We start from the raw sequence: 69936 nt of genomic DNA, 5'->3' as shown, positions 1-69936 counted from the left end.
GATGTGTGTTGTGTCGGGCTCAGGAAGTGGAGGCATATGGGGATGTGATGTGCTCAAGGCTGTGATGTTTTGTGTTCTTTCAAACACAGATTTCAAATATTAGAATTATGAGAAAATAGTTACACATGAAGTCTAATATATGTAAAAAAAAATCACTCATAAAATTGAGGAAGCAGTAAGACCACCAGGAATGATGAGGAAGACCTGAAAGGAAAATGGAAGAAATAGAACTTACAGAAATAAATATATAGTTGGGTAGGGTGGCTCACACCTGTAATCCCAGCACTTTTTGGGAGGCTGAGGTGGGAGCACGGCATGAGCCCAGGAGTTGGAGACAAGCCTGGGCAACATGGTGAGAACTTGTTTCTACAAAAAAATACCTCACCACCACCAAAAAAAAAAAAAAAAAAATTAGCTGGTGTGGGGCACCTGCCTATAGTCCCAGCTACTCAGGAGGCTGAGGTGGGAGGATCACTTGAGTTCAGGAGTCTGTGGCTGCAGGTTCGTACCACTGCAGTCCAGCCTGGGTGACAGAGTGAGACTCTGTCCCAGAATAAAATGAAATAAGGAAATAAAAAATGTAATTGTTGAAATAAGAAATTCAGTGGATGGATTAGACACCAGAAGAAAGAATTAATTGGTTAGATAATTCTCTCCAAAAAGTAAGTCAGTATGTTACACAGAGAGACATGAGGATAGATGATAGAGCAGAAGTTGGTGGGGTTGAGGGGGAGAGGGAGATCAGAATAAGGTCTAAAATAAATCTTAGTGGAATCCCAGGAGGCGATATTAAAATTATATTAGAAAGTGAGAGAAATAGAAGTTCTTCTTTTGTTTTGTTTTTTTGAGACAGAGTCTCTCTCTGTAGCCCAGGCTGCTGTGCAGTGGTGCGATCTTGGCTCACTGCAAGCTCCGCCTCCCGGGTTCACGCCATTCTCCTGCCTCTGCCTCCCAAGTAGCTGGGACTACAGGTGCCCACCACCACGACTGGCCAATTTTTTGTATTTTTAATAGAGACAGGATTTCACCATGTTAGCCAGAATGGTCTCGATTTCCTGACCTCGTGATCCACCCACATCGGGCTCCCAAAGTGCTGGGATTACAGGTGTGAAGCACCGCACCCAGCACAAAAGCTTTGTGTTTTTACAGATATTAGACTTGTTTCTTGTTTAAGCAAAAAAAATCATAACAATAACATAAGAGAATAAATGTTTTTCCAAAAAAGAGAAATCATTGTGATTATCTTATCTTATTGGAATGTTGGATAATATAGTCTGCTTCATTAACCATCAGCATGCTATAGATTTTCCATTTTTATAGGCTCTGTATCTCAGTTAAGGCATACTGGTAATTTTTGTACTGTATTTGAAGATGAAAAATACAGATCAAAATCAAAGACCTTGCATAGAAGCTGGATAATGAAGACAGCTCTGGAGGAACACATATACACACACAGACACACACATATATAAAGTATACACACTTTTTAAAAAAGTTTTAAAGCTTTTAAAACAAAAGCCGGCCCCTTCCCTCTATGAGATTGGGCAGCCCCTCCCTCTCTCAGAGTGGTTGGGGACAGTGGTTGCATGGACAGCTTTCCTTGTGAGCCACAGGTCCCTCTGGACACACTGCTGCCTGGCCACGCCCCAATTCCCTTTCATCTTTCTCATTGACCAATGGGCTTGGAGCATTAAGGCCACGCCCCTTTTCTGCATTCTACTGGAGCCCTGGTTACGCCTCCACTGGTTCAGTTGGTCAGCTGCCTGGTAGGTGACTGGAAGCGTTGATCAGTGCTCGCTGGGATTTTGCTGACGTGGCCCCAACCCTGCCTCCCTCCCCACCCCGCGATGTTAGAAGAAACTCGAGAGAGAAAATTGGCAGCAGCCAAGAAAAAGGTAAAAAGCACCAGGTCGTGGCCCCCCAATCCAGCCAGAGATCCCCTCCAATGACAAGACCACTGCCAGAGTCCATACCACTCCTGAGGCACACCGGGCTGGGACCCCCAACCCTGGCACCTCTGGGCTCCCCCCACCAAAGTCCTGGCAGTCAGTCCCACTCCTTCAGCAAGCAGCCCAGCCCCTGCCCTCACCAATCACCCCAGGGTGACTTTGGGTGGGCGACTCCTGGGGCTCCCCATTCCATACTCAGCCCTCACATCCTGCCACCCCAAGCCTAACCTCCCTGGGTTCTTTGGGCTCACCTCTCCAAGGACCTGGGTCCCCCAGCCCCAGGCCCCCCATTGCCATTCATCCCTGGGTGACTTTGAACTGGTGATTCCTGGGGTTCCCTGCTGCAGACTCTACTCTCCCCTCCTGCTGCCTCAAAGTCAAACTCCCTGTGCTCTTTTGGCTGGCGTCTCCAAGGACCTGGGTCCCAATCCTGTGTTTCCCTCCCCCATAGTGGAGTGGGACTCGGACATTTTGCTGATGTGCCCCCCCCCCCCCCCCCCGGCCCAACCAGGAGGAGTGGAATGTAGTGATGTCACAATCTGCCTAGGAACTGTCATTACTGGAAGACCGGCCTTTGATCTTATGACCCAGTGCCCTAAGTGTTGTCACCCCATTTCTTGTTCTTCTGGTCATAGCGCAAATTTGCAGCTGGAAGGGGAATGGAGACCATGGGACCTAGGAGCAAGGGGTTCCAGGCTGCCTCACTCCTTTAACATAGACATTGATGGGGGAAAAGCCTACACTTCCCCTGTGAGCTCAAAACATTGACAGTATCTCTGGGTGACAATGAGAGAATGGGTTTGGTTTGGTTTTCTCCAAGGCTTCTACTTTCCAGAGAGATTTTAACATTTTTTTTCTGAGTTCTCCACCTCATATTCTATTTCTCCATGGTTCTGGGACCAGACTACCCTTCAGTCAGTGGTCTCTGAAGTGAGATTTGCTCATCTTCTGTGGAACAGATCTTGGGAAACTGAACTTGACAGCTTGAATCTTCCTCATATTATCTCGACCTGCAGAACTTTGAGTGCCACGGGATAAATGTGGGACATCTTTCTGAAGCATCAGTTTCCCTTGATTCTCTTGAGATAAGGAGAAAAAACATTAATGTACTTAAGGATGACAGTCACATAGGCTTCTGAGAGTGTCACATATACTACCGGACTTCTCTCTGAAATGAGGCTTGGGTTGTCCTCTTTCTGATGAATTCCCAGATTTAACAGAAAGGCTGCCTTCTGACAGGAGGACACATTGATATAGAAGTTTGAGAGGTACTGGTGCACTTCTTGATACTAACAGATGTGTGAGGATGTATGACTCTAAACCATGCAGTTCCTGCCTACCTAATGTTTACTTTTCTACCTCTGCCTCTGGTTTTGGTCCCTGGCATCTGCTGACTTTTGGCAAAACCCCAGAGCTTGGAGTCAGAAGACTGAGTTTCAAAGTTCCAGTATCACCTTTTTCTTTTTCTTTTTTTTTTTTCTTCTAGCCATTATATCAATCCCTCTCAGTCACTAAATGATTGTGACAACACCTTGTACAGATATTGGTGTCATTAAATCAGATGATATACAAGAGTATTTTGTAGAAACTGTAAAGGAGCATGTGGCTGTAGGGGCTGATAGTTCTCATGAGGATTACTGCTCTTCTTTCCCACAGTTAAAAGAACATTGGCAGAGAAACAGCCCTGGTGCTCCAGCAGGAGTGAATAAGAACAGGAAAACAAATGGCAGTAGCCCTGAGACAGCCACTTCTGGTGGTTGCCACTCAACTGGTGATGTGAGTCTTGGCTGACCAGGCTCCTGGGGACAGGGGGCCCAAGGGGCAGTAGAGGGTAATTGTTAAGATTGTGAATGGACTGTTGGGTACTGGTTAAGAATTCTGGGTTTGAATCCTGCCTCTCCATCTGCCAGGGATATAATTTAGGTCAAGTTGCTTGAGCTCTTGGGGCCTCTCTTTGCACATCTGTATATATAGGTGGTATTATTGTTTGACTTCCATTTGTGAGGTTTAAATGAGATTTGTTATTGTTTTATGTTAATCCCTAGTACATGGCCTGCTGTAAACACCCAGGACACCAGGATATGGTCATTGCTGTTTGATTTTCCTCATCCCCAGTCTCAAGGGGAAGCCAGGACAATGAGAACAGCCATTTGCCATCAGGAGTCACTGAAAGGGCGCCAGGGTGGGATGGTGGGGAGATAAGAACCATGAGAGAAGTTGGCACAAAGGAGTTATGGGACAAAGGGTCCAAGATAGGCAGAAAAGAAAATTGTGCCAGCTGATGGGGAAGAAAGGAAGTCAGAGGGCTTAGACACAGAGGGACAGAACATCTCCATGTGCACTCTCATCTCTTGTAGTCAGCAACAGGTATCCACAGAGAGGGCCCTACGTCATCTGCACCCCTCAAGGATCTGGAGGTAAGAGGCTCTGGGCGGAGGTGCAGTGACCCCGCAGGCCAGCCCTCCAACCTCCTCCGACAGCGGGGACTGGGTGCCCCTCTGTAAGCTGAGACAGCCCACCACACCCCAGCCCTAATGATTGTTCTCTCTACCTCTCCCCCACTCCTCCTCCACCTCCTCTTCTCTATATGCGCCTCAGAGCCGGTCCCAAGAACTAGCAGCAGTCCTGGACTCAAGGCCGGTCAAAATCAGTCTACTGAAGAACACCATCAAATCTTTGGTAAGAGTCCAGTGAGGTCCCCTGATTCCACTGACAATCCTGGGCTCCAGTTTCCCCTTGGGGCCCTGAAGAAAGGGACTGGGGGCCCCTGGTGCCAAGGGCAAACAGGGAGCTGGGGCACCCAGACCTCACCTGGAAGGACCCCAGAGCATGCAGCATGGCTGTTCTTTTGCTGCCCTCTTTGCCGACTCTCTCCTCTCCACACACCCTGCTCTAGTCCTGCTACACACGCCCTGGGGTTGTTGCCTCTCGGGGGAATGCGAGCCTGACTGGTTGTCAGGGGCCCCGTATTTCTGCCGTGACTCAGTCCCTAATTTGCTCTTTGATTCTGGACAAGCCGCCTCTGCTTTTTGGGCTCGCATTTCCAGAGGAGGTAGTGAGTATCAAAGGTGTCTGTTAGCTCTTAGAGTCCGAGATTTAAAGGGCCCCTAGAATGGAAACCTCAGGGCCAAGGGCTCCTGTCTGTCATTTTCTGTCCTATATCTGCTGTGAAGAACCGTACCTGGCCCATTCGTGCTCAGTAAATGTTTACTGAATGAACGCACTTTTCTAAATCACAAGCGGGCAGAAGGGGGGGCCTTTCTCAAACTCCATCTCTAGAGGTTTATGTTACTGTCCTCTCAAGAGATTCCACATTCAGACTTTGAGTTCTGTGGCTGTGAGTGAAAACCAACAAAGACCCAAATCCTCTGTCCTTGGGAGCTTGAGGAGAGTTTACCAATTCGTGTTCCCATTATGTCTGAGAACTTTGCCTTTAAAATCCATTCCTGGCCCCTGCCTACTGCTTCCTGGCCTGGGGAATAGAGTTGAGGGGGCCGCCCTCCCTCACCTTCATTTGACTCTCCCCACAGAAACAAGAGAAGAAACAAGTGGAACATCAGCTGGAAGAAGTAACGTGATTTCTTTGTTTCCTCGCGACATGACCGCTGGGTTTGGGGGCACTCAGATGTAGAGGCCCCAGTCTCGTCTCACCCACTCCCAGCCTGTGGAAAAAGGCTCACCCCTCACATTCCACCCCACCTCCACAGGGTCCCTGATAACCTGATGCCATGGGTGGGCCTGTCCTGGGGCATTGATGACATTCTGGGGCATGTCTCTTGCTGTGCCATCTCTGCCTCCCCCTGGTAAGAGCTCTGTCTTCCTCTTCCTATAGGAAAAGAAGGCAAACAGTGAGAAACAGAAAGCTGAAAGGAAGCTAGAGGTGAGTGGAGGGTGTGAAGTTTTCTCCTGTCCTCCAGAGAATGTTTCTTTCCTTCTCTTTCAGCACTTGCTTGGCTTTTCTCCCAAAGGTTCAAGTCCAGAGATTGAATATACAGAAGGGGAAACTAAGTACGCACCTGTACCACCAGAAACGCTCTCTCAGATACTTAGAAGGTGGGAATCTGGGCACCCTGTCATTCTTCAACCTGGCACTTTGATAGGTCTTTAGGGGGAGTCCTTTGGGCCCCATCTCAACTCTCTCATTACAGAGGAGTCCAAGGATCTGGCCGGCCGCCTGCAACATTCATTGCAGCATAAAGGAGAGTTAAAGCGGGCTCTCTCTGCTATCACCACCACACAGAAGAAGGACGACAGAGTGAGTCTGACCACCTGCCCCATCCCCTGGGAGCCCAGCTTCGCAGATGGAGGAGTGAGCCTAAAGGTCCCTTCTACAGGATGGAGTGTCCTGCCCAGAAGGCAGCATGACCATTTCTCGCTGCTTTTGTGTCTGGTTGTTAGAGGCAGCCTGGGGCTGAGTCAGCTGCTCTGGGTGGGTTGGGGGGTGCGGTGGGGAGCGAGCACTGGACACAGAACTTGGAGGCCAAGTGCCTCCCCTGCCCTTACCTGACTGGGGTCTTGGCCAAGTCCTAGGTGGTATATTGGGTACTTTACTTGTGAAGGTACAGGAGAGTACCTTTAGTATGTTACCATTTCTGTAGAGAAAGGAAACCTCTGTGTGTGTGTGTGTGTGTGTGTGTGTACATACTATGATAATATACAGAAAACATGTCTGTAAGGTTCATAGAAAACTCAGGAGAGAGCAACAGGGTGGCTGGGAGATACTTCCCTGCTGTACCTTCTGAGTTTTGAACTATGCGAATGTATCATCCTTTCAGAAAGTAAACAAAAGATTAATTTTCCCCTTCCTATCTGTGCCCCCATCCCCAGCAAGAAAAAATGGGCTTAGAGAATTGGATAGACCTGGGTGTTCAAATCCCAGCTCTGCCTAAGTGATGTTAGGCAAGCGCTTAACCTCAAATACTCCATGATTTTTCATCTACACAACAGAAGGAATCATAGTAACTGTCTCCTATGGTGGTTGCGAGAATTAAAGGGGATTGCTAGCATGATACCTGGTGAAGCACTCCATAAAGGTTCAAACAGTGGTAGTAATAACAGTAGTAACAATAGCAATATTATCTGATCTCTCTGGGCCTCTGTTAGCCAGCTGTAAATTCAATCTCTTTCCCTGTCCCTTCCAACTTTACTGAGTTCTTTTAAAAACCAGACCACAGACTTGGAAATGCCTCAATCTTTACTGACCGAGTTGTATATTCAGCCTAGCCCTAGCTTGTTTAAGGGGCACTGTATGGAATGGCCCAGGTTCCCTATATAGAAACTTCTCACTCTTCACCATCCAGTCCTCGAGCCACAGGAAAGCACATATGGAGTGGAAGTTAGAGTGGTCCATACGGGAGCAGGCACTGCTGAAAGCACAGCTGACACAGGTGAGGTTTTGCAGAGGGAGGGAGGGAAGGAAGATGACCCCAGGTGGCCAGGAGCAGGTGAGGACCAGTGACAGCCCTTCCTAACTTCTGTGCCCATTCTTGCAGATGAAGTATTCACTTAAACAAGTCCAGCTAGAGAGAGATGAATATGCTCAACATCTAAAAGGAGAGAGGGCCCGGTGGCAGGAGAGGATGAGAAAAATGTTGCAGGAGGTGAGGTCTGACCGTTCAGCTCTCCCATCTTAGATAGGTCACTGGATCTTTCTAAGTGTCTGTAACATGGGAATAGTACAGCCAGAGGTGGTCATGGGTCTGGGCTTTGTGGAGGTGGGGGCAGAGAGGGAGATGGCAGCCTGTCCAGCCACCAGCCCTCTCTCCAGGGCCCTTTTCCCCTGTGCTTGGGCAGGTTTGCACCTTGAAGAAAGAGAAGAAGGATGTTACGCATTGGGTAGAGAAGCTGGAGAGGAGTTTGTCCAAACTCAAAAACCAGACAGGTAAGATGGGGCTGGCATGACCTGGGAGCAGGCCTGGCATCAGAGGGCTATGGGGGGGGGCTTAGAATGCCCCAGGGAGGTGGGTGGATGGAAGGGCTTTGAGGCAGAGGGAAAGAGGTCTGTGCCGGGAGACAGCAAGTCTTGTCATCTCCGTGAGCCTCAGTGTCCCCATCAGCAAATGGGGCCCATTGTCAGTCACCCACAGTGCTCTCCATCTGAAAGTGGTTTGGAAGATTGGCTACCATCCGGGTGCGAGGAATCATTCGCAGTGAGGCCAAGTTTGGGGAGGCTGAGAGGAGCTGTGCACCAAGAGGAGGGGTTTTTTTTGTTGTTGTTTTTTGTTTTGTTTTGTTTTTGTTTTTGAGAATCCAGAGGCCCTTATTGTCTGCTTCCTTTCTCAGCTGAACCCCTGCCCCGGGAGCCCCCAGCAGTGCCCCCTGAGGAGGAGCTGCAGCACCTGAGGAAGGAACTAGAGAGAGTGTCAGCAGAGCTCCAGGCCCAGGTGGAAAACCATCAGCACGTAAGTCTCCTGAACCAGGCACAAAAGGAGAGGCTTCAGGAGCAGGAGGAGAGGCTTCAGGAGCAGGAGGAGAAGCTTCGGAAGCAGGAGGAGAGACTTCGTGAGCAGGAGGAGAGACTTCAGCAGCTGGCCAAGCCACAGAGTGGCGTCGAGGAGCTGGTGCGTTGCCCCACCTGGGCAGCCTGCCCTCCTCCCTAGTCCTCCAGGCCTTTGTTTCCCAACTTGTAAAATGGGGCAGTGTAGCCCTCACGTGAAATGTTACTTCTAAAGGCACCTGTGAGCCAGAGCCCTACTCTGGTGGCTGTGGGAGAGAGGGGATGATTTTTCTAACCTGCCTCCACCCTTCCCGGTGCCATGGGAGGCAAACACCAAGTTCTGGGGTCTCCAGCCGCAGTGGGTGGCTGCTGATTGCTTCTGTCTGTCTAGAACAATGAGAACAAGAGTGCACTGCAGTTGGAGCAGCAAGTGGAGGAGCTACAGGAGAAGCTGGGCAAGGTGAAGTAGATTGTAACCCCCACCCCATCCAAGAAGGGCTGGGAGGCGGGCACCAGCCTCTGGGGAGGGGAGGTGCCAGGCCAGAGGCAGCTGCAGCCTGGGGGCAGGTGACCCCAGCACCCTCCAGGGCAGTCTTGTGACTGTTTCTTCCTTCCTGCCTTCTGACTTTTAGAGGTGGGTAGCCCTGGGCTCCTCCGAGGTCTGGAAATCATCATCCCAGCTAGAGGCATGGAGCCCCCAATCATAGGGGAAGACACAGTGGTATAAGAGTCTCCTTACGCCAGGCACGGTGGCTCAGGCCTATAATCCCACCACTTTTGGAGGTTGAGGCAGGAGAATCTCTTGAGGTCAGGAGTTTGAGATCAGCCTGGCCAACCTCAGGCTGGTAAAACTTCATCTCTACTAAAATTACAAAAAAATAAAATAAAATTTGCTGGACATGGTGGAGCATGCCTGTAATCCCACCTACTCAGGAGGCTGAGGCATGGGAATCGCCTGAGCCCAGGAGGTGGAGGTTGCAATGAGCTGAGATTGCACCATTGCACTCCAGCTTGGGCCACAGAGTGACACTCTGTGTCAAAACAAAACAAAAAGGCTCCTTAGATTAAAACTGGATTCCAAACCTCAGTTCCACTGGTCACCATTCCAGTACTTTGCATCTCTAAGTCTCTGTTTCTTTTTGAGATGGAGTCTCAGTCTGTTGTCCAGGCTGGAGTGCAGTGGTGCAATCTCAGCTCACTGCAAGCTCCACCTCCCGGGTTCACATCATTCTCCTGCCTCAGCCTCCTGAGTAACTGGGACTACAGGCGCCTGCCACCATGCCCGGCTAAGTTTTTGTATTTTTTAGTAGAGACTGGGTTTCACTGTGTTAGCCAGGATGGTCTTGATCTCCTGACCTCATGATCTGCCCGCCTCAGCCTCCCAAAGTCCCGGGATTACAGATGTGAGCCACCGTGCCTGGCCGTCTCTGTTTCTTTAACTTCAAAAGGAAGTTAGCATCTTCCTTATGGAGGTGCTGAGGATTAAATGAGATGATACATGGAAAGCATTAGGCATGTAGTACATTTAGCACATAGTGGTTGGCTCCCACTGCTTTTCCACCAGTCTGTGGCCTACAGTTTAAATGGGTATGAAGGTATGAGGCTCACCAAATGGTGAGGCTGGGGAAGGAGGCATGGGGTTCTAGGAAAGGAAGCCAGTCACTTAGGCCTGGAGTAAGGGGCCAGGGGCCTGGGCAGGCGACAAAGCCCCACAGTGCCCTCACTACCCTATTAATGGGCCCAGAATCTGGAAGCCAGCCACCATGTGCCCTCACACCCAGGGTCTTCCTGCAGGTGGAGCTGAAGAGCCAAGAGGCTCAGAGTCTGCAGCAGCAGCCAGACCGGTTACCTGGGTCACCGGCAGCAGTACGTGGCCACCTATCTGCAGCTGACCTCTGAGAAGGAGGTGCTGCACAGGCAGTTACTGCAGCAGACACAGCTAATGAACCAGCTGCAGCAGCAGGAAACGTGGGGCAAAGCGGTGGCCAAGATGGCCCACCAAAAGTTGCAGGAGACCCAGGGGAGGGAGCTGCTGAGGACAGGGCCATGAGGGGGATGACCTGGCAAACTCCATGCCTTCTCACTCTTTCCTGGCCCCTTAGGAACACCTGGAGGCTGCCAGCCAGCAAAATCAGCAGCTAACGGCCCAACTGCGCCTCATGGCTCTCCCTGGGGAAGGTACAGGAGACCACTCAGAGGAAGAGGAGAGAGCCCCAGGAGGAAGGGGGGACTGTGAGCAGCCCAGGATTGAGGAGTTGGAAGAGACTTTTAGAACAGCTGGTCATTATGCTGACTGGGTGCCTGCATTAAGTTCAGCATCAATATGGTGGCCTCCTGGGAGCGGGGGCCCACTAAGCTGCCTAAGGATGGCTGAACTGGCCCAGATCAGAAAGGGAGCAGGTCAGAAGTCCCGCACTGACCAGTAGTGGGACTGTGCCTGGGCAGTATAGCAAGATGTTGGTTCTTAAAAGGAAAAATAAAGAACAGTAGCTTACTCCTGTCTGGGGAGGGGCTGGCTCAGGGTTACATAGTGAGGGTGGAGGCAGAGGTGGGCCCACAGTACCTCCCTTGTTGGGTTGTCTGAGGACCCCTCTGGCCACCCCCCACAGAAGATGGAGGAGGACATCTGGACAGTGAGAAGGAGGAGGCACCTCAGCCCATGCCGAGCGTTCCAGAGGACCTGGAGATCTGGGAGGCCATGGTGAGCCTGACTCCCCCCGCACCGATTTTGCCACCTTCCTCTGTGGTCCCTCCAAGACGCTTTATGCTCTTATTTTCCCTGCCTTCTGATTTCTCTGGACCCTCATCCCTTCCAGGAGCCAGTGGTCAGACACCATTTCCCCTGTGACCAACAGGTGCACTCTCTGAGGCCCCAAGGGAAGGGGCTGTGCTCCACCTCTCTGCCACATTTGTTCTGTGTATGCCCCTATAAGAATGCTCACCTCTTGCCCTCAGGTGGCATTTTTCAACCCCGCTGGAGCCAGTGCCCAGGAGGAGCAGGCATGGTTATGACAGCGGGTGAAAGAGCAGAGGGTGTGCTGCCAGCGCCTGGCTCACCCGGTGGCCTCGGCCCAAAAGGAGCCAGAGGCAACAGTCCCAGCCCCAGGGACTGGGGGCGAATCTGTGAGTGGGAAGACCAACCGGGCCATGCAGGAAGTCATGGAGAAGCTGGCCCATGCCAGGACCCACCTCCAGCTTCGCCATGACTTACTTGAAAATGCCACCTGAGGGCAGGTCGCTGCCGAGATGTGACCCCATTATTTTGGCTCCAGAGCGGCTTTATGGGCCACCGGGAGGAGATGGCGGACCTGAGTGAGCTGGTGAAGAAACAGGAACTGCGATTCATCCATTACCGGAGGGAGAGATGCCATCAGTGAGTGGGAGGCCGGGGCACGGCAGGGGGAGCTGCAGGGCCTTCGGAGGGGTCCCAGCGTCTGAGCCCTGTGCTCCTGCAGGAATGTTCATCACCTTACAATAGAGGCAGGGGGCAGTGCCAAAGATGCAGCAATGGGAGGAGGACATCATCAGGCTGGTCCAGCACAGGGAGGAGATGAAGGTAGGGTGTGCAACATCTCTGCGGGGGTGGGGGTGGGCCTGGGGGTGGGCGCCAGCAGCGGCGTGACAGCTGAGCAACCCTCCCTCCAGGTGAATCTGCTGGAGCTGCAGGAGATGCTGTTACGGCTTGTGCTGACCACAACAGCGAGCACAGCAAACTCCTGACCTCTGCCCAGAACCCTGCTGATGAGCCCGGTCCAGGAGCCCCAGCCCCCCAGGAGCTTGGGGCTGCCAAACAGCATGGCGGTGAGTAGAGCCCTCAGGCGGGGCGGGCAGGCAGGAGCGGGGGGTGCTGGCACTGCACTCAGATCCCTGCCTCCTTCTGTCCAAAGATCTTTGTGAGGTGAGCCTCACCGACAGCTCTGAGCCTGTGCAAGGAGAGGCCAGGGAGGGGTCTCCCTATGACAACCCTACTGCACAGCCCATCATGCAGGACCATCAGGAGCACCCAGGCTTGGGCAGCAACTGCTTTGTGCCATTCTTAAGCTGTGCTTGGCTGCGGAGAAGAAGGAGATAAACATCACCATCATCAAAGAGCTGGTCAAGAAATGTTTTAAAAAGAAACAAAGTTATGGGGTTAATCTCCTACACAATTCATTTACTTCATTTGAATGTTAGAGCCACTCTTAATTATTTGTGTTTCTAATTTGTAGTTTAAGTTTATTTGTAAAAAGTTAAAAGAGATTGGGTCTCTGTGGCTTTCACTGAGGTTCACTCTGGCATCCTTTAGCATTTTCTTTTTTAATTTTGTAATTGTAGCTCATTAGCATGTATATTGACTTTGCCATTACATGGTGGGAGTTCAAACACGCAAAGACCCACTGTTTGCACAAAATTATTCTCGTTGGTTTGGAATAGGCTGCCTTGCTTTTCTAATGTTATTGCAGCATGTATGTTCATTACAGAATTCAGATAAAATTTGCTTATGTTCTGCTATTATGTTTGATCCAGTCTTAATCACAGTGAGCTCTTCATTAGCTCAATAGGTGGTTTGTGCCCAAGTGTGCACTGTTGATTACTTTGTAATATATGCCACCACGAGTACTGATATTTAGAGTTGTTTAAAGGCTGAGAACTGGAAACAGCCTTTCCCCCATTTTCTGTGTACTGGTGATGGGAGTAATAAGATTTTGGGGGAGCTTTTTAAATCTCACAGAAGAGGACAGTGGCCTGCGCTGGCAGCTATGTGCGGGACGGAGTGCGTTTCATTGGTTCCGGTGCCAGGAATGAGCGCTGGACTATGGTTGTTCCCCTAGGATTTGTGTGTGCTCTGGGCTCATGAAGCTATTGCATCACGAGCTGCAGCAGTTGTACTCTTTTTCCATGACCTAAACAGGGATTATTTCTGAGGAATGAAAGGCTCCCATCATTGACTGTGGATGTGGAAAACCTTTCCTAGCTTAGAGCATTGGTATCTGGAATATATTTTAAAGTCAGTGTTCATGTTACCTGTTTTAATCACATGACTATAGCGCCCAGTACACAAAAGGGTGCTGGCTGGCATTCTTCTTAATGTATTTAGTACGGATCATAAGAAATCCTTAAGAGTTTAATGTCTCTGGAACAGGCATACAGGCTCTAGTCAAGAATGATTTAGAGTGAACGGAAGCAGTGTGACACCTGGCTTTCCTCTCTGTTCATGGAGCTTCTTTGAGGCTTAAAGACTGATTTTACCATCTAGACCTCTCTGGCTAATACCTATTCTTCAACCACCTTGGTTACTCTCACATAGGAATTTACTTCTTTTCGTTGAATGGAAAACACTTTCAAAAATAATAACAAACATTATCATAAACTAATATATACAGGAGTACTTAGTTGAAACAAAAAGGAGTTTTACTAGACAGTATTATACTATCTCTGAAAAATCAAGAACTTTATGCAACTTAAAATGTTTACAAACTACAGTGCAATCTACTGTTTGTGAATGTCAATGTATTATCAGGAAACGTGTCTGTACAATCACAGTGGTATTTCCTCACAAACTTCTTTACCAAGAATGAAATATGTTTTTGTACCTCTTGGTTTCAGTTAGGGATGTATTTTGTGCAATATTTATGTGATTATGCCTATACACGATGAATGAATGAATTTCAGTCACACATTGCCTAAATCATAACTTGATGCTTGGGAAAGAATCAACAGTTAAAACTTCATGAGGTTGTAATGTCTGTGTTCCAAAACACATCACAGTATTAGGATGTAGGGAGATATGTACGTGTGCTCCCTGGAGGGGGGATTTCTAGTAGTAGACCATCTCCATTTTCAGCATTTGGCATCGTCATGACACTTTTATAAATATGATATTAACAGGAGACCAAAAAACAATTTTACCGATGGAATAACAGATTTGCCTGCATTCACTGAAAGAGCGCAAATATTGGGTCCTTGTGACTTCAACGGACTCTTCCGAATTGTATGAATGTAGCAATGTATTAGATAAGCCCAGTTTCAGAATAATAAAGAAAAAATGTTAGACCAAATAATGCGAGTAATTAACAGTGGTACAATTTCTAGCCCATGGGTTTAAAATGCACTTAAAGTCCTGTTCTTGCCTTTTTTTTTCTGAGCTTCCCGCTTTTGTATTGTTTGAGTTCAGTTTAAAGACAATTACTTTAAGTCCATTTTAAACCCTTAGGCTAGAAATTGGACCACTGTGAATTAGCCACATTATTTTGTGTAATTTTTTTTCTTTATCACTCTGAAACTGGGTTTACCTAATACATGGATAAATTATTTCGAAGGTACTTTTGTCATTGAAATCACTTCACTTTTACCCTGATAAACATCAGTGACTGGGAATGACCTTCAGACAGTGTTTAGCATCTGTGACCAACCTGACAATACTGTGTTCATCAGGTGCCGATGGGTTAAATCACACGCTGGCGTATTTCAGCTGAATGTCCGTCTGGAAAATAAATTTACTGTATTAACTGAAATTCCACTCTTTGTGCAGGTATTTGTCATATATTTAAGAAAAAGCTAAAAAGAATGGCAATCGTATGACAATAACTTAAGTCTTTCTTCAAAGTGCATGCAGTCTTTTGCGATACCTCATTCAGCCAAGTATTTGTGCTCTTCCTCATTCAGTGTAAGGCAGCTTTCAATTTGCTTAGAAGGCAACATTGGAAGGTTAGAGTTCATCAGAAACATAGAATGTTAAAATGTGAGTTCAACTGACTAAATTTGAATTTCCTTAGGAAGAATCAAAACACCTATTTAAATATTGCAATATATAGTAATAATTTTTAAAGTATTTGATTAAACCTGATAGGTTTTCCAGAAATGAAAAAAATATCAGCTCTAAAACCAAAGCTGATTTTTAGAAAATTTGAAAATGTAAATCAGCCCTATCCATAATATAGTTTCTCTAAAACTTTATCTTAGTCATTTTAAAATAATGTAACTATTAAAAAATGTAACTGCTATCAATGTTCTGAAATAAGTTAAAACATTTTAAAATATGAACACTGTAGTTTAAAAGAAAGAAACGGTGGGAAGGAAAAGTAGAGAAAGAAATGCCAATTCCAGTCCAAAGCTTTATTTGCCAAGTTTTCTTAGAATGAATTTTACCAATTTATGAATTCTTGTAAACAGAATGTATAAGAAAATACTGAAAGACTTTTGCCTAAAGTGGCATTATTGTCTGCTGGTGTCATGCTACTGTAATGTAATAAATTATTAAATTGTTGTAAAGGTCTGTTTTTGCCTTAAAATTTTATTTTGCGTGTCTTGAAAACTATGGTATTAAAGGTATTGATACTGTGCAAATGCGGGGCATGCCTGGCATGAGATAATCTGTTTCATTTTTACAAACTTGTAATAAAACTATGCAAGTGTTTATTAAAAGAACACAAAATAAAAAAAGGTATGGGATTAAGAAAAGTTATGGGGTGAAAAAGTTATGGGATAAAAAATGTAAAAAAGTTGTGGCAAAAAAACCTGTGGCAAAAAAGTAGAAAAAGGTTTAATGAAAAGTTGCAAAAAAATTATGAAAAAGAAGTTATGGGATTTAAAAAACAAGTCATGGGATAAAAATAAAAATTAAAAGCAGGCCCCTGTCAGCAAAGCCTGGAGAAGTGGGGCTGGAGTCTTCACCGCCACCATGTCCCTACCACCCCTTCCCAGTCACCCCATTACAATTAGGGTAGCAAGACAAGACCTCTAATGGGGAAAGACAAACAGACCCTTTGCCACCTTGACCAGGGCTGAGTCCTTAAATTTCTGGATGCTGATGATTGTTATTTAAGAGCCAGAGGCTGGTGGAGTTGGTTTGTTTGGAGGAGGCCTGATGGCCTCCTTACTCTCACCATAGCAACTCTTCCCTCAGGGGGACTCCCACCTTCTTATTCAGAGAGGTAGCTGAGGCAGGACAGTGGGGCTAACTGTGGACCAGGGAGGACATGGGCTGCTGGGGTGGCCCTTGTTCCCCAGTATACATATTGTGTCTGTGTAACGTTTTGTATATTCCAGAGGGTAGAGCCGCCTCTGTATCCTATGTAGCTGTGGTTGGAGCTGGCACATGGGGAGGAGGTTCTAATAATTATTTGTGGCTGGGAAACTTATTTATTGCTAGCATAGGACAGAGGAAGGAGGCGCGGATGGGGTCATGCATCCCTGGTGATGCGACTCCTGTTTATTTTGCTTTTTATTTTGGAATAAATGGATTTAGCCATACTCCTCGGCCTGGTGTGTTCCTGTTTCTCTCACTGGGTCGTGGAGTTTGTGCCACCAAACGAGGAGCCCCAGAGTGTCTTGAGCATGTCCAGCGAGACTGTTGGGGAACTTCCAGGCCTGTTACCTGTATGCTGCCTGGTGGCACCTGGGGGATTCCATGGGGACTGCCATGGCGCCTATGGTGCGCAGTCCAGCCGCGACAGCCAACAGGCTCAGAAGCCTGATCTAGCGGTGGCCGGGAAGACAGGTACCAGCACCTAAGGGCACTGACTTCCACCCACCCCAGGCGTCTTCCGTTCCGTCCCCTTGCCTCCCTCTCCTGTCTGCACCTGGTGGCCTCTTCTGTCTGTCTCTCCAGAGTGCCAGCTGCCCAGCAGGCTCCCTCCAGGCTGAGTTCATGGCCCTGCCCCCTGGTGGCCAGAGCCGGCTTCACAGGATAAGAGCCAGCGAAGCTCCAGGGGCTTTCCAGGAAAAGTGAACCTTGGAAAGGGTATGGCCTTTTCACCACTCCCAACAGCACCCTAGAAATGGCTTGGCCTTTCCCCTCCCCTGAGCTCCACAGAGAACACAGCCAGCAGAGGACACATTTCCCCGCCATCCAGAAATGGGTTTGATTCTCAGCCGAGGGACAGCAGGACTGGTAGAGACTGTCAGGCCACACAGCTGCCTGCACAGCACTCCCATGCTTGGTGGGGGGTGGGAGGGATGGCAGGGTCTGGCTCTCCATAGGCCGGGCATGACAGGGAGGCTCACTGGAGGGGCTGCACTTTGGAGGGGCCATGTCAGGGGACAGCTTTCTCTTGTTGGGCCACAAGACTCCAAAAGGACAGCACGGTGACTGATTCCCAGTGCTAGAGGTGAGGCAGTTGACCACGTGTAGGAGAGTGTGTGTGTGTGTGTGTGTGTATGTGTATTTATAGATATTTATAGAACAGGGCAGGAGCGTACCACAGAGAGGGGCATATGTTTTCAGCAACGGTCACTCACACCTGGAGGTGTCAGCTCACCAGTACAACAGACCAAGTCACAGATGAAGGGGGCTAGCTTTAGAGCTGGGGGAGCCACTGTCAAGTCACAGAACAGCCTCCCAGGTAGGCTTGGAAAGGGAGGTCTCCAAGAAGACGAGGGATCTGTTTAGAGGTCGAAGGAGGGCCTGGGGCTCTCAGGACGGGATGGGCTTGCCGGACCCGATCAGCTGGCAGTTGGAGAGAAAGCAGAGAGAAAACCGGAGAGAGAAAAGTGAGCAGAGAGCTGGTGAGGCAAGTGCAGAGCACAGGTGTGCCACAGCAGCTGTGGGAGGGCCGGGGAGGGGAGGGCACAGGTGTGGGTGTGGCAAGGTTCCTGGAAAAGAGGGTCTGGAAGGGAAAGAGGATGAAGATGGAGGCAGGAGCCAGAGCTTCACAGGTAGTGCCTGGGGGCTGTGGCAGCCCTCCCCACCCCATGTATGCTGGCCTCTTCCACGGCACCCAGGCAGTGCACCCTCTGTTAAGACCAATGCTCGCCCCCCTCAGGCTTCCCTCTTCTCTGGTCACCCTATTTTCAAACCAACTGGTCCGGGGCCACCTCTCACCTTGGGAAGCCCGATGCAACAGCCACTAGGTCTGACAGAGAAGGAACACTGCTTGAACCAGGATGATGAAGCTAAAAGGGATGGGTGGCTGGAGTGATCGCCAGAGAACCCTCTGGGTGGTCAGAAAGCCCAGGACCCTCTGATGGGACTCTGGGGGAGGCAGGGAGGGCAGGCAGCCAGATTCCACTGGCTATAGACTTGTAAGTCTAAGAGGGGAGCCTCAGCTTGTTGGGGGTTGCAGGTTGTATAGGTGAGGCTGGGCTCTTCCTGCTGGGAAAAGCAGAAGAGGGAGAGTCCATGGCAGGGGAGGTGGGTGGGCTTGCTGGGCAGAGCTCAGCCGGGACACCAGGCACTGTGGTCCCCTTGGCTGAATAGCAGAGGCGAACTCTAGGAGCAACAGGACAAGGTGCGCGAGCCTGCTAGCCTGCGGTAGTGCTCAGCAGGGGCCAGGGACCCTGCCTTCCATCACACGCTGACAGCTATGATGATACCTGGGAGGGAGGGAAGGGGCCGTGTGTCCCTGCCTGGCCTGTGAGGTATGTTGTGGGTTGACCGTCTGTATGGGACTCTCGAGGTTTTATCCTGGATCACCACTGGATTGGCGACAGATAGAGGAGGTGGGACCCTGACTCTTACCCCTGCTCTGCAGTGGATTTGGCTCTCAGCACTCCCAGGCTGTGATTATTATTGTGTTGGCTACACGTGCATTAATGAGGCAGGAGAATGCTCAGCGATAACAACCAAGAATCCTAATGATCTCATCAGACCGAGAGGGAGACATTTGTGTGCATGCTCGTGTTTCAGCTCAGAGCCCTTTGTCTAGAAGGCTCTTGAACTCAGAGGCCCAGGCACTATCAGGTTGACTTTGCCTTGGAGCCAGCACTTTTGTTGATCAATGAAATTGACATAATGCTTTTTTTTTTTTGCACCAACCATGTGCCTCAAGCTGTGTCAAGAGGAGCATGCTTCAGATGGCTGGAGTGAACAATTCAACTTGTGGAGGAATGAGAAATGTTAGTGCTGAGGCAAGAAACATAAACCCCAGGGTAAGGTAGGAATCACTGAAAGTCAGGCAACGGAACCAGCATCCAGTAATGAGTTAGGCTTTGCTGGCCTCTGGAGAGGAAAAAATTAAGCCAGGCCCGAGGGCACAGATCCTAAGGGAATGTGGCAGCTCTAGGCTGTCTATGGAAGAGAAGCAGAGGGTGGCACCTGGTTGAAAGAGGGGGCTGGGGGACATAGCTTGAGCCTGTGTTTACAGATGGAGTCTCCTGATTCCTGCGACTGGGGAAGGAGATCCTGCCTGGATCAGGGGACCTCATATCAGAACTCTTCCCACCCACACCCCTTCTTTTCAGGGCATCTTTCACTGCAAATAACAGGTAAACTAGTTGGAAAGCTCAGCAGATTCTCACGGTGGTGCCTAGCAGGCCAGGCCTAGCTGCCCTTTAACCTGTGACTGAGGATGATGCCACTGGCCTGTAAGCACACATTGGAAAATCTTTACATCCAGGGACACACCATGCCCCACAGAGACAGCTGTGCATGGTTCTTTAGGTTTGGGGTGCTGTGCTGGCAATTGCCTTATAAATATGTCAGATTAAAATGGGATGCCCTGGAGCTTAGCTAATCTTTATCCTATCCCTCCCCCTCCGCCCCAAAATGAAGGGGTTGATAGTTTTGTTTGCATTATGATAGATGGATCTGTCATTGTTTTTAGAAACTTTGGAGAAAGATTTCTTGGGAGGAAGCTATCCTGAACCTCCAGAGATTTTCTCATTTACTGGCGCACCAGCTTTAGAGTCCTAGGTCTTCATCCTGGCTCAGCCACCCTCCAGCTGTGTGATCTTTGAGAAGTTGCTTGTCTACACTGAGTCTCGTTGTCACCTTTGAGTGGAGGCTGCTACATTGCTACTGTTTGGAGCACCTAACCCCAGGCACTCTTACAGCGTGATGGTGAAGATAAAATGCAACAATAAGGCTGAAGGGGGAGGATCGCTTGAAGCCAGGAGTTCGAGACTAGCCTGGGCAATAAAGCCAGACCTCATTTCTGTGAAAATGTTTTTTAAAAAATTAGCTGGACTTGGTGGCTTACTTCTCTAGTCCCAGTTACTCGGGAGGCTGAGGTGAGACCACTTGAGGCCAGGAGTTTGAGGCTGCAGTGAGCTGTGATCACGCCACTGCACTCCAGCCCAGGCAAAAGAGAGAGACCCTATCTCAAATAAATGAATAAGTCAATAAATAAAATGATAAAATAATGCATGCAATTACAACACTAGTACATGATCAGGCACATGATAAATTCTCGATAAATGGTAGCCCCAATAAACTTTGTAATGTTTTGGGAGAGGGTGTCCTTTGGACTCAGCCCAGTGACAGAAGCATTTGAAAAGACTGATGTGTATGATGGCTGTTTCCTACAGGTACAGGCCTGTACCCCCAGGGAACCGAGGCATTGGCTCCATGGGGCACCTTGTTCTATTTACACTTGTTTTGGGCAGCACCGATTGCCCTAGGGCTAAGCAGGACTGCCACCACTGACTCGATGGCCAAGAGTATCTCCCTCCCCAAGCTAGCCATGGGAAAGCCACTTGCATCACAGGACTACAGGAAATCAAAGGGAATAAAAAGCACAATTTAGTCAGCTACTCTCCAGTTGATGGACAATAGATTTTTGCTATTTTGAACAGAGTTGTTAGGAACATTCCTTGTCCACATCCCCTGTTTTATATAGACAAGAATTTCTCCTGGATGTAGAGTAGAATTGCTGGGCTGGGAGGAGTGTGAATATTCAACCTTATGAGATGGAGTCAAACTGTTTTCCAAGGTGGTCATACCAGTGTATACTCCCAGCAGCAGTTCTTAAGAGATCTCGGGATCTCTATCTTCTGGTGATGTCACAAGCAGTCAAAAAGAATAAATCCCAGCTATAAACAACAATAAGAATCTTAGCAATATACTATTAAGTGAAAAAAATAAATTCTAGAAGGATATATACAGCATACTTTATTTAACTTGGAAAAGAAAATGTATATACAGGCTGGGCATGGTGGCTCATGCCTGTAATCCTGACGCTTTGGGAGGCCAAGGCCGGAGGGTTGCTTGAGGCCAGGAGTTCAAGACCAGACTGGACAACATAGCAAAACCCTGTCTCACCAGACACTAGAAAAATTAGCCAGGTGTGGTGGTGCACACTTGTACTCCCAGTTACCCATGAGGCTGAGGTGGGAGGATGTCTTAAGTTTAGGTGTTCAAGGTTACAGTGAACCATGATTGCACCACTGCACTCCAGCCTGGGCAAGAGAATGAGACCCTGTCTCTAAAGAAAAGAAAAAGTAAATAAGTAAATAAGTAAAATTTAACAACAAACTGTGGGCCGGGTCCGGTGTTTCATGCCTGTAATTCCAGCACTTTGAGGGACTGAGATGGGCAGCTCACGAGGTCAGGAGTTCAAGACCAGCCTGATCAACATGGTGAAATGATGTCTCTACTAAAAATACAAAAATAAGCCAGGCATGGTAGTGCATGCCTGTAATCCCAGCTACTCGGGAGGCTGAGGTAGGAGAATCATTTGCTGAGATTGCGCCACTGCCCACGAGCCTGGGTGACAGAGCAAGACTCTGTCTCAAAAACTAAACTAAAATAAAATTTAAAATTTTTTTCAAACGTTGGGTTTTTGACAAGATAACATTGACAAACAAGAGGAAACATGACAACTGATACTGCAAAAACTCAGGCCGGGTGCGGTGGCTCAAGCCTGTAATCCCAGTGCTTTGGAAAGCTGAGGTGGGTGGATCACGAGGTCAGGAGATCGAGACCATCCTGGCTAACATGGTGAAACCCCGTCTCTACTAAAAATAACAAAAATTACTCTGGTGTGGTGTCAGACACCTGTAGTCCCAGCTACTCAGGAGACTGAGGCAGGAGAATGGCGTGAACCCAGGAGGTGGAGCTTGCAGTGTGAGCTGAGATTGCACCACTGCATTCCAACCTGAGTGACAGAGCGAAACTCCATCTAAAAAAAAAAAAAGTCAAAAAAACTACAACACAAAACCAAACCCTCAAAGGATTACTAGTGGCTATTAGCAAATATATGCAAAGAAATAGGAAAACCTACTAAAAATGGATAAATTTCCAGACTCATCTAGACTACCAAGATTAAACCATGATGAAATCCAAAACCTGAACAGACCAGTAACAAATAATGGGATCGAAGTGGTAATAAAAAGTTTCCCAGCAGGGCCGGGCGCGGTGGCTCAAGCCTGTAATCCCAGCACTTTGGGAGGCCGAGACGGGCGGATCACGAGGTCAGGAGATCAAGACCATCCTGGCTAACATGGTGAAACCCCGTCTCTACTAAAAATACAAAATAGCCGGGCGAAGCGGCGGGCGCCTGTAGTCCCAGCTACTCGGAGGCTGAGGCAGGAGAATGGCATAACCCGGGAGGCGGAGCTTGCAGTGAGCTGAGATCCGGCCACTGCACTCCAGCCTGGGCGACAGAGCGAGACTCTGTCTCAAAAAAAAAAAAAACAAAAAAACAAAAACAAAAAAAAAAAAAAAAAAAAAGTTTCCCAGCAAAGAAAAGCCTGGGACCTGATGATTCACTGCTGAATTCTAGCAAATATTTAAAGAAGAACTAATACTAACCTTCCCCTAAACGATTCCAAAACTAGAGAAGGAGGGAATACTTCCAAACTCTTTCTACAAGGCTAGTATCGCCCTGATACCAAAACCAAAGATACATCCAAAAAAGAAAACTACAGGCCAATATCATGGATGAATATTGATGCAAAAATCCTCAACAAAATATTAGCTAATTGAATTCCACAAGCATTGAAGTTGGGGTGCAGTGTCCCAGGTTCACTCAACCCTTCCCATTTTCCTTTCTGTGTGTGTCTACTTTGCCGTGTTCCCTGGTGGCAGCGGCGGTGGCAATGTTGGTGTGTGGGCCTCCCAGGACAGGGGGAAAGTGAGTGTGCCCTTTTCTTGCCTCCTGCCAGGCGTCTGCAGCCTGGCACAACTTTGTCCAGGTCTCCAAGCCAGGGACCTGGAGATGTTCTTTTCCAATTTCTGGGTTGGTAACTTGAGGCAAATTCTGGGCACTAGAGTCAGAACTAAGACGAGACTGAATCAGGGGAATCTGGGGTCCTGAGAGGCAGAGGCCTGAAACCGTCTAGAGCTGTGTGGGGAGCTGGGTGCATGTTCAGGCCAGTTGCTTCTCTCTGTGCCTCAGTGTTGCAGGTACCCTTGGAGGGGCTGAGATCCTGGGGATTCCTGGAGCCTGGCTGCATGGCCTGGCCACCCTGATGCCTTGTGTTCTCCATGATAGGGCAGCAAAGCCGAGGAGAATGGCTCCGACAGCTTCATGCACTCCATGGACTCACAGCTGGAGCAGCAAATGGAAACCACCCAGAACCTGCAGGACTCCTACATGGCCATTGTCAACAACACCATGTGGGACCTCATGGTTGGTGTCACGCCCAAGACCATCATGCACGTCATGATCAACAACGTGCGTGCACCTCCTCATGGGGGCAGGGGCTCCTGTGGCACTGGGGATGCAGGTGGCCATGTTAGTCTGGGGGAGATGCTAACCAGCCCTATGGGACCCGGTCCAAGCAGAGAGAGGCACGGTCTAGACCAGAGCTGTCTCATAGAAATATAATGTGGTACTGAGGACAGTAGCCCATGCCTGTAATCCCAGCACTTTGGAAGGCCAAGGCACAGGATAGCTTGAGCCCAGGAGTTCAAGACTAACATGGGCAATGTAGTGAGACCTGATTTCTACACGAATGTTTTAAAAATAGCTGGGTTTGGTGGTGGCACGTGCCTATAGTCCTAGCTACTCGACAGGCTGACATTGGAGGGTCACTTTAAGCCCAGAGGCTGAGGCTGCAGTGAGCGGCGATCTCGCCCCCTGTACTCCAGCCTAGTGACAGAGTGAGGTCCTATCTCCAAAATTTTTTTAAAAAAAAACTGAGTAGACAGGTGTGCTGGTGGCATGATAAGTCCTGGGTGCCCTCCCAGACCTGTGACCTTGGCCGGGTGACTTTTCCTCTGGACCTCAGTGTCCCCGTCTGAGTGAGAAAAGGGCGGTGGGGAGGCAGATCGTTGAGTCTAAGTGGTGTAGAAGCCGCTTCTGAAAAACCATACTCAGGGCTCCAAGCCCAGTGCACAGTCCCAGCAGGGCCCGGCAGGAGGCCAGGGCAGCACAGGCCTCAGCTCCCAACCGCCTTCCCTCTTTGCCCACTCTCAGACCAAGGAGTTCATCTTCTCAGAGCTGCTGTCCAACCTGGCATCCTGAAATTGAACCTGCAGGACAATCAGGTGTCCTATCCCTGTACTTGCGTGGGGACCAGAACCCGCTGATGGAGGAGTCAGCAGAGCAGGCACAGCGGTGCACGGAGATGCTGCACATGCACCCCTTGCTGAAGGAGGCGCTCAGCGTCATGGGCAACATCAACACGGCCACCATCAGCACACGCACGGGGTCTGTGGACAACTCCTGGCTGCAGGTGCCGAGAGTCCTTGCCGGACGCAGGTACCAGGGCTGGCTCCCAAGGCCCCAAAGTCCCCCAGACCCCATGGGTGAGCCCGGGGCTCTTGGAACAGGCTCCCTGCCCAAGCTGGCAGACGTGGGTGCTCTCTGGAACCATCAGAGAGCTCATGCTTTATGGTGTAAGGGCTTAGAACTTGGAGTGGGTTGTGTGTGGGGCTGTACTCTGAGGTGGCCAGAGGCCTAAGAATGTCATCCTGGGCACACTGTACCTGTTCTGCCATCTGAGTCATGCTGCCAGGGCAGAGTATCCAGCTCCCAGCCTGGGAGTGCTGACAGCCAAATCCACTGCAGAGGAGGGGTGAGAGTCAGGGTCCCACCTCCTCTATCTGTTGGCAATCCAGTGGTGATCTACGATAAAACCTCGAGAGTCCCATACTCACAGTCAACCCACAACACACCTCACAGGCCAGGTGGGGACACACAGCCTCCTTCTATCCCTCCCAGGTACCATCATAGCTGCCAGCGTGTGATGGAAGGCAGGGTCCCTGGTCCCCGCTGAAGCACTATCGCCGGTCAGCAGGCTCATGCACCTTGGCCTGTTGCTCCTAGAGTTCGCCTCTACTATTCAGACAAGGAGACCACAGTGCCTGGTGTCCCAGCTGAGCTCTGCCCAGCAAGCCCACCCACCTCCCCTGCCATGGACTCTCCCTCTTCTGCTTTTCCCAACAGGAAGGGCCCAGCCTCACTTATGTGACCTGCAACCCCCAACAAGCTGAGGCTCCCCTCTTAGACTTATAAGTCTATAGCCAGTGGAATCCAGCTGCCTGACCTCCCTGTCTTCCCCAGGGTCCCTTCAGAGGATCCTGGGCATTCTGATCACCCAGACGGTTTTCCGGTGATCACTCCAGCCATCCATCCCTTTTAGCTTCATCATCCTGGTTCAAGCAGTGTTCCTTCTCTATCAGGCCTGGTGGCTGTTGCGTCGGGCTCCCCAAGGTGAGAGGTGGCCCCGGACCAGTGAGTTGGAAGACAGGGTGACCAGAGAAGAGGGAAGCCCGAGGAGGCTGAGCACTGGTCTGACCGGTGGGTGCACTGCCTGGGTGCCGTGGAAGAGGCCAGCATGCGTGGGGTGGGGAGGGCTGCCACAGCCCCCAGGCACTACCTGTGAAGCTCTGGCTCCTCCCTCCATCTTCCTCCCCTTTCCCTTCCAGCCCCTCTTTTCCAGGAACCTTGCCACACCCGCACCTGTGCCCTCCCCTCCCCGGCCCTCCCACAGCTGCTGTGGCACACTTGTGCTCTGCACTTGCCTCACCAGCTCTCTGCTCACTTTTCTCTCTCCGGTTTTCTCTCTGCTTTCTCTCCAACTGCCAGCTGATCGGGTCCGGCAAGCCCATCCCGTCCTGAGAGCCCCAGGCCCTCCTTCAACCTCTAAATAGATCCCTCGTCTTCTCGGAGACCTCCCTTTCCAGGCCTGCCTGGGTGGCTGTTCTATGATTTGACAGTGGCTCCCTCAGCCCCAAAGCCAGCCCCCTTCATCTGTGACTTGGTCTGTTGTACTGATGAGCTGACACCTCCAGATGTGACCGTTGCTGAAAACTTGTGCCCCTCTCTGTGGTACGCCCCTGCCCTGTTCTATAAATATCTATAAATACGCATACACACACACACACACACACACACACCCCTAGACTTCGCTGGCCGCCTTGCCTCTAGCACTGGGAATCAGTCACCGTGCTGTCCTTTTGGAGTCTTGTGTGCCAATAAGAGAAAGCTGTCCCCTGACATGGCCCCTCCAAAGTGCAGCCCCTCCAGTGAGCCTCCCTGTCATGCCCGGCCTACGGAGAGCCAGCCCCCGCCATCCCTCCCGCCCACCACCAAGCATGGGAGTGCTGTGCAGGCAGCTGTGTGGCCTGACAGTCTCTACCAGTCCTGCTGTCCCTCGGCTGAGAATCAAACCCATTTCTGGATGGCGGGGAAATGTGTCCTCTGCTGGCTGTGTTCTCTGTGGAGCTCAGGGGAGGGGAAAGGCCAAGCCATTTCTAGGGTGCTGTTGGGAGTGGTGAAAAGGCCATACCCTTTCCAAGGTTCACTTTTCCTGGAAAGCCCCTGGAGCTTCGCTGGCTCTTATCCTGTGAAGCCGGCTCTGGCCACCAGGGGGCAGGGCCATGAACTCAGCCTGAAGGGAGCCTGCTGGGCAGCTGGCACTCTGGAGAGACAGACAGAAGAGGCCACCAGGTGCAGACAGGAGAGGGAGGCAAGGGGACGGAACGGAAGACGCCTGGGGTGGGTGGAAGTCAGTGCCCTTAGGTGCTGGTACCTGTCTTCCTGGCCACTGCTAGATCAGGCTTCTGAGCCTGTTGGCTGTCGCGGCTGGACTGCGCCCCATAGGCGCCATGGCAGTCCCCATGGAATCCCCCAGGTGCCACCAGGCATCATACAGGTAACAAGCCTGGAAGGTCCCCAACAGCCTCGCTGGACATGCTCAAGACACTCTGGGGCTCCTTGTTTGGTGGCACAAACTCCAGTACCCACTGAGGGAAACAGGCACACACCAGGCCGAGGAGTATGGTTAAATCTGTTTATTCCAAAATAAAAAGCAAAATAAACAGGAGTCGCATCACCAGGGAGCCACGACCTCATCCGCGCCTCCTTCCTCTGTCCTATGCTAGCAATAAATAAGTTTCCCAGTCACAAATAATTATTAGAACCTCCTCCCCACATGCCAGCTCCAACCACAGCTAGGTACGATACAGGGGTGGCCGTACCCTCTGGAATATACAAAACGTTACACAGACAAAATATGTACACTGGGGAAGGGGACCCACGCCAGCGGCCCATGTCCTCGCCTGGTCCACAGTTAGCCCCACTGTCCTGCCTCAGCTACCTCTCTGAATAAGAAGGTGGGAGTCCCCCTGAGGGAAAAGTTGCTAAGCTGAGAGTAAGGAGGCCGTCAGAGTCATGCTTAAAAATTTTTAATTTTTAAGGTCTTGTCTTGCTACCCTAATTGTAAAGGGGTGACTGGGAAGGGGTGGTAGGGTCATGGTGGCAGTGCAGACTCCAGCCCCACTTCTCCAGGCTTTGCTGACACAGAACTGCTTTTAATTTTTATTTTAATCCCATGACTTGTTTTTTAAATCCCGTAACTTCTTTTTCGTAACATTTGGTAACTTCGCATAAAATTTTTTTCTACATTTTGCCACAAATTTTCACATTTTATCCCATAACTTTTTCACTCCATAACTTTTTAAATCCCATAACTTTGTAAATTTGTGTTCTTTTAATAAACACTTGCAAAGTTATATTACCATTTTGTAAAAATGAAACAGATTATCTCATGCCAAGGATGCCCGGCATTTGCACAGTATCAATACCTTTAATACTATAGTTTTCTTTTTTTTTTTTTTTTTTTTTTTTGAGACGGAGTCTCGCTCTGTCGCCCAGGCTGGAGTGCAGTGGCCGGATCTCAGCTCACTACAAGCTCCGCCTCCCGGGTTCACGCCATTCTCCTGCCTCAGCCTCCCGAGTAGCTGGGACTACAGGCGCCCGCCACCTCGCCCGGCTAGTTTTTTTGTATTTTTTAGTAGAGACGGGGTTTCACCGTGTTAGCCAGGATGGTCTCGATCTCCTGACCTCGTGATCCGTCCGTCTCGGCCTCCCAAAGTGCTGGGATTACAGGCTTGAGCCACCGCGCCCGGCCAATACTATAGTTTTCAATACTCGCAAAATAAAATTTTAAGGCAGAAACAGCACTTTGCAACCATTTAATCATTTATTACATTAGAGTAGCATCACATGAACAGTCAATAATGTCACTTTAGGGGAAAGTCTTTCAGTATTCCCATTATAAATTCTGTTTACAAGAATTCATAAATTGGTAAAATTCATTCTAAGAAAACTTGGCAAATAAAGCTTTGGGCTGCAATTGGCATTCTTTCTCTACTTTTCCTTCCCACCATTTCGTTCTTTTAAACTACAGTGTTCATATTTTAAAATGTTTTAACTTATTTCAGAACATTAAGATAGCAGTTACTTTTTTTATAGTTATATTATTTTAAAACGACTCTTTAAGATAAAGTTTTAGAGAAACTATACTATGGATAGGGCTGATTTACATTTTCAAATTTTCTAAAAGTCAGCTTAGAAAAGTTTTAGAGCTGAGTTTTTTCCATTTCTGGAAAACCTATCAGGTTTAATCAAATACTTTCAAATTTATTCAGTTGAAATCACATTTTAAAATTCGATGTTTCTGATGAACTCTAACCTTCCAACGTTGCCTTCTAAGCAAGTTGAAAGCTGCCTTACACTGAATGAGGAAGAACACAAATACTTGGCTGAATGAGGTATCGTAAAAGACTACGTGCACTTTGAAGGCTTACGTTATTGATATACCATTTCCATTCTTTTTAGCTTTCTCTTAAATATATGACAAATACCTACACAAAGAGTGGTATTTCAGTTAATATAGTAAATTTGTTTTCCAGACACATTCCGCTTAAATATGCCAGTGTGTGATTTAATCCATAGGCACCTGATGAACACATTATTGTCAGATTCGGTACAGATGCTAAACACTATCTGAAGGTCATTCCTAGTCACTGATATATCAGGGTAAAAGTGAAGTGATTTCAACGATAAAAGTACCTTTGAAATAATTTATCCATGTATTAGGTAAACCCAGTTTCAGAGTGACAAAAAACGTTAGACTAAATAATGTGGCTAATTAACAGTGGTCTGATTTCTAGCCTGAGGGTTTAAAATGGACTTAAAGTAACTGTCTTTAAACTGAACTCAAACAATACACAAGCAGCAAGTTCAGAAAATAAAAGGCAAGAACAGGACTTTAAGTCCATTTTAAACTCACCGGCTAGAAATTGTACCACTGTTAATTAGTCGCATTATTTGGTCTAACATTTTTTCTGTATCATTCTGAAACTGGGCTTCTCTAATACATTGCTACATTCATACAATTTGGAAGAGTCAGTTGAAGTCACAAGGACCTGATATTTGCACTCTTTCAGTGAATGCAGGCAAATCTGTTATTCCATCGGTAAAATCATATTGTTGCTCTCCTGTTACTGTCATATTTATAAAAGTATCATGAGGATGCCAAATGCTAAAAATGGAGGACTCGTAACCAGGAAATCCCCCCTCCAGGAAGCACATGTACATAGCTCCGTACATCCTAATACTGTGATGTGTTTTGGAACAAAACATTAGAACTTCATGAAGTTTTAACTGTTGATTCTTTCCCAAGCATCAAGTTATGATTTAGGCAATGTGTGACTGAAATTCATTCATTCATCGTGTATAGGCACAATCACATAAATATTGCACAAAATATGTCCCTAACTGAAACTGAGAGGTACAAAAACATATTTCACTCTTGGTAAAGAAGTTTGTGAGGAAATACCACTCTGTGATTGTACAGACACGTTTCCTGATAATACATTGACATTCACAAACAGTAGATTGCACTGTAGTTTGTAAACATTTTAAGTTGCATAAAATTCTCCTTGATTTTTAAAGATAGTATAATACTGTCTACTAAAACTCCTTTCTGTTTCAACTAAGTACTCTCACATATATTAGTTTATGATAATGCTTGTTATTATTTTTGAAAGTGTTTTCCATTCAAGGAAAAGAAGTTAATTCCTATGTCAGGGTAACCAAGGTGGTTGAAGAATAGGTATTAGCTAGAGAGGTCTAGATGGTAAAATCAATCTTCAAGCCTCAAAGAAGCTCCATGAACAGAGAGGAAAGCCAGGTGTCACACTGCTTCCGTTCACTCTAAATCATTCTTGACTAGAGCCTGTATGCCTGTTCCAGAGACATTAAACTCTTAAGGATTTCTTATGATCCGTACTAAATACATTAAGAAGAATGCCAGCCAGCACCCTTTTGTGTACTGGGCGCTATAGTCACATACCTGCCAGAGCAGGCCACTGTCCTCTTCTGCGAGATTTAAAAAGCTCCCCCAAAATCTTATTACTCCCATCACCAGTACACAGAAAATGGGGGAAAGGCTGTTTCCAGCTCTTGGCCTTTAAACAACTCTAAATATCAGCACTCATGGTGGCATATACTACAAAGTAATCAACAGTGCACACTTGAGGGCAAACTGCATATTAAGCGAATGAAGAGCTCACTGTGATTAAGATTGGATCAAACATAATAGCAGAATATAAGCAAATTTTATCTGAATTCTGTAATGAACATACACGCTGCAATAACATTAAAAAAGCATGGCAGCCTATTCCAAACCAGCGAGAACAGTTTTGTGCAAACAGTGGGTCTTTGGGTGTTTGAACTCCCACCACGTAAGGGCTAACTCAATATGCATGCTAATGACCTACAATTATGAAATTAAAAACGAAAAATGCTAAAGGATGCCAGAGTGAACCTCAGTGAAGGCCACAGAGACCCACTCTCTTTTAACTTTTTACAAATAAACTTAAAGTATAAATTAGAAACACAAATAAACATGAATAGCTCTAACATTCAAATGAAGGAAATGAATTGTGTAGCAGATTCACCCTAGAATTTTGTTTCTTTTTAAAAAGTTTGTTGACCAGCTCTTTGATGATGGTGATGTTTATCTCCTTCTTCTTGGCAGCCAAGCCCAGCAAAAGAATGGCCCAGAGTGGTTGCTGCCCAAGCCTGGGTGCTCCTGATGGTCCTGCATGATGGGCTGTGCAGTAGGGTTGTCATGGGGAGACCCCTTCCTGGCCTCTCCTTGCCCAGTCTCGGCGCTGTTGGTGAGGCTCACCTCGCAAAGATCTTTGAGGAGAGGGAGGCGGGGATCTGAGCACAGTGCAAAACCCCCTGCTCCTGCCTGCCCACCCTGCATGAGGACTCTACTCACCACCATGCTGGTCGGCAGCCCCAAGCTCCTGGGGGGTGGGGCTCCTGGACCGGGCTCATCAGCTGGGTTCTGGGCAGCGGCCAGGAATTTGCTGTGCCCTTTGTTGCCGTCAACCCAAGCCGCAACAGCATCTCCTGCAGCTCCAGGAACTCCACCTGGAGGGAGGGGTGCTCAGGTGTCACGCCGCTGCCAGCACCCACCTTCACGCCACCCCCACCCCCGACCCATCCCCGCAGGGATGTTGCACACCCTACCTTCATCTCGTCGTCTTGGGCCAGCCTGATGATGTCCTCCTCCTGGTGTCGCCTCTTTGGCACTGCCCTCTGGTTTCGTTATAAGGTGCTTAATTTTCCTGCGGGAGGACAGGGCTCAGATGCTGGGGCCCCTGCGACGGCCCTGCAGCTCCCCCTGCCTTGCCCTGGCCTCCCACTCACTGATGGCATCTCTCCCTCCAGTACTGGATGAACTGATGTTCTAGTTTCTCCACACGCTCCCTCAGGTCCGCCTTCTCCTCCAGGAGATCCATAAGGCCGCTCTGGAGCCAAAATAATGGGGTCACCTCTCAGCAGCGACCTGCCTACCCCTGCCCTTCTTGGCCTATTCCAGGATTCACTCACATCCAGCTTCTCCATGACTTCCTGCAGGGCCCGGGGGTCTCCCCACTCACAGACTCGCCCCCCAGTCCCTGGGGCTGGGACCGCTGCCTCTGGCTCCTTGTGGGTCGAGGTTACTGTCTCATTCACCTCACGCAGCTTCTGCTGCAGCTCTTCAACTTGCTGCTCCAAGTGCAGTGCGCTCTTGTTCTCGTTATTCTGGACAGAGAGAAGCAATCAGCAGCCACCCACTGCAGTTGGAGACCCTAGAACTCGGTGTCTGCCTCCCATGGCACCGGGAAGGGTGGAGGCAGGTTAGAAAAATCATCTCCTCTCTCCCACAGCCACCAGAGCAGGGTTCTGGCTCACAGGTCCCTTTAGAAGTAACATTTCATGTGAGGGCTACACTGCCCCGTTTTACAGGTGGGGAAACAAAGGCCTGGAGGGCTAGGGAGGAGGGCAGGCTCCTCAGGTGGGGCAGCGCACCAGCTCCTCGAAGCCGCTCTGTGGCTCGGCCAACTGCTGAAGTCTCTCCTCCTGCTCCTGAAGCCTCTCCTCCTGCTTTCAAAGCCTCTCCTGCTGCTCCTGAAGCCTCTCCTCCTGCCTCCGAAGCCTCTCCTTTTGTGCCTGGTTCAGGAGACTTACGTGCTGATGGTTTTGCACCTGGGCCTGGAGCTCTGCTGACACTCTCTCTAGTTCCTTCCTCAGGTGCTGCAGCTCCTCCTCAGGGAGCACTGCTGGGGTCTCCAGGGGTAGGGGTTCAGCTGAGAAAGGAAGCAGACAATAAGGGCCTCTAGATTCTCAAAAAAAAAAAAAGAAAAAAAACCCACCACCACCACTAACAAAAAACACCCTCCTCTTGGTGCACAGCTCCTCTCAGGCTCCCCAAACTTGGCCTCACTGCGAATGATTCCTCGCACTCGGATGGTAGCCAATCTTCCAAACCACTTTCAGATGGAGAGCACTGTGGGTGGCTGACAATGGGCCCCATTTGCTGATGGGACACTCGGCTCATGGAGATGACAAGACTTCCTGTCTCCCCGCACAGACCTCTTGTCCTCTGCCTCAAAGCCCTTCCATCCACCCACTTCCCTGGGGCATTCTAAGCCCCCCCACAGCCCCTCTGATGCCAGGCCTGCTCCCAGGTCACGTCAGCCCCATCTTACCCATCTGGTTTTTGAGTTGGGACAAGCTCCTCTCCAGCTCCTCCACCCGATGCATACCATCCTGCTTCTCCATCTTCAAGGTGCAAAGCTGCCCAAAGCACAGGGGAAAAGGGCCCTGGAGAGAGGGGCTGGTGGCTCCACAGGCTACCATCTCCCTCTCTACCCCCACCTCCACAAAGCCCAGACCCATGACCACCTCTGGCTGTACTATTTCCATGTTACAGATGCCCAGAAAGATCCAGTGACCTATCTAAGATGGGTGGGCTGAAGGGTCAGATCTCACCTCCTGTGACATTTTCCTCATCCTCTCCTGCCACCGGGCCCTCTCTCCTTTTATATGTTCAGCATATTCATCTCTCTCTAGCTGGACTTGTTGCAGCGACTCCTTCATCTGCAAGAGTGGGAACAGAAGTTACACAGGGCTGTCACTGGTCCTCACCTGCTCCTGGCCACCTGGGGTCACCTTCCTTCCACATCCCTCCCCCTGCAAAACCTCACCTGTGTCACGTGCGCTTTCAGCAGTGCCTGCTCCTGTAAGGACTGCTCTAACTGCGTCTTGAGAAGTGTTTTACTGTGCTTCGAGGACTCGATGAAGAGAGAGAAGTTTCTATCTGGGGAACCTGGGCCATTCCATACAGTGCCCCTTAAACAAGCTAGGGCTAGGCTGAATATACAACTTGGTCAGTACAGATCAAGGCATTTCCAAGCCCGTGGTCTGGTTTTTAAAAGAACTCAGTAAAGTTGGAAGGGACAGGAAAAGAGATCGAATTTACAGGTGGCTAACAGAGGCCCAGAGAGATCAGTTAATATTGCTCTTGTTATTACTGTTATTACTAGCACTGTTTGAACCTTTATGGAGTGCTTCATCAGGTACCATGCTAGCAATCCCATTTAATCCTCGTAACCACCACAGGAGACAGTTACTATGATTCCCTCTGTTGTGTAGATGAAAACACATGGAGTATTTGATGTTAAGTGCTTGCCTAAGATCACTTAGGCAGAGCTGGGATTTGAACAGCCAGATCTATCCGATTCTCTAAAGCCCATTTTTCTTGCTGGGGGTCACAGATAGGAAGGGGACAATGAATCTTTTGTTCACTGTTTGAAAGGATGATACATTCGCATAGTCCAAAACTCAGAAGGTACAGAAGGGAAGTATCTCCCAGCTACCCTCTTGCTCTCTCCTGAGTTTTTTATGAATCTTGCAGGCTTATTTTATGTATATTTTCATAGTATGTACACACACACACACACACACACACACAACACACACAGTTTCCTCTCTACAGAAATGGTAACATACTAAAGGTACTCTTCTGTACCTTCACAGTACAAGTACCCAATACGCCACCTAGGACTTGGCCAAGACCCCAGCCAGTTAAGGGCAGGGGAGGCACTTGGCCTCCAAACTCTGCGTCCAGTTCTCGCTCCCCACGGCACCCCCCAACTCACCCACAGCAGCTGACTCAGCCCCAGGCTGCCTCTAACAACCAGACACAAAAGCAGCGAGAAATGGCCATGATGCCTCCTGGGCAGGACACTCCATCCTGCAGAAGGGACCTTTAGGCTCACTCCTCCATCTGCGAAGCCAGGCTCCCAGGGCACAGGGCGGGTGGTCGGACTCACCCTGTCCATCTTCTTCTGTGTGGTGGTGACAGCAGATAGAGCCCGCTCTAACTCTCCCGTACGCTGCGATGAACGTTGCAGGCGGCCGGCCAGATCCTTCGACTCTTCTGTAATGACAGAGTTGAGATGGGGCCCAAAGGACTCTCCCTAAACACCTATCGAAGTGCCAGGTTGAAGGATGACAGGGTGCCCAGATTCCCACCTTCAAAGTATCTGAGAGCGTTTCGTGTGATACAGGTCTATAGTTAGTTTCTTTTTCTGTATGTTCAATCTCTGGATCTGAACCTTTCGGAGAAAAGCCAAGCAAGTGCTGAAAGAGAAGGAAAGAAACATTCCCCGGAGGACAGGAGAAAACTTCACACCCCCCACTCACCTCTAGCTTCCTTTCAGCTTTCTGTTTCTCATTGTTTGCCTTCTTTTCCTATAGGAAGAGGAAGACGGAGCTCTTACAGCGGGAGGCAGAGATGGCACAGCTAGAGACAGGCCCCCAGAATGCCACCAATGCCCCAGGACAGGCCTACCCATGAGATCAGGTTATCAGGGACCCTGTGGGGGTGGGGTGGAATCTGAGGGGTGAGCCTTCTTCCCCAGGTTGGGAGTGGGCGAGACAAGACTGGGGCCTCTACATCTGAGTGTCCCCCAAACCCAGCCGTCATGTCGTGGGCAAAGAAATCGCATTACTTCTTCCAGCTGATGTTCCACTTGTTTCTTCTGTTGTTCCTGTGGGGAGAGTCAAATGAAGGTGATGGAGGGTGGACCCGTCAACTCTATGCCCCAGGCCAGGAAGCATAGGCAGGGGCCAGGAATGGATTTTAAAGGCAAAGTTCTCAGACCCAGTGGGAACACGAACTGGTAAACTCTCCTCAAGCTCCCAAGGACAGAGGATTTGTGTCTTTGTTGGTTTTCATCCACAGCCACAGAACTCAAAGTCTGAATCTGGAAGCTCTTGAGAGGACAGTAACATAAACCTCCAGAGACGGAGTTTGAGAAAGGTCCCCCCTTCTGCCTGCTTGTGATTTAGAAAAGTGCGTTCATTCAATAAACATTTACTGAGCACGAACCGGCCAGGTACGGTTCTTCACAGTATATATAGGATGGAAAAGGACAGACAGGAGCCCTTGGCCCTGAGGTTTCCATTCTAAGGGGCCTTTAAATCTCAGACTCTCAGAGCTAGCAGACACCTTTGATACTCACTACCTCCTCTGGAAACACGAGCCCAAAAAGGAGAGGCAGCTTGCCCAGAATCAAAAAGCAAATTAGGGACTGAGTCACAGCAGAACTACGGGCCCCCTGACAACCAGTCAGGCTTGCACTCCCCTGAGAGGCCACAACCCCAGGGCGTGTATAGCAAGGACTAGAGCAGGGGTGTCTGGAGAGGAGAGAGTTGGCAAAGAGGGAAGCAAAAGAACAGCCATGCTGCATGCTCTGGGGTCCCTCCAGGGGAGACCTGGGCACCCCAGCTCCCTATGTGCCCTTCACACCAGGGCGCCCAGCCCCTTTCTTCAGAGCCCCAAGAGGAAACTGGAGCCCAGGATTGGCAGCCTGGAATCAGGGGACCCCACTGGACTCTTACCAAAGATTTGATGGTGTTATTCAGTCGACTGATTTTGATGGCCCTCGAGTCAAGGACTACTGCTTGTTCTTGGCACGGGCTCTGCAGAGAGGGGGAGGTGGAGGAGGAGTGGGGGAGAGGTAGGGAGAACAATCATTAGGCTGGGGTGTGGGTGTGGTCTGTCTCAGCTGGCAGAGGGGCACCGAGTCCCTGCTGTGGGAGGAGGTTGGAGGGCTGGCCTGCATGGTCACTGCACCTCCACCCAGAGCCTCCTACCTCCAGATCCTTCAGGGTAGCACATGATGTAGGGCCCGCCCTGTGGATACCTGTTGCTGACTACAAGAGAGTACACATGGAGATATTCTGTTCCCCTCAGTGTCTAAGCCCTCTGACTTCCTTTCATTCACATCAACTGGCAACATTTTCTTTTCTGCCTCTCTTGGACCCTTTGTCCCATAACTTCTTTGTGCCAACTTCTCTCATGGTTCTTATTTCCCCACCATCCCACCCTGGGGCCTGAAATCAGTGACTCCTGATGGCAAGTGGCTGTTCTCATTGTCCTGGCTTCCCCTTGAGACTGGGGATGAGGAAAATCAAAGAGCAATGACCATATCCTGGGTGCCCTGAGTGTTTACAGCAGGCCATGTACTAGGGATTAACATAAAAACAACAATAAGAAATCTCATTTAAATCTCACAAACGGAAGTCAAACAATAGAACCTATATTATACAGATGTGAAAGGAGAGGCCCGAAGAGCTCAAGCAACTTGCCCTAAATCATATCCCTAGCAGACGGAGAGGCAGGATTCAAATCAAGACTTCTTTTTGTTTTCTTTTTGTGATACGGAGTCTTGCTCTATCTCCCAGGCTGGAGTGCAGTGGCGAGATCTTGGCTCACTGCAAGCTCCGCCTCCTAGGTTCATGCCATTCTCCTGCCTCAGCCTCCCGAGCAGCTGGGAATACAGGCACCCACCACCATGCCGGCTAATTTTTTTTGTATTTTTCAGTGAAGACGGGGTTTCACCATGTTAGGTAGGATGGTCTCAATTTCCTGACCTTGTGATCTGCCCTGGGTTGGTCTCCCAAAGTGCTGGGATTACAAACGTGAGCCACTGTGCTCGGCTAAACCCAGAATTCTTAACCAGTACCCAATGGTCCATCCATAATCTTAACAATTACCCTCTACTGCCCCTTTGGTCCCCTGTCCCCAGGAGCCTGGCCACCAAGACTCACATCCCGAGGTGAGTGGCAACCAGCAGAAGTGGATGTCTCAGGGCTACTGCCATTTGTTTTCCTGTTCCTCTTTGCTTCTGCTGGAACAGCAGGGCTGTTTCTCTGCCAATATTCTTTTAACTGTAGGAAAGAAGAGCAGTAATCCTCATGAGAACTATTGGCCCCTAGAGCCACATCCTCCCTTACAGTTTTTACAAAATACTCTTATACACCATCTGATTTAACGACACCAACCGCTGTATAATAAGTGTTGTCACAATCTTTTAGGGACTGAGAGGGATTGACATCATAGCTAGAAAAAAAGAAAAAAGAAAAAGAAAAAGGTGATACTGGAACTTTGAAATTCAGTCTTCTGACTCCAAGCTCTGGGGTTTTGCCAAGAATCAGCAGCTGCCAGGGACCAAAACCAGAGGCAGAGGTAGAAAAGTAAACATTAAGTGGGCAGGAACTGTATGCCCTGTGGTTTAGAGTCATACATCCTCACACATCTGTTTGTGTGAAGAAGTGCACCAGTACCTCTCAAACTTCTATATCAATGTGTCCTCATGGCAGAAGGCAGCCTTTCTGTTAAATCCAGGAATTTATCAGGAAGAGGACTACCCAAGCCTCATTTCAGAGAGAAGTCTGGTATTCTCACAGATTAAAGCAGAGCCTGGTTTATAGTCAGTACTTAATAAATACATGAATGAATAAATAAACTATCAAAGAAGCTAAAGATACATTCCACACTCTTGGGGGAAGGGATTACCATGAAAACAGAGCCTAGCAGCCACTTACAAATACAGTTGACCCTCATTATTTGTGAATCCCATATTTGAAAATTTGCTTACTTGCTAAAATGTCTTTGTAATCTCCAAATTAATACTTGTGGAGCTTTCAAGGTGGTTCCTGGATAGACACACAGAAGTGAAAACTCTGTCACTCCTTGCACACGTCCCAAGCTAAGGTCAAATAAGGTGACCCTTGGTCTTCTTGTTTCAGCTCTCATGCAAACATGACCTGAAGACAGAGACAGTAGAGGACAGTGCAGGGTAGTGGAAGAAGCTGTGGCTTTGGGGCCAATTGGGCAGGGTCTGAATCATAACTCTGGCACCTGTTAGTGGAGTCGCCTCAGGCAAATAACTTAACACTTCTGTACTTCCTTTATTCTTTTGGAAATAAAGAAAATGCAATCTACCAGGATGAGTTGTTTTTAGGAATTAAGATTATAACCTACGTGAGATATGTATGTATGCACATATTTACCGTGGAAACAAGGGTTTAGTGTTTGATTAATTCAGTGTTCCAGGCAACTTTATAGAATATTACTACTGCAACTAATAAGAATTGACTGTAATTATTTGTAAAGAAATAAAAGAGATGTTGACAAAACAATTATTTGGATGAGCTAGAGGCAGGCGTCAAGAAGCTTCAGAAGAAAGAGAACTTTGCCAGGCACTTAAGGTGTGTAAAAGACTTGTAAGGAGAGAGAATGGTGTCTACAGAGAGAGATCCAGATGGTGGATAAAAACAGGTAGGGTCAGAAAATGTCACTTCAGGAAGTCTAGAGCAGTAGAAGATGAGGCCAGAACATGGTGCCATAGCGCTTCTCTGTACCCTGTATACACCCTGTACTGCAGAACCTCACTCTCTGCATTAAATTATTGGTTTTTAGTTCTCTCTTCCATTAAACTATGAGCCCTTCAAGGTCAAGGTCTCTAAGAAGTCATAACTACAGTCCTCTAAATTTGAAAACAAGTTACTAAATATGGGTACACCCAAAAAGACTGTACAAAAATTACGTTGGATTTCACCTGCAGTCATAGGAATTCACAACTGGTATACATTCGCAATTTGTCCAGGATTTTTCCCTGATGACTGCTGTACTCTGTCATAAATCCTTTTCTTTTTTTTTTTTTTTTTTTTTTTTTTGTTTTGACGGAGTTCGCTCTGTCGCCCGGGCTGAGTGGCGGATCTCAGCTCACTGCAAGCTCCGCCTCATTTACGCCATTCTCCTGCCTCATCCCGAATAGCTGGGACTACAGGCCCAGCTCGCCCGGCAGTTTTTGTATTTTTTAGAGACTTCACCGTGTTAGCCAGGATGGTCTCGATCTGACCTGTATCTCTCGTCCCAAAGTGCTGGGATTACAGGCTGAGCCACCGCGCCCGGTAAATCCTTTTCATTGTTTTAGACACCCAGACATTCTAAAAGAGCAAGAAAGATCTTCATCTTTTTTTGTAACTCATTTATTAGTTGATTGACTGAGATGGGATCTCATTATGTAGCCCAGGCTGGTCTGAAACTCCTAGGTTCAAGCAATCCTCCTGCCTCAGCCTCCCAAGTGGCTGAGAGCATGCCACCAAGCTGGGCTCTAGTGTGATGTATGAACAAGAGTTAAACATATGGTCCATTAGACAAGGCTGCCACCTGAGAGTAAAGATTTTTTAAAAATTCACTCTAATAGACGTATTTATCTATATGCAAGACACAATTTTACCATAGTAAAACACAAGGAAGCATATTGATATACATATATGTTACAAGCAGGATAAAAAAATATAATTTTCTCCACAAAAGCTTGCAAAATCCTGGCCAAAACACAGTAAACAGGATGCTAAACTCACAGCTTACATTTCTCCACTGAGACCTAGGAAAAACAATGCCAGTTTCTGTACAGTCACAAAACTAAGCACTGTGAGAATTTAAAAGATTTGGTAAACTTGTATATTCTCCCCACCCCCACACACAAGTAGCCAAAGGAGCCTAGCAGTCTTACCCCAAAACTACTATTCCAACTACTACTCAATCTATTCCAACCTCCAAAATAAAACCCTCACTCTCCAATATCTGAATTTATATTTTCAAATATCTAAAATCTTAATCAAAATTAAGAGCAGCACGTTAGATATTCCCTCATAAAATTCTTGATATAATTTTACTTAGGTACAACACAGATTGTACTTTACCTAAAAACATATGGATAGAACCAACATTACTAGAAACCAAACAAATATACTATGAAGGTGAAAAGGAATAGGGAGTGTTGTTTTTAAACAGATTCAACACTGTTATTCTCTCTTTTTTTTTTTTTTTTTTTGAGATGGAGTCTTGCTCTGTCGCCGGGTCTGGAGTGCAGTGGCCGGATCTCAGGCAAGCTCCGCCTCCCGGGTTTACGCCATTCTCCTGCCTCAGCCTCCCGAGTAGCTGGGACCACAGGCGCCCGCCACCTCGCCCGGCTAGTTTTTTGTATTTTTTTTTTTAGTAGAGACGGGGTTTCACCGTGTTAGCCAGGATGGTCTCGATCTCCTGACCTCGTGATCCACCCGTCTCGGCCTCCCAAAGTGCTGGGATTACAGGCTTGAGCCACCGCACCCGGCCAACACTGTTATTCTCTACTCATAGGTTGGGTGTGATCAAATCACATCGTGCTGTATGGCTAAGTATGTCCTATATTTTATAACAAAGCAGGGTAACAAATTATTTATTGAGGACCTGTTGGGTACACAGAGGCATGCTAGAAGCTGTAAAAGACTTGATTCTTGCTCTCAAGAAACTTCCAAGGTTGTAGACAGCCTGGTGGAAGGTAGTCGAAAGCAAATACTTCAAGCACTGTTCATTACAATTACCGTAGGTATTTACCCTTTTACAAGCCTCTGAATATTTCAAGGCCCCCTTTCTTATCTCTGATGGGCTCTATGGTTCAACATTCTTCACAACCACAGGCTTTCATGGACTTAACATTATTATTGAATCAATATTTCTCACTATCTGCCTCTTTCACCGATTAAATTCCACTTTATATCCAACCACCACTTTGGCTTTGAAGCCACCGCCTGATACTGACACTTCGGAGATGTAGTATGACTATTCTTATACGTCTCTGTCTACTGATGAGGATCCTACTCTTTTAGTACAAACAGTACCATTGACTTCCAATCAGTTAGTTTCAATAATCTTCAAAATACAGGATAATGTCCAATGATACTCCCAAAATAAATAATGAGTGATGTTCTCTCAAATATACGTATAGTCAAATGTGAAATTGAGGAGAAGATGGGGAGGACCTTAGACTCAGAGACTGTATTCAGGCCTTTGTAGTGAAATTTATTTGACATAATTATGCATTTAAAAAATAAGTTAAATTGTCATCAGATCAATCTGAAATTTATAGAGGCTTTTGTTGGTGAGAAACTTTCTTTATAAATAATCATTTATCCATAGGAATGTTTTTGATTAATGTTATCTGTTAAAGACTTCAGTTCACACTATTTCCCCTGTTAACAGTATATATCTTTTTGGAGCTAATCTGGAGAAGTTGAGGACCATGTGTTAATTGCTATCTGATATTATTCTGGGAGGACAATTGATTGGCTTTAAGTTGCGGGAGTTGGAACTTGAAGGTGGGTCTGAGTCTAGAGATCTTGCCACTGACTTTTGGCAAGTTTGTTGATTCTACCTTTGGAAGTGCCTTTAAATGCCTTATGGAAGACCGGGCATGGTGGCTCATGCCTGTAATCCCAGCACTTTGGGATTATCGATTAATAAATCAATTTTGGAAATGCTTGGTAAATTCAACAGGATTTCTCAGAACAATGAATTTACATGGCCATGATTTTATTTGATTTTTTTTCAAAGAGCATTCACAAGACTTTCTAGTACAACAGTTTGGGAACTGTTGGTGCTGTTGGTGGAGGAATCAGGGTAATTAGGATTTGGACTATTCCAGGTAGAGGTTGTCACTATACTCAAGGAATTGTTCTTAGTCTTTAGTCTTTGTATATATCAGAATTACCTATAGCAATTTAACAGGCAGAAATATAAGAATTGCACCTTGGCTCAGGCCTAACAAATCAGAACATCTGAAAAGTATGGGTGTGGAAAAGCTTCCAGGTGATTCCATGTACTCCAGAGACTGAAAACCGCTCAATTACAACAGGCCTTCTTGCCCCTTGCTAACTGAATTGTTAATCCTAGTTGAGTATGGTTCCATTTTGTTTTCTTGGACCTGGTCCAGGGACTAGACTGTTGCTGTAATTAAGTTCAATTTATCATTCTTCCCACAGTATCTGTATCCCAATTTTCAGATTCCATTTTATCAGTGGGGCAAATTTATAGGTCATTATAGGACAAGTTTTAAAAATTAATGGAAAAGACATTGTATTATATTGATATTATCCTTCTAATCTGGCAGCCTTGAATTTCATTTAGAAAATGCCTCTATTTCTAATTCTACCTTGATTTTGATATATTTTATTATTAGGAATCACATAAATGATTTTTCTCTTTTTCTTGACTTCCTTGTCAACTATTACGTTTTTGAAAGCTTCTGGTTAACTTCTAATTACAGGTAAGTTCCGCGTTCCATTGCTTAACAAGCTCATTGAGGTTTTTTTTTTTTTTTCTTTTTGAGAAAGAGTCTTGCTCTGTCACCCAGGCTGGAGTGCAGTGGCACAATCTTGGCTCACCACAGCCTTTGCCTCCCGGGTTCACGTCATTCTCCCACCTCAGCCTCCCGAGTAGCTGGGACTACAGGAGCCTGCCACCATGCCTGGCTAATTTTGTTTTTTTTTTATTTTTAGTAGAGACGGGGTTTCACCACGTTAGCCAGGATAGTCTCGATCTCCTTATCTCATGATCCGCCCGCTTCAGCCTCCCAAAGTGCTCAGTATCACTGATTATCAGAGAAGTGCAAATCAAAACCAAAATGAGATGCCATCTCACACCAGTCAGAACGGCTATTGTTAAAAAATCAAAAAAAAATAACAGATTACTGTGAGATTGCAGAGAAAAGGGAACACTTATACACTGTTGATAGGAGTGTAAATTGGTTCAACCATTGTGGAAAGCAGGTTGGCGATTCTTCAAAGAGCTAAAAGCATAACTATCATTTAACCCAGCAATCCTGTTACTGGATAGATTCCCAGAGGAATATAAATCATTCTACCATAAAGACACATGCATGTGAATGTCCACTGCAGCACCATTCACAATTGCAAAGATATGGAATCAATCTAAAAGCCCATCAATGACAGACTGGATATAGAGGATGTGGTACATACACACCATGGAATACTATGCAGCCATAAAAAAGAATGAGATCATGTCTTGTAGAAATATAGTTGGAGCTGGAGACCATCATTATTTAAAAAAAAAAACTAATGCAGGAACGGAAAACCAAATACCTCATGTTCTCACTTATAAATGAGAGCTAAATAATAATAACTTATGAACACAGGCTGGGTGTGGTTGCTCAAACCTGTAATCCCAGTACTTTGGGAGGCCAAGGTGGGCAGAGACCAGCCTGGCCAACACGGTGAAACCCTGTCTCTACTAAAAATTCAAAATTAGCTGGGCATGATGGCTCACTCCTGTAATCCCAGCTACTCGGGAGTCTGAAGCAGGAGAATCACTTGAACCTGCAAGGCAGAGGCTGCAGTAAGCTGAGATTGCACCATTGCACTCCAGCCTGGTGACAAGAGGGAGACTCTGTCTAAAAGCAAAAAACAAACTTATGAACACAAATAAGGAAACAACAGACACTGGGGTCTACTTGATGAGGGAGAGTCAGAAGAGATGAGGGAGAGAGGAGCAGAAAAGGTAACTATTGGGTACTGGACTTAATACCTAAGTGATGAAATAATATGTACAACAAACCCCCATGACATGTGTTTACCTGTGTAACACATTTTCACATGTACTCCTAAACCTAAAATAAAAATTTTAAAAAGCTGTGTTTTAAAATTTCAATTAAAATCGATTTACTTATTTTCCTTGAGATTTTTTATCTTGTTACAGTCTTTAATTCAGATGAATTTTGTTGGTTTCCCTCCATGTGCTAATGCCAAGAGGGGATATTTCTTGGGTCTTCAATGTTAGTACCTGGTGGTGTACCTGGAGTTAAAACCACAAAAATGTGGACTTCTCACAGGAGTTTTTCACTGTTACACTTGTCCCACTGAACCTCTAGCAATTTGTCAAAGTTACCTTATACAAGTGATATGGTTTGGCTGAGTCCCCACCCAGATCTCATCTTGAATTGTAGTTCCCATGTGTTGTGGGAGGGGCCCCGTGGGAGATAATTGAATGATGGTGGGGGGAGGGGTTCCACCATACTGTTCTTGTGGGAGTGAATACAGTGAATCAGATCATGAGATCTGATGGTTTTATAATGGGAAACACCTTTCACTTGGCTCTCTAATTCACTCTTGCCCGCCACCATGAAAGACATACCTTTCATATTCTACCATGATTCTGAGGCCTCCCCAGCCATGTCGAACTATGAGTCTATTAAACTTCTTTTTCTTTTTTCTTTTTTTTTTTTTTGAGACGGAGTCTCGCTCTGTCGCCCAGGCTGGAGTGCAGTGGCTGCATCTCAGCTCACTGCAAGCTCCACCTCCCGGGTTTACGCCATTCTCCTGCCTCAGCCTCCCGAGTAGCTGGGACTACAGGCGCCCGCTACCACGCCCAGCTAGTTTTTTTGGTACTTTTTTAGTAGAGACGGGGTTTCACTGTGTTAGCCAGGATGGTCTTGATCTCCCGACCTCGTGATCTGCCCGTCTCGGCCTCCCAAAGTGCTGGGATTACAGGCTTGAGCCACCACGCCCGGCCTTAAACTTCTTTTTCTTTATAAATTACCCAGTCTCAGGTATGTCTTTATGCGCCGCATGAAAATGGACTAATACAATATGTTTCTACCTTTGTATTATTTCAGCAGCTTCTGCTCCAGGTAAGCAAAATCTCTGCTGTAACTCCATGAATTGGACCCTCTCTCTAAATTTCATGGTGGTGGTTTCCTCCGCAACCTCAGTTCTGTGATGAAATCAAAAAAAGTCAGTGATTTTCTGCTTGTTCATTTTTTTTTCTTCTTGTAAGGCCAGAAGTGACAGCTTACAAGTTGTTAACTTATTGGGCTTTTTTCCCAGGCCTGTCTCAACCTCCTCCTGAAAGCCTGTCCACCTGTCCCCATCCGACGGGGGCGCTTCTTGCTGCTCTGGGGTGCCCCTGGGTGAAGAGACACGCACCCCAGGTGGGAGCCAGGGACTCCATGAACCCTGGGTTGGGCGCGGGGGCTGCCGGGAAGGCCCTGACCTCTGGCGGGGCGCCCTGACCTCTGGCGGGGCATCCCGACCTCCTCTTTGGCCTCGCGGCTTTTTTCCCAGGCCTGGCTCAACCTCCGGCTGAAAGCCTGACCGTATGTCCTCATCACCCGGGGGTTTCTTGCCGCTTTGGGATGCCCCTGTGGGGAGAGACACGCACCCCAGGTGGGAGCCAGGGACTCCATGACTCCCCCGGGTTGGGCGCGGGTGCTGCCAGAAAGGCCTTGACCTCAGGCAGGGCACCCTGGTGCTTTTTTCTCAGGCCTGCCTCCTCCTCCCCCTGAAAACCTGGTCGCCTGTCCACGTTTCAAGGGGGGCTTCTTGCAGCTTTGGGGTGTTCTCAGGGGGACAGACACGCACCCCGGCTGGGAGCCAGGGACTCCACGACCCTTTCTGTTCCCAAAATGGAGCTTCCAGTGGCAGACTTGTAGAGTAGACTGTTGAATTGGCCAATAATATACACTTGCTACCATTTTTTTTTTGTTTTCTAATTCTTCTTTGCCTAGCCTTCTAAGAGTTATTTTTTTGAGGAAATTTATGAAAAATAAATAACATATCTTGGTCTTCTCCATAATACTTAAGCTCTTTATGGAAATGATAGAAGTCTTTGTATCTTCTAGGTGCACAGTTCTATGACCTTTCCTGTGTAGGTGTATATTAAATAAGTAATGAAGAGTTAATAAAAATGACTACATACTATATTAGAAATCAAAGTACCATATTGTACTTGTACTTCCTTTCCTAATTTATTTGCTTCAATTCAATAAAACCACCATGGATTACTACCCAGCAATATAATAACTCACATCAAATTTCAATATTTAATTATTTCATGGATAACAAAAATTTGTATAAATTTCATAAAAATAGAAAAATTTGAAGCGATGTATTTATTTCACAGAGGTTATTTTGGTGTCCTGCAAAAATTGTACTTTTGAACAGTAGAATTAAAATTCAAAAGAGAAAGTCTAAAACACTAGAAATACACAGCAAGCTTTCTGGAAGTTATTTCATTATGAAATTCTTACAGAAATTCAAAAGAATTAAAAGTTGATGTAATTACAGTGAATTTTACTGGAGATACCAACATTTTGCCTTTAATTACCTAAGTATAAATTGAGAAAGAGAATCTATACGCTAAAAAGACATTACGTTGTTATGTATAAAAGAACACAGGGTCTTTGCTCCAATGCTCTGGTTGCATACTCTTCTCCTTTGTCAAGAGGTAAATGGTTTAAAATGACATCTTGCTTAGTTTACAATGGCAGGCTCCCTAGGTTTGTAGGAAGAATAACTTGAACACTCTGTTTGCTAAAAGAAAAAGAGTTCTTAATAATATCTAACCGCTTTTGCTATGCCATCAGAAGGCCCTTATTGAAAGCAGTTGAACTAGTTAATTCCTTTTTCTGGGAATAACACCCCCCTTCTACTTTGTTGAGTAGGAGTGAAGTTGGTGAGCATAATTATTTGACTAGATATGACTGTAGCCAGAATTTAAATTAGCCAGTATTAGGTAATATTATTTTATTTGTATTCTACCTCCTTAATACTGAAATCAACCATCACTTATTAATAGCAGCCAGTTTGGGCAAACAAAATCACTAAATAGCATGCATACACTTGACTTTTATTGTTTTCTAACAATAATTACAAACTTGTAAATAAGCAGTGAGATACAAACTTTTTTCTTTCTACAAAGCAATCAACATGTGAATCTAAGCATTCTTCACATTTCTAGTCTACAGGTTTCTGAGAGATTTTTGAGCCACATTAGTATTTTATAACATAATGGTAATATACATTTTTGGCTTTTGTTTTCTTTATGATCTTGACCCCTTTTGTACCTTGGGATTGTCAGTATAATATCCAAGAATATCAAAGCGTATTGTTTTTGTGTGTGTTTGCTTGTGTTTGTATTTTCTATTTGGTCAGGCTTCTGGCTGAGTCAAAGTGGAATCCAAAAAGCTTCTCGTGAAAGTCAGTTAGAAGCTCTTGACAAATCTGTAAGAATTTTGAAGTCAATTAAAATCTATCCTTGGATTAATTGTGCTCATTTGGCATATCTTATTTGTGCCATAGATGACTCATAGGATGAATAGAAGCTCTCTTCATGCTTTTCCTCCACTCAACTTAATGCAAGTTTTGAGATTTATTCCTCATCGCAGCAGCATAGCTCTGCTTGTTTTTCTCTAAAGAATAATTTACTCATGCCTTCTCAAATCTTTTGAATGATTACCTGAGAATGTTAAGTATGTCAAATTTTAACTCATTATTTTCAAATCAATAGACAACGGTAGCTACAACTCAAATTTTCTATTTCAATGTAGAAGTGCTGTGCTGTATTCTCATATTCAACTTTGCCTAACACATTTCTATGCTATTAAGTTTGCAAAGTTTAAGACAAGATGCCTAAAAAAATGGTATTGAACCACTGAAATATTAATGGTGGATGTTTAAGGATTTAATGGCTATATGAACCACCTTAAAGTAATTTAAAACATATGTAGTTTTTCAAACTATGCGTTAAGTACTATAAAAGCAACTTGTAACCCATTAGCATATTAAACCAGGGGTCCCCAAGCCATGGTCAATGACTGGAACTGATCCGTGGCCCATGGCCTGTTAGAAACTTGTCCGCATGGTAAGAGGTAAGCAGCCAGTCAATATTACTGCCTGAGCTTTGCCTCCTATCAGATCAGCAGTGGCATTAGATTCTCATGGGAACACGAACCCTATTGTGAACTGTGCATGTGAGGGATCTAGGTTATGTGCTCCTTATGAGAATCTAACTAATGCCTGATGATCTGAGGTGGAACAGTTTTATCCCAAAACCATCCCCCAACATGGTCTGTGGAGAAATTGTCTTCTGTGAAACTGGTCCCTGGTGCCAAAAAAGTTGGGGACCGCTTTGTTAAGGCATTCTAGAGTCATTGTTACATTATTATACAATATTTATTCATTCCTTCTTAATGAGTAAGTAGAAGAGAAGATGTAGATTCCTATCAATAAACTGTAAAAGTATAATACAAATGCTAATAGAGATATCATAAACATTCTTATTATTGTGGATTTTACATTATTTTGCTGAATGATAAAGGGACTATTCAGAGAGCTAATAATTTCTTCAAAAGAAATAAGCACAAATACATATATTAGCAACTTTCTCTGTTGAAAAAATATTTATTTTTCTTTTAAAAATAAAGGGTATATGAAACTCTGTAGGTCAAAAACAAATTAGTTAGCAGTATTGTATTACATATGAGTTTTCCAAATAAACGTTTATTCATTTAACTGTGTTATTAACTTGTCCAATATTCATAATGTTCTATAAATTGCTTTATATTTGAAGTGTGAGTGATTTCAATTAGAAATTACTAAAAAGGAAGTTAAACAGAAAATATGTTTTCAGAATAGCTAATATTTCCCCCTTTATCCTCCTATTTTAGTTATCTTATTTTTTGCCTTCTGATTTATACTCATGTTTTCTGATTGTTTTAGTGTTAATTTCAAATAGTTAAAGATAAATGGGCTCCTGAGAGCATGGAAATTGTTAGTCATGTTGACCTCTGTGTCACCAGAAACTAGAAACAGTGCCAAGCACAGAAGTGCTCAATAAAAAGTTGCTGAAAAACGATTGAAGGACGAATGTCTTAGGACCATCTGCCCAATGATTCAAAGCTCATTTTCACAAGCAAAATTGGACAAAAGCAAGATAATTGAGCTCTGTACCCAGCAGAATGCCTTGCACAAACTGAATGCATAATATTCCTTGTATTTATACAATAAAAAATTATTAATTTTTAAATTCCAATACAAATTAAGACCTTGAACAAATATTCGGTTAATAAATAATCATTCACAGCAACTGGGAAATAGATTACATTCTTATTCTTAATTTATCGAAAGAAACTGAGGCCTAAACTGAGTGTCTTTCCTGGGGTCTTGGCATACTGGAACTGGGAATTGAAGCCAGTCTTTGACAGAGTCCAGTGTTTTTTCTATTAAACCAACATTTCCCCAGGATAACTCAACAGAAGTTGTTTAATAGGGATAAATATATTACCCCTAAGTATGATCATCTTAAATTCTTTATTAAGGTGGCACTTTAAAAGTAAATTTGAAGATTATATACTGTAAATGTATAGACAGTCCTCACTAATATTGTCAATAGGTTCTTGGAAACTGGGAGTTTAAGCAAAACATTGTATAAGGAAACCGATTTTGCCATAGGCAAGTTAAATTCCTATGGTATATTTCTGGTTAAAAAATATCACTACACTTCTAAATAAAGACAAAAACACTTCTAAATTTAAACATTGAAATAAATGTGAGCTATACATGCATTTAAGAAAGAATAATAAAAACAAGATAATTATTTACTCGGTAATTCCATCCAGTTCAGGGGCATGGGTGTCCCAGCAGCTCAGGACACAAGGCAAAAACCAGCCCTGGAGAGGACGCCATCCATCAAGGACACACTCACACACTCCCCCCACTCGCTACAACTGGGACAATGTAGACACACCAATTAACTTAAAGTGCACATCTTTGGAATGTAGGAGGAAACCAAAGTACATGTAGAAAACCCATGCAGACGTGGGGAGAAGTGCAAACAACATAGGCAGTGGCCCCAACTGGGAATCAACAATTTTTTTTGTCATCATCATGATAACTAAATAATATTGAATGAAATGTTATTATTAGGGGACTTGCTGTACCTTTAAGTGTAAAGACAGAACCTATTTTAATATTCAAAATTCTTATATTCAAAATTTTCACATTCTTCCTTAACACAAACATTGAGTCTGCAAAGTCAGATAAGTGAAATTTAAATAAAAAAGAGTGAATTCTTTTCAAGGCTTTCTTGTCCTTGTGCATGTATTTAAAGCTCCTAATATTCTACATTATTTCTTATTTATGATAACTGACTAGGAATATCAAATAAGTAATATGAAACCAGTGTTTAAAATCTCCAGACTCTCATCTCTTTTTTGAGTATTTATAGAGTCTATTCAACCACTGGGGAAAAAAAGTCTACATTTACATGTCCTCTGTAATCACATGTTTATTGGAAAGTTAGGCACAAATAGTTAAGAAGAAGGTGGCTGAAGGTTTCTGGTGTTTTAGATTTAACCTACCTTCCCTTATTCTTCTGTGGTATCCTTCCAAGTATGAGAGAGAACAGATGGAATTAAGTGTGTACACACAAAATAGATTGATAGAGAATAGACAGATTTATATAGATTATGACTAAAGTATATACCAGGTCTCTTTACCTAGGAAATATTTGCATATCTAAGTTCATTATTTCTATTTAACCTATTGTTCACCCTTTGTGTTCTGCACTGATGCCACGCAAATCCCCTTTACATTTCCCAAGTGGGAACTAACTTGCCTGTGAATTATTCTACCATAAATTTGATTTTGTTTCACATAAATGAGTCTTTTTAATTGTATATAATTAAGATGAAAAAGATCATTATAATCAAGGCAGTCACCAAGAGAGATGCATGTACAGTTAAACTTTGCATTCATTGCTATTTTTTGCGAAATTCCAATTTTGAATCCCATTACCTAATCTGTTTCAAAACAATGTCTCATTAATTCCCCCTAAATTTCCTGTTTTGACCCTTTTTATATTTATTAAAGCAGTGAGAAATTTTTCTTCCACTACCAAAATATACGTGGAGCTATATCAACTTGGAGATCATTTTACAACTGGGAAAACAAAGACACCGAGTCTCACAGTTCATGAAGATCTTTGTGTACTTAGTATGAGCCAGGTGCTCTGCTCCACTGTGTGGAGGTGGTTAGGATAGGTCGGTTGGGATGGGAAATCTAACACATAGGGCCCCCTCACAGCATAAAACTATATGAGTTAACTCATATCATGTTGACTCAAAAGTATGTAAGCAAGTAAAGTAATAGTTTTTCCAGTCAATTGTGTGTTTTCTTATCTCAGAGACAAGTATCTCAATAATTCTCATTACATAAAGCCACATAAATTTCAGAGTACTCAATATGATAAGTAGTCAGGTGAATATAAAATCCAGTCACATATTGGAGAGAGTTCACCCTCCTGTCTCCTGATAAGTATTCTTGAAGAATAAAATTTTAATATAGATAGCTTCTCAATTACTGGACACTGAGAAGCATTCACTGGCCGTTATTCATCTCTTTGAAGATTTTTAAAAAATCTAATTAGTAGTAACTTCTACTACCCATTTTCTAGTTAAGGTTTGTATAATTTGAAGCTAAAAATTGTGCTTTTGAAATTCTCTGTAAGGTAAAATTTTAGTTTATGGGCAAATATCCAATAGCAATTGAATTAAGCTATTTTTCTGTGAGTGTGATGCTAAATCAGCTCTTTGACTCACTTTGAAACAGGGAGACATAGAAAATTGAATTCATCAACATTTCTTTCATCTGTCTAGGCTGATATACAAGAGGAAAAATTTATTAAGAAAGATGCATAATCCAAATTATGTGTGAAAGAGGAAGAATTATTGTAAAATTACTGTTAATGACTTCTTTGAATGGCTTCATTCCTTTCTTTAAAGGAAAAGCCAACCAAGTTGTTTTTAACCATTAACTGATAAAATGGCCCATTGGTAGCCTCGACAAGATATTCTCTATATTTTTCTAATGTGATTTTGTGTTTGAGATATGAAGTCAACTCCTTCATTAAAGAGGCCATTATTTCATGTATAGTCATTATTTATTTCCTTTTTAGGTACTAAATCCAAGTTTATAGTAAGAATTTCTGAGTTTATTCTCTTGATACAACCTTTAGTACTACCTCTTGAGACATGTATCACAATAATGCTTTTTCTCTATTATTCATCAACAAAATTGAATAAATAATGTCTCATTTTTCTAACATGTAGCTACGCAAATTGGTACATAGCATTGCTCTGCATTTGGGAAATGCAAATTATTCTCAAACAAAATTCTTTTAAAGACTGGAGGAAAAGTAGAGAGAAATCTGATAGAAAACATGAAGACATAAAAAATGTGAGTAATGATTATTTGATTAGTCTGATTTTATTATATAATAAATTTAAAGAGGCAACTATGAATGAACAAGATAAAGATAATAACTATTGAAAAGTAATAGAAGTTTAGGAAAAAATTAACTTCAATCAATTTATTTTAGGTGAGTAAAAGATTGGTCTATAAAGAGAAAGCCCAAATGTAATGTTCATGGATCTTAGCAAAGCACTTGATGTGGCTCATAATTAATTGAACTTAATTATTGTCTTGAATATTAACATGACTGCTTACATTGAAAACCAGATGAAGGATTTAATAACACTACCAAGTTAAAGAATCTGCCCAGAGTTTTATTATTATAAATGCCCTTATTTAAATTCCCCCCAGAATTCTGGCACAGAGAGTAAATTATAAATATGCTTACTTTATGGACATGCTGAGATGAAAAATTATTTCTTTATAACTTGAACTCTTCTGTTCCCCTTAGAAAATGCAAAAATGCCTTTCTATGGAATGCATTGTGAATGTGCACAATTCATTTGATTCTATAGGCTTTCATTCCCTGCTATATAAAATTAAATAAACTTGGCTGGATAAACAAGAAGGTCCTTCAGTTTTTGATTCTGTTCTGTTTATGATTTTTTAGAGAAACATATTAAACCTTTACTTAATTATTCTAATTTCTAAATAATAATTTTAAAACTTTATATGAAGATGCTTTTACTAAACTACATGGCCATCCCTAAAAATAAATTCATTGCTATTTAGTGGGGGAATTTTGCTTGTAATCATTTTTGGAAAAATAAAATTGCAGCCAATCTGCATGTCTAACTGATTTCTGAAAGAATGTCTGCTCCTTCTGTGTGGAGACCATACATGTTGGCAACTAATGTCCTAATTTAAATATTTAATACCTATTATACCAAATAACAGTAAAACACAAACATATGAACTAAGAACTGAAAACAAAATTAAATATTTTTATTTTTTGAAGCAGGGTCTGACTCTGTCATCTAGGTTGGAATGCAGTCATGCAAATGTAGCATGCTGTAACCTTGAACTCCTGGCCTTTGGCGACCTTCCTGCCCTTTTAAAATAGAATATCGGTATGATCCTTTACCTGTAGCTTTATTATCAAAATGTATGAATTTGCTCATATTTTTAATTAATAATAATAAGACTTAGGCATTATTTTGTACATTTTTTGTGGCTGGCAGTCTATCTTATATTCTTTGATTCACTTGTGTTAGATTTTATTTAATCTGAAAAATACATATTTTTTTCTTTGCTTTAGGTCTTTGCTATAGAATATAATGTCATATTACTTGCTACTAAATTGATACTAAAATTTTTATACAGAGAAAGGGATGTGGATTCCTTGAAGGATATCCAGTATGTCCACTGATCTCATTATTCAGCAGCTTGTGTTTCAGCTAAGCCAGATGGTAAGACTGCATCATTATTATACACTTGGAGCTGCCTTTGGTAAATTTAAAGTAGTCATTATGATTTCATGATTCATTGAAGAGCATTTAAAAATTATTTTGTTAAAATTCATATCCTATCATTTCTCTGCTCAAAAATTCTCCATGGTTTCTTGAGTTTATCATCAAAAAGCCCAGGTTCTTAGGCTGGACTACAGAACTGACATACTCTGGCTATCAAGCTCTGTCTGATCTCATTTTCAACCATGCTTCCCCGTGTTCACTCGATTTCTGGTAGTTCTCAAATCATAGCAGCCAAGTTCTGCCTCAGGGCTCTCTTCATACTATTCGCTGTAGCTGGAGGGCTTTTCTCTAGATATCCATATGCCTTGTACCCTTATTTTTTTCTGGTCTTTGAACAAAACCTCATGCTCATTGTCCAATGCTAGTAGGAATTTAACTGGCTTTGGCTATCTAAGGAAACTAATGTGATCAACTCTTTCTTTACCAATCTCTAGTTATTCCAGAGTTTTTCATTATTTCTCCCTGCATGGAATTATTCCTTCCATGGTTTTATCAATTTGCGTTACTCTTCAAGAACCAGCACAAATGCTAATTTCTCAATGATATATTCTGCGATATTCCAAAGCAAAATCAGTGGCTACCTTCTCTACTTTCATAATGCCTGACTTATACACTCATAATGTGATTATAAAGAAGAAAGGTCCTATCAAGGCAGTTCAAATAAGAAGGGACTTTATTGATGGGGCAAAAGCAAAGCTTGTAGCTTTCCGTGGACAAAACCCAAAACATTTGCATTTTATCCAAGCCACAAAATACTTAGTCCATGGCCAAATGAAAAGGCAGGAGTCAAGGCTCCATCTCTACCTCACAGCCCTCAGAGGCAGATAGCTCCTCTTTCTTCAAGTCTCTTTCCTTCTCCAGCTTTCCTCTGAAGAACCATTCTGTTCCCTTCTTTGGCTTCTTCATAGAGCCAGAGGTGTGAATTACATGTGTGTATTAGTTTGTTCTCACACTGCTATAAAGATACTCTCTGAGACTCAGTAATTTATAAAACAAAGAAGTTTAATTGAGTCACAGTTCTGCATGGCTGGAGAGGCCTCAGGAAACTTACAATCATGGTGGATGGCAAAGGGGGAAAAAGGCATGTCTTACATGATGGCAGGAGAGTAGGGGAGGTGCTAGATACTTACTAAACAGCTCGATCTTGTGAAAATTCACTCATTATTACAAGAATAGCAAAGGGGAAACCACCCCCATGATCCAGTCTCCTCCCTCCACATGTGGGGATTACAATTTGAGATGAGATTTGAGTGGGGACACTGAGCCAAACCATATCAATGTGACTTTGTCTAGGCCTAGTTTTATAAGATGTTTCATTTCTACCATTGAATTAATCAAATTGTCTCTGCCTTTTTAGTTTTCAATTCCAAATTTCTGAAAATAATCTATTTGGATATATTTGGATTCACGAATTTAATTTGGATAAGTTTGGATTCATGAAATTAATTTCTCTAAGGCAAGTGTCCTGAGCCAGGTGTTCACCAGCGTACTCAGCTATGACCAGCCAATGGGATTATTTAGGAGGAACAAGAACATTTAGGCTCAAACAATACCAGCCAAGTTTTGCCTCAGGGCTCTCTTCATACTATGTCAAAGAAAGGAGAATAGGCTGGGCATAGAGTGGACAAAGTAAAGGGTAGGAACCCATGTTGGCTAACTAACACTAAGCTCATGTCTAGCTGGTATGGTTTGGCTTTGTGTCCCCATCCAAATCTCATCTCAAATTGTAATCCACATGTGTTGAGGGAGCAACCTGGTGGGAGGAGATTGGATCATGGGGGTCATTTCCCCCATGCTCTTCACATTATAGTGAGCGAGTTCTCATGAGATCTGATGGTTTAAAAGTGTGAGGCAGTTCCACCCTCATTCTCTCTCTCTACTGCTGCCTTGTAAAGAAGGTGCTTGTTTCTCCTTTGCCTTCTGCCGTGATTGTAACTTTCCTGAGGCCTCTCCAGCCATGTGGAACTAAGAGTCAGTTAAACCTCTTTTCTTTATAAATTACCTAGTCTTAGGGAGCTCTTTATAGCAGTGTGAAAACAGAATAATACATTAGCTAACTAGGGACACTGTATCTAGTTATGGACTCCATGCTTTTGGTGTCCACTAACTTGTTTAAGTTCAAGCCAAAGGGAGTAACTAGGTGTGTCTGGACATCATATTATGTATCAAAATATTTGAAAAACACACAAGTGCACAAAACATAAAATAATACCATGGGAGATATGATAGTTATTTTTTAATTAATTGAAAAAGTCTAATTTGAAAGAAAAAAATATAAGTACATATCTATGCCATGAGAAAACTAATGAAGTCCTTCTCAAGAACCTGGGAATAATGTAGATTAGATATAATAACATCTAACACTATAGAATTGATATTCCCAGTTATCTTAGCCGGGAGGTGACCTCCAGGCTGGTGAGATTTGCTATTACCTGATGAGCCATGAACCTATGTGGCAGATACTGTGGGCTAGGTGGTGCTGTGCCTATTCCTAGCTATTTTCCTCTTAGCTGCATTCACTATGTAGCCATTGATGCTGCTATTCATCAGGATTTTAGTTACTCAGAGTCAATCACATTCTTCATGGCTGCAAAATATCTGTAAAAAAACTTGTGTCCACTCATTTAGAAATACAAGAGTGAAAAAAGTTAAATATTGTTAACAGGCCTCCAAGAATGCTCATAGGAGAGAGTAACTTGGCACAGGGACTTCATCTGTCCAAGCCAAGTGGTTTGTGAATTTCCATTGAGTAGCTGGATCCATTATGCCATTAAATATTTGAATTAAGTAATGGACTTTCTTCTTATTTCATGCTCGATCAACTTTTTTATTACAATTTGTGTTCCCCTGTAGCTTGTTACATTAAGACAATATAATATGTAGAAGACAATAGGACTTAACTCACTCAATTATTCTTTCCATGAGAAGTTTAAAATGTTAGCATTATATATATATATATATATTTTTTGAGACGGAGTCTCGCTCTGTCACCCAGGCTGGAGTGCAGTGGCCGGATCTCAGCTCACTGCAAGCTCCGCCTCCCGGGTTTACGCCATTCTCCTGCCTCAGCCTCCTGAGTAGCTGGGACTACAGGTGCCAGCCACCTCGCCCGGCTAGCTTTTTGTATTTTTTAGTAGAGACGGGGTTTCACCGTGTTAGCCAGGATGATCTCGAACTCCTGACCTCGTGATCCGCCCGTCTCGGCCTCCCAAAGTGCTGGGATTACAGGCTTGAGCCACCGCGCCCGGCCTATATTTTATATATTTAAGTCATCTGTAAGTAAGTCTCTGTATTCAATCTATATTTGTGCAATGACAGGATGGCATCTTAGGCCTAGTGAGCAAGTGATTGGCATCTGGTAAAGTGTTTTACCTCCTGCTATTCACCTTCTGTATATCTATGTATACAAACAAACACATACACGTTTTTCTATATGTTCAATGTGATACCAATCAATAGCCAAAAGATTTTTTATGAAATATGAACTGATTGCATATTTCATATGGATAAAAATATATGAAAGAATAACCAAGGTAGTTTTGAAAACCAGTACAATGATGATGGTATTCTCTTATAAAATCCCCCCGAAGTATGTTAACCTACAATAAAAGAAACAGTGTGCCATATACATGAATGAAAATAATGGATCTATGGAATACACATTAGATTACCAAACAGTCTTCATCAGGTATACAGCTTGTGATAAAATTGGAATATTACTATCAAAGGTTTGTTCAATAAATGATGTTTTGAATACTCTTTATAAATTAAGTGAAATATTAATAAAAAATTTTAATAAACAATTTTAATAAACTTCAACCCTTTTCTTATACTACACACATTCACACAGTATAGAATCATATATACATTTCAGATTGTCAAGAGCTAAAATTAAACAAATAGGAAATATTAGTGGAAAATAATTTTATAACATTTGATAGGGAAGATCGTTCTAGGTAAGAATGAAACCCCAGAAGCCTTGATGGCAATATTGACAGATTTGATTAAAGAAAAATTAAATATCCTTCAATGCTAAAATGTAATTATAAAAATACAAAGAACAATTAAAAGAAAAAAAATATATATATATTTTTTGAGACGGAGTCTAGCTCTGTCGCCCAGGCTGGAGTGCAGTGGCGCGATCTCGATCTCCACTCACTGGAAGCTCCGCCTCCCGGGTTTACGCCATTCTTCTGCCTCAGCCTCCCGAGTAGCTGGGACTACAGGCACCGACTACCACGCTCGGCTAGTTTTTTGTATTTTCAGTCGAGCTGGGGTTTCACCGTGTTAGCCAGGATGGTCTGGATCTCCTGACCTCGTGATCCGCCCGCCTCGACCTCCCAAAGTGCTGGGATTACCAGCATGAGCCACTGCGGCCGGCCTCAATTTGCAAATATTTTTCTAAAAATTTTGGCACATTTGTTCGTGAGAGATATTGGTACGTAGTTTTCTTTTCTTGTAATATCTTTGTTTGGTTTCTGTATTAAGGTAGTGCTGGCCTTATAAGAATGAATTAAGGTATATTTCTTCTACCTATCTTTTGGAAGAGATTGTACAGCATTGGTATATTTTCTTCCTTAATTGTTTGGTAGAACTTACCCGTGAGTCTGTCTGGGTCTGACACTTTCTGTTTTGGAAGATTATTAATTATTAATTGAATTTCTTTTTTTTATTTGTATAAATTTAAGGGGTACAAGTGCAGTTTTGCTACATGGATATATTGTATGGTGGTGAATTCTGAGCTTTTAGTGTAACCATTACCTGAATGATATACATTGTGCCCATTAAGTAATTTCTCATCTGTCACCCCACTTCCACTACCCTATGCTTCCAAGACTCTGATGTCTATTATTGCACACTCTGTGTTGTGTACACCTTATTTAGTTCCCACTTTTAAGTGAGAACATGTGGTATTTGACTTTGTTTTTCAGTTGTTTCACTTAAGATAATGGTCTCCAGCTCCAGCTCCGTACACGTTGCTGCAAAAGACATTATTTCATTATTTTTTAAGGCTGAATAGTATTCCATTGTGTGTGCATGTGTGTGAGTTTATATATATATATATATGTATATATATATATAAATATGTATATGTGTGTGTGTGTGTGTATTCCCACCAAATAAACCCATTAAAAAGTGGGCAAAAGATATGAATAGACATTTTTCAAACAAAAAACCATACAAATGGTCAAGAAGCATGTGAAAAAATGCTCAACATCACTAATCATTAGATAATGCACATTAAAACCGCAGTTGTCATCTTACTCCAGTGAGAATGGCTATTACTAAAAAGCTAAAAAATAACAGATATTGGCGAGGATGTGGAGAAAAGGGGAAGCTTATATGCTATTGATGGGAATGTAAATTAGTACAAGTTCTACGGAAAACATGTGGAGAGATCTCAAAGTCCTAAAAATAGAAGTCTCATTTGATCCAGCAATCCCACTACTTGGTACTACTCAAAGGAAAAGAAATCATTGTATCAAAAAGATAACTGCACTTGCATGTTGATCACAGCACTATTCACAATAGCAAAATCAACCTAAGTGTCCATCATGGATGATTGGATAAAGAAAATGTGATTCAATATCTTTAGTAGATATAGAAGTATTCAGACTCTTGTGTGAGTTTTTGTAGATTGTATCTTTGAAGGAATTGGTTCATTTCATCCAGGTTATCCAAGTTGTGGGCACAGAGTTATTTATAGTATTTCTTTATTTTTTTAATGTCTGCAGGATCTGTAGTAGTTTTTTCTTTCATTTCTGATATTATTAATTTGTATCCTTTTTTTTTTCTTAGTTAACATAACTAGAGTCTTACTGATTTTATTGATGCTTAAAAAACAGCTTTTTGGTTTTGTTGATTTTTTTCATTTTAAAGAATAGTATTTTATTGAATAAGTTTTTATCACAGAAAAATAAGCTTTAATCTACAATGAGTGGCAGATCATACAGCAGAAAGAAATTTCTTGGTTTCCCACACAGATGGAAAGCCTTTTACTAAGTAAAAAAGCCATAAAATTATATTCACAAATATAGTACTCTGTCTCAAAACATTTCACATGATTATTCGCAATACTAATACCATGACATAAGAATCAGTCATTTGGTCAGGTTAAAGCGTAACAGTAATGAAAAAAATGCAAAAATCTAACATAAATTACATTAAAACCTTTGTTACATCAAATCAAAAATGCAAATTTCTTACAAAATACAGAAAAATCGTAAAATATGTAGTAATTTAAGTTATTACATTAAAGATACAGAATAAGAAAGTAGTAAACTCCAAATAAACTATAGGCATATCTGCAAGCTTCAGACTTCAAAACAGAATCTTACCACTCAAACGTTAATGTAGCATTTATCTACTTTTTTGTTGGTTTGTTTTTGAGACAGAGTCTCACTCTATCACACAGGCTGGAGTGTGGTGGCATGATCTTGGTTCACTGCAACCTCCGCCTCCCAGGTTCAAGTGACTCTCCTGCCTCAGTCTCTTGAGTAGCTGGGACCAGAGGCATGCACCACCTCACCCAGCTATTTTTGTAGTTTTGCAGAATCGGGGTTTCACCATGTTGGGCAGGCTGCTCTCGAACTCCTGATCTCAGGTGATCCACCTGCCTCAGCCTCCCAAAGTGCTGGGATTACAGGTGTGAGCCACCACGCCCAGCACATTTGTGCAATTTGAGGACACAATTGTCCCTTGATTTTTTGTATTGATTTTCTGTTTTCAATTGTATTAATTTCTACTCTAATTTTTGTTATTTCCTTTTTCTGCTTACTTTTTATTTAATATACTCATCTTCTAGTGTCCTAAGTTGAAGCTTGGGTTATTGATTTTAAAGCTTCTTTTTCTACTATATGTATTAAGACCAATAAATTGCCCTCTAAGCATGCCATTTGCCACATCCCACAAATTTTAATACATTGTATTTTCATTTTCATTTCGTTTAAAATGTTTTTAAGTTTCCCTTGAGATTTCTCCTTTATGCTTGTGTTATTTAGAAGTGTGTGTTTAAACTCCAACTGTTTTAAAATTTCCAGCTATTTTTCTTTTATTGATTTCTAGTTTAATTTTATTTTGAACTGAGAGCTTGCTTTCAATTTTGAAAGATTTTTGCTATGTAAATAATTTTTAATTGCCACATTTTTCTGTCTTTACAATATTTTTAGGATACATCTCCTTTGTCTTCTGTCTGGATTTTGAATTAGAGTTAGACATATTTTCTCTACTTGCAGATTATAGAGGAATTTACTTAGGTTTCTTCTAATTCCTGTTTGTTCATTTAAAAAGTCTTTAGGGCCAGGTGCGGTGGCTCAAGCCTGTAATCCCAGCACTTTGGGAGGCCGAGACGGGTGGATCACGAGGTCAGGAGATCGAGACCATCCTGGCTAACACGGTGAAACCCCGTCTCTACTAAAAAATACAAAAAAAAAAAAAAAAAAAAAAAAAAAAACTAGCCGGGCAAGGTGGCGGGCGCCTGTAGTCCCAGCTACTCGGGAGGCTGAGGCAGGAGAATGGCGTAAACCCGGGAGGTGGAGCTTGCAGTGAGCTGAGATCCGGCCACTGCACTCCAGCCTGGGCGACAGAGCGAGACTCCGTCTCAAAAAAAAAAGAAAGAAAGAAGGAAAAAAAAAGTCTTTAGACTTCTGCATCCTTTGGAATTTATTTTGGTATAGTGCCAGAAGTTGGTTTAATTTAACCCTTTCTACATATAGTTCTCTAGCATCCTCAGGTCATTTATTAAAATGTCCGTATCAACTGATATGAGAGGTTGTCTTTATTGAATACTACATTTCCACTGGATATTTGGGATATTTCTGCATTTTCTATTTGGTCCCAGTAATCCATTTGTTTATTCCTGTAATTTTAAAAAACGTTGTAGGAGTCTTTAAAATATTTTATTATCTGTTAAGGCTTCCTTCCTCTTCTTCCACTCCATCGAACTCTCTTTTCAGGTTTTCACAGCTCTTACTTGTTCTTTCAAATGAAATTTATAATCAATTTAGCGCCTCAATGAAACTTGATGATACTTTAATGGAATGGTGCTAAGTTTAGAGATTAACCTAGGGAAAATTCACATCTTTGTATTTTTCTTTTAATTCTTGCTTTTTTGTGTGTCTTTTTTCCAAAGTGTTTCCCACTTTAAAATTTTATGTTTAAATCTCAGACTTTTCTAGTTTCCTCCCATCCCTAACTGTCCTCCAAAGGTTTGGAGGAAATATTAAATTCAAATATTAGTGCTCTGGCACTATCTAGAGAGGATGACTTCATAAAATAAACTCTTTGGAGTATTCTTTCTTTGTATTTTTAAAATAAAAATTGACAGATAAAAATTTTCTATTCAAAAATTATAAGAGGTTATTTAGATATCCAGTTCCTTTTCCCAGAGGTAAGCATTGTTATATTTTTATTTTTTATTCTTTATATTTGGTTGCTCGTGCATATATAAAATATTATGTCTTGTCCTTTCATTTTAAAAAATATAACTGATTTCCTCCTTTCCGGAGGCATTTCATATCTGTAGAAAGATAGATTTCCCAAGCTTTTCTTATTGTTTCAAATTATTCTGTTATATATTCTATAATTTATTTAGCTAATTCTTCATTGATGAACATTTTCTCCAATCTTGTATAATTACAAATATCTTAAAAATTATTATTTTGTCTAACAAAACGCATACGAGGTCACTAACACCATCTGACAGAGTCCATTTTCAAGTTTTCTCAGTTTTTACAAGGATTTTTTATAGCTTTTATTTTTGCCTTTGATACATCTATGAACAGTTATTTCATGTTTTAGATTTCTTCCCCTCTATTCCTCTTTTTAAATTTAATTCAAGTTTTCTTAGATTGTGATTAGAGTATGTTATTTGTACTATTTCCAATTTTTGAGATTTCTGGTGGTATATGGTCACATATATGGTCTCCGTGGACATTTGAGAAAAAAGAATAATCTGTTTTTGGTTTCAGAGTATGATGTTACTTAGATTTACATTATTACTTATGTGCTTTAGGTATTTTATATTAGTCTTATGTGTTTGATCTCTTTTTCCCTCTGTTTGTGATTCATTTATAGCTTTCTCTGTTGGCTTGCCAGGATTCTGGGTGACAATTCCCTTGGATAAATGAACTTATATTGGTGATCCGAAGTCTCCGCAGTGTCATTTGGTCAGTACCACCTGTGTGCCAATTAGCCATATCTTTCACAGTAATAGCATTTTTATAGTTTGTGCATGAAGCAATGGTAGTTCTAACCACAGTTGAATATGGTTAAATCCTTGGAAATAGACACACCTTTGGTCTTTAAATAAGTACATTGGTGGCAAATATAGAAATGGCTTAGGGGCATTGGCTGACAGTGCTCAAGTCCCCAAGGGCTGGTACTGAATAGATGTTTCTGATGACAGGTTTGTTTTGTATAGAAATTAATTAAATATACCTTATACAAAGGAAGCAGCTTCGATTGAATCAATACAAATGAGCAAGAATCAATACAAATGAGAATAAAAAGGACATCAAATCAGAATCTAAAATTACTTTTCTTTCTTTCTTTCTTTTTTTTTTAAAGACCTCATTGCTATCTGAAGTTGAAATCCAAAACAGGGAGTTAGCATGGCTATGAGGCAATCTTGTAAGTGGGAATAGAATCTGATTTGCTTTAGTTCTGGGCTTTATTTTATTTCTTGACATGCAGACAGAGCACCTTTATTTTCCTCATTCATTATATTATAGTAGAAACTGAGTCTCTTATGGAAAGCTGAAGGATTTTATGTGGATCAAAATAATAGCAGTCAGGAAACTCAACCAGGATCCTCTGAGCTGCAGGTATTATACCAATTCACCTTCTGCTACTATGTTTATTTAAAAAACCAGGCTAAATTATGGATGCATTTGCAGTACCTTAAGAAACCCAGATGCTGTGAATACTTAAGGAGAAAGCTATCTCCTTCTCTTTCACTTAGATCTACCTAGGGTGCTGAGGATAGAACATGGGACATTCAGAAATGGACTAAGATATATCATACAATCAGAAAACCATGAGGAAGAAACAGTTTTCTCTCCATACTGGCTGAGAGGTAGACTAGAGTATCAATCTCATTTCTCCCTCTTATGTTCTATCTTGTTGCTTCTCCACTCTTGGTCGTGATTTCCCTAAATGTAAAAAGGAGCCTATAATACCAACTTTCACAGTTTTTGTAGATATCAAACAAAATAGTGTATATGAAGCAGTCGTTGTTGTGTCTTGCACATGGTGGCCACTGTTTTTGTTTTACCTTGGTTATCATTATTTCCCCAGAAAGCTCATCAAACAATGCTCCAGACTGGGAGATATTCCCTGATAATGTCTAAGTAATTCTTTAAGCTCAGACATGAAGCTGTGTATTGAAATAAATTAGATCCATCTCTTAAAGTGCAGCATAGATTCTGTTTCCTTTCTGAAGACAGCTCTGATCACACTGGCTCAGGAGTATCTTTTCTACTTCAACAATTTTATGATCATATTATATTTGAAATTTTTACACAATATATTTTTTATTGTTCATATTGTATGTGCTCAGATTTAAAATCCTTAACAATAGTAAATATTTTAATACTTCTATAAGTAAATAGTGCCCATTGTGCATGGGAAGCATCTAGTAAATATTTATTGATTGATTACAAATGGTTATGATAAAGGGCAAAATAAATGATACAGCGGATTTATATCTGCTATTTAGCAGATTATAGATTTATATAACATGCTAATTGAGTCAAAAAGGAAATTAGATAAGAGGGAGATTACTGTGAAGAGACAGTCTTGTATGGGATATGTGACTTACAACCAACCACAAACAAGGGAAAGAAATAGTGAATATGGGAGCTACCCAATGCAGAAAATACCGTCATTATGGTGAACTTTATTACATACCGGGATAGCATAGGATTATAAAATAATAGTAATTGCAGACTTGGAAGGATTGTCTCCACCCCTTTATTTTATAAATAGTACAACTGAGTTGAAAAAGTGTCTCAAATGTAGAGGGAATGGGAGGAAGAACTTGGTCAAATTTCCATGAGCTTAGGGCTAGGACTTGATCATACTTTTCTGATTCCAAGTGTAATGTCTTTCCACCATGAAAAGTTAGCACGGCCAATGAATTTTAGATATCAATTATGTGGAATTGTTTTTGCTATGTTGCATGAGCTCTATTCATGTGTAGATCCTGCAGTGTACATCTCTTTCCTGGCCTTGTCCTTCACCATATGCTGCCACTGCTCAGGCTTTGTGATCACCTCCACTCCCTGGGCTGGGCTACAAAGGTAGGATAATTTTAGGGTTTCTACATTATTTTCTCTCCTTATAAGGAAAAGGTGAATATAATCTGATTATAATAGCATGAGGCTGAACGTGAGAGAGTATGAATAACAGTAATATATTGCACATGGAAGAAATAAAAAAGGTAAGAAAAATAAAGGTCATCAGAAATTGCTTGAGGTTTGGGGAGAACTATGGCCAGGAATAACAAACGGTGAGGGAGAAATCAATGAGTTCATCTTCATTTCCTCTTTTTTCCCCTCATGTTATTCCAGTGCATTTAGCATTTGTTTTTGCCTGATCTTCTTTTATCACAACCTGTAGATTGTTAGGGAGTCTAGGAAATTGGAAGCAGTGCTTTGTGACAGTGAGTTACTGCCTATTTTCTGCAACTACAGTTTAAGGGGGTTATATAGAGATGTTTTGGCTCTGTGAGTTAAAGCAATATTTTTTCCTTACAGTTTGAAACTCATGCAATCAGAGACTCCCCACAAAGTTTGATTTTCTCTTTACTCTCCTTTTCAGGTAATGTTAGAGTCAGCTCTGCTCACAGAGGCAATGGATGGAGCCAACCTTTCTGTGGTGTCTGAGTTTGTGTTCCTGGGACTCTCTAACTCATGGGTGATCCAGCTTCATCTTTTCCTCTTTTCCTCTGCGTTCTACATGGCAAGTCTGGTGAGAAACCTCCTCATTGTGTTCTCTGTAACTTCTGACTCTAACTTACACTCACCTATGTATTTCCTGCTGGCCAACCTCTCCTTTCTTGACCTGGGAGTTTGCTCTATTGCAGCCCCCAAAATAATTTATGCCCTTTTTAGAAAACGCAAAGCCATCTCTTTTGGGGGCTGTATAACTCAGATCTTCTTTTTTTTTTTTTTTTTTTTTTTTTAGACGGAGTCTCGCTCTGTCGCCCAGGCTGGAGTGGAGTGGCCGGATCTCAGCTCACTGCAAGCTCCGCCCCCTGGGTTTACGCCATTCTCCTGCCTCAGCCTCCCGAGTAGCTGGGACTACAGGCGCCCGCCACCTCGCCCGGCTAGTTTTTTGTATTTTTAGTAGAGACGGGGTTTCAGGATGTCTCGATGTGTTAGCCAGGATGGTCTCGATCTCCTGACCTCGTGATCCGCCCGTCTCGGCCTCCCAAAGTGCTGAGATTACAGGCTTGAGCCACCGCGCCCAGCCAACTCAGATCTTCTTTATTCATGCTGTTGGGGGCACGGAGATGGTGCTGCTCATAGCCATGGCCTTTGACCAATATGTGGCCATATGTACGCACCTACACTACCTGACCATCATGAACCCACGAATATGTGTTTTAATTTTGGCTGCTGTCTGGATCCTTGGCCTCATTCACTCAGTGGCCAAACTGGCTTTTGTCATAGACTTGCCCTTCTGTGGCCCTAATGTATTGGACAGCTTTTACTGTGATCTCCCTCAGCTCATTAAACTTGCTTGTACAGAGACCAATAGACTGGAGTTCATGGGCACAGCCAACAGTGGACTCATCTCTGTGGGGTCTTTCTCCATATTAATTATTTCTTACATCTTCATTCTGGTCACTGCTCAGAAACACTCTTCAGGTGGTTTATCCAAGGCCGTCTCTACTTTGTCAGCTCTTGTCTCTGTGGTTGTTTTAGTTTTTGGACCACTGATTTTCTTTTACATCTGGCCCTTCCCCTCATCACATTTGGACAAATTTCTTGCTATCTTTGATGCAATTCTCACTCCTTTTCTGAATCCAGTCATCTATACGTTGAGGAACAAGGAGATGAAGGCAGCAATGAAGAAACTTTGCCATCAACTTGTGAGTTACAGGAAGATGTCCTAGCTATTCTAAAGATAAACAACAATGTAGCTCTGCACTTGAAGACAATGGAAAAAATAAAGTCAATGAAATTTATATCTCAATTACTTTTGTGTACTAGGTTACATTTAGGCATTTACCATGTTATTGTGTATCTCTAGTACTCTAATCAATAACGATAAAGGGAGCTAATGTTGGAGGCTTCTGTGTTTCAGACCCTATGCTGGATGTTTAATAGAAATCATTTAATATTCATGACAAATCTGTGCAGTGAGTATTTTTACCTCAATAATATTTTTTATAAGTTAAGACATGCTGTCTGCTCATTGTCTTTGTAATTACTATGTGAAATGTTTCAAACCTAAGCTATTTTTCACCGAATTTCCCACTTTCATTAATCTTCTCTCTCAAAAGGTGCCAGAGGATGTGTTCAATAATTCAGTGTTGGAAGTTAGTGTATTATTCCTCTTCACTGTTATACTTTCCCTGTTTTGAATTGCTTAATGTCCTTTTCTCAAACTACCTACCAAACTGTCATAATGCCTAATTGCTTTCATTTCACTCACTCTTGCTTTAGTATCTGCTTGCTTCCTGTATCCTTTGGCTACTTAGAGAACTGTTGCTTATATAATAGAAGTATGGAAATTTAGAACTGGAATTTGAGAGATCATTTGTTCCAACCTATTATTTTATAGATGATTATATTCAGACACAGATGTTAGATGATAGATTTGAAATGAGAATTTGGTTTCCTCACTTTTAGATTAAAAAAAAATTTAAGCTCACTTATTGATTTAGATTCTTGAGCTTTCCACTAACAAACTGTACCTCTGCCCTTCTATTGCCTTTTTATTTCTGACCCCAGTGAGCAGAAGAGACACCAGTGAGTTCATTATTCTTTCTTTTTTAAAAAAATTTCAACTTTTAATTTTAGATTCAGTGGTACCTTTGCAGGTTGTTACATGGGTATATTGTGTGAAGTGTGTGATACAATTGATCCTATAACCCAGCTAGTGAGCATGACACTATTTTCATTGTCACCGATTTCATACAGTTATTTGTTGTTTCCAAGTTCCTTCTTTATTTGTAACCCAACAAGAAATTTCTTGAACCAGGTTCTGGTTATTTTTCAAAATGCATGATTATATCATCACTCATATCTGGTTTCATCCATGGCTTTTATTTGTGTCACTTACTTAAAAAATCCATAATTAAACAGTATTCCTCTGTCTATATTGCTTTTCTACTCTACTGAACACTCCAAAGAGCATTTGCCATCACCTTTCTTTCTTTCTTTTGTTTTTTGAGAAAGGGTCTTGCTCTGTTGCCCAGGCTGGAGTGCAGTGGCGATCACGACTCCATCTCCCAGTGGCAATCGTGACTCAAGTGATTCTCCCACCTCAACCTCCAGAGTAGCTGGGACCACAGGTGTGGGCCACCACACTCAGCTAATTTTTTTATTTTTTGTAGAGATGAGGTCTTAAACTTCTGGGCTCAAGCTATCCTCCCACCTCCACCTCCCAAAGTGCTGGGATTATAGGCATGAGCCATTGCGCCCAGCCTACCATCACTTTTCTTACTGCTACCAAATCTAGCAGTTATCTTAAATAAGCTTAAAGAATTTCAGGCATGAATATTACTCTTTTTTTTTGTTTTGTTTTAGAGGATTATAGCTTCCTTGAGTGAAATATTGGGGACCTTAGAACTTTTGGGACCCCAAAATAATATAAGCCACAGACAAAGTCTTTCTGTTCTATAAACAAACTTTTTGATTTATAAATGAGTAACTATGACAATATTACACTAATACCTACTCACTTTAAAGATTCTTTAAAATGTCACATGTATATATCCCTGTAAGTTAGTGATTTTTGGTAGAACCTTGTAATGAATCCATCTTCTTAAAGAACTGACTATTTCAGGATTCTTTAGAAAGTTATTTTACTCTTTTATATTCACTTTTTTTCTTTTTAAATTTTGGACTTCTTTAAAACTGTTAATTCGTTTATAAAACATTTGTTAGGACAAACATATGCTAAGACATTAACTTAACCAAGTGAGAGATGTTTCTTTTTAGTAAAATTAACTGTTGACCAAGGGTTGTCTAATTGAACAGTTATGATGTGCCAGGTACTATCCTTAGTTGTTTGCATACCTTAACTCATTTAATTTTCACAGCAACTGGGTAGGTAATATTCTCATTCTTCTTTTACAGATGAGGTAACTAATGCACAGAAAGATTCAGTAACTATCCCAGGGGGACACAGCTGGTAAGCAGTGGAGCTGTGACATAAATTCAAGCAGCTCCTGCTGCAACATCCTTGCTCCTAATCACCACACTCCACTACCTCCCAAGATAGGTCAAAGACCCTCTCTCCTGAACTGCGAAAATCTGAACACATTTTTCCTTTCCATACTTACTAGCATAAAATGGTAACATAAAATATGCATCAACTCAATAAAATATAATGCTATTCAAGATTTGTGTTCTGTCATTTAGATGTATCATTAAAATATCCGTATATTTACTATTGAAAGGAGTTAA

The 69936-nt window shown here is 43.6% G+C and overlaps 4 protein-coding genes, 1 long non-coding RNA gene and 1 pseudogene across 9 annotated transcripts; 3 read left to right on the top strand and 3 right to left on the bottom strand.

Moving 5' to 3' along the window:
* Nucleotides 1-1471: 1471 nt before the first annotated feature.
* Nucleotides 1472-12659, top strand: LOC117070102 (golgin subfamily A member 8C-like). Of its 3 annotated transcripts, none has more exons than XM_033188796.1 (19): nucleotides 1472-1895; nucleotides 3606-3725; nucleotides 4307-4366; nucleotides 4548-4628; nucleotides 5480-5518; nucleotides 5782-5829; nucleotides 5918-6002; nucleotides 6098-6204; nucleotides 7250-7336; nucleotides 7442-7549; nucleotides 7743-7830; nucleotides 8232-8350; nucleotides 8777-8845; nucleotides 10488-10563; nucleotides 10995-11086; nucleotides 11658-11758; nucleotides 11841-11941; nucleotides 12031-12186; nucleotides 12273-12659. In XM_033188796.1, exons 1-19 carry the CDS (start codon nucleotides 1848-1850, stop codon nucleotides 12455-12457), a joined length of 1770 nt encoding a protein of 589 aa, XP_033044687.1. In that variant the 5' UTR covers nucleotides 1472-1847; the 3' UTR covers nucleotides 12458-12659. The 3 variants fall into 3 exon arrangements, with proteins under 3 accessions (XP_033044687.1, XP_033044686.1, XP_033044688.1); XM_033188795.1 differs by having other exon boundaries at nucleotides 8232-8509; XM_033188797.1 differs by lacking the exons at nucleotides 4307-4366; nucleotides 10488-10563; nucleotides 10995-11086 and adding an exon at nucleotides 11431-11508 and having other exon boundaries at nucleotides 3606-3723; nucleotides 4501-4628; nucleotides 8232-8509.
* On the bottom strand, nucleotides 5144-11593 carry LOC117070112. 2 transcript variants are annotated; one of them, XR_004431769.1, is made up of 2 exons: nucleotides 11575-11593; nucleotides 5144-5775 (listed from the first exon to the last, which is right to left on the bottom strand). It is a non-coding gene; the product is annotated as an uncharacterized LOC117070112 (long non-coding RNA). The 2 variants fall into 2 exon arrangements; XR_004431770.1 differs by lacking the exon at nucleotides 11575-11593 and adding an exon at nucleotides 8682-9075.
* Nucleotides 12660-15957: 3298 nt separating the features above from the next.
* On the bottom strand, nucleotides 15958-20057 carry LOC117070110. Its single transcript, XM_033188802.1, has 2 exons — nucleotides 19980-20057; nucleotides 15958-17812 (listed from the first exon to the last, which is right to left on the bottom strand). The coding sequence occupies exon 2, from the start codon at nucleotides 17396-17398 to the stop codon at nucleotides 16589-16591; it is 810 nt and encodes a 269-aa protein (XP_033044693.1). The 5' UTR covers nucleotides 17399-17812; nucleotides 19980-20057; the 3' UTR covers nucleotides 15958-16588.
* Nucleotides 20058-22925: 2868 nt separating this feature from the next.
* On the top strand, nucleotides 22926-24821 carry LOC117070111 (putative GED domain-containing protein DNM1P46). Its single transcript, XM_033188803.1, has 3 exons — nucleotides 22926-23654; nucleotides 24444-24481; nucleotides 24536-24821. Exons 1-3 carry the CDS (start codon nucleotides 23553-23555, stop codon nucleotides 24777-24779), a joined length of 384 nt encoding a protein of 127 aa, XP_033044694.1. The 5' UTR covers nucleotides 22926-23552; the 3' UTR covers nucleotides 24780-24821.
* A 6042-nt stretch (nucleotides 24822-30863) lies between these two features.
* Nucleotides 30864-38228, bottom strand: LOC117070104 (annotated as a pseudogene). The gene is made up of 13 exons (XR_004431768.1): nucleotides 37719-38228; nucleotides 36507-36587; nucleotides 35307-35653; nucleotides 35136-35218; nucleotides 34934-35040; nucleotides 33806-33892; nucleotides 33591-33698; nucleotides 33308-33395; nucleotides 32628-32905; nucleotides 32166-32360; nucleotides 31983-32083; nucleotides 31803-31900; nucleotides 30864-31703 (listed from the first exon to the last, which is right to left on the bottom strand). The product of XR_004431768.1 is annotated as a putative golgin subfamily A member 8D (transcript).
* Nucleotides 38229-66148: 27920 nt separating this feature from the next.
* On the top strand, nucleotides 66149-67415 carry LOC117070108 (olfactory receptor 4F6-like). Its single transcript, XM_033188801.1, has 2 exons — nucleotides 66149-66437; nucleotides 66748-67415. The coding sequence occupies exons 1-2, from the start codon at nucleotides 66149-66151 to the stop codon at nucleotides 67413-67415; spliced, it is 957 nt and encodes a 318-aa protein (XP_033044692.1).
* Nucleotides 67416-69936: the final 2521 nt, after the last annotated feature.

Source organism: Trachypithecus francoisi, unplaced genomic scaffold, assembly GCF_009764315.1.
Source record: "Trachypithecus francoisi isolate TF-2019V2 unplaced genomic scaffold, Tfra_2.0 Lachesis_group3, whole genome shotgun sequence".
NCBI lineage: Eukaryota > Metazoa > Chordata > Mammalia > Primates > Cercopithecidae > Trachypithecus > Trachypithecus francoisi.
This window is presented reverse-complemented; position numbering and strand designations above follow the sequence as displayed.

Excerpts from the sequence above, each read along its gene's own strand:
- LOC117070102 (XM_033188795.1), top strand. The coding sequence starts at position 1,848 with ATGTTAGAAGAAACTCGAGAGAGAAAATTGGCAGCAGCCAAGAAAAAG. Across the intron at positions 6,205-7,249 it reads CACAGAAGAAGGACGACAGA|TCCTCGAGCCACAGGAAAGC; the intron begins GTGAGTCTGACC and ends TTCACCATCCAG. Across the intron at positions 8,510-8,776 it reads AGAGTGGCGTCGAGGAGCTG|AACAATGAGAACAAGAGTGC; the intron begins GTGCGTTGCCCC and ends CTGTCTGTCTAG.
- LOC117070110 (XM_033188802.1), bottom strand. The coding sequence starts at position 17,398 with ATGGCCCCTCCAAAGTGCAGCCCCTCCAGTGAGCCTCCCTGTCATGCC.
- LOC117070111 (XM_033188803.1), top strand. The coding sequence starts at position 23,553 with ATGCACTCCATGGACTCACAGCTGGAGCAGCAAATGGAAACCACCCAG. Across the intron at positions 23,655-24,443 it reads ACACCATGTGGGACCTCATG|ACCAAGGAGTTCATCTTCTC; the intron begins GTTGGTGTCACG and ends GCCCACTCTCAG. Across the intron at positions 24,482-24,535 it reads TCAGAGCTGCTGTCCAACCT|GTGGGGACCAGAACCCGCTG; the intron begins GGCATCCTGAAA and ends CCCTGTACTTGC.
- LOC117070108 (XM_033188801.1), top strand. The coding sequence starts at position 66,149 with ATGGATGGAGCCAACCTTTCTGTGGTGTCTGAGTTTGTGTTCCTGGGA. Across the intron at positions 66,438-66,747 it reads AGCCATCTCTTTTGGGGGCT|GCTTGAGCCACCGCGCCCAG; the intron begins GTATAACTCAGA and ends CTGAGATTACAG.